At 37.1% G+C, this 54,997-nt stretch overlaps 2 protein-coding genes across 3 annotated transcripts; one reads left to right on the plus strand and one right to left on the minus strand.

Moving 5' to 3' along the window:
- Nucleotides 1-1,401: 1,401 nt before the first annotated feature.
- hbs1l (HBS1-like translational GTPase) lies at nt 1,402-32,779 on the minus strand. 2 transcript variants are annotated; one of them, XM_081386880.1, is made up of 18 exons: nt 32,605-32,772; nt 32,034-32,099; nt 30,957-31,097; nt 29,839-30,048; nt 19,390-19,498; nt 16,782-17,008; nt 16,367-16,532; nt 16,161-16,278; nt 12,974-13,120; nt 12,748-12,822; nt 10,695-10,812; nt 10,044-10,112; nt 9,760-9,864; nt 4,309-4,399; nt 4,041-4,149; nt 3,843-3,943; nt 2,415-2,559; nt 1,402-2,301 (listed from the first exon to the last, which is right to left on the minus strand). In XM_081386880.1, the coding sequence occupies exons 1-18, from the start codon at nt 32,645-32,647 to the stop codon at nt 2,290-2,292; spliced, it is 2,052 nt and encodes a 683-aa protein (XP_081243006.1). In that variant the 5' UTR covers nt 32,648-32,772; the 3' UTR covers nt 1,402-2,289. The 2 variants fall into 2 exon arrangements, with proteins under 2 accessions (XP_081243006.1, XP_081243007.1); XM_081386881.1 differs by lacking the exons at nt 1,402-2,301; nt 2,415-2,559; nt 3,843-3,943; ... (9 more) ...; nt 16,782-17,008; nt 19,390-19,498 and adding an exon at nt 26,229-29,166 and having other exon boundaries at nt 32,605-32,779.
- A 4,246-nt stretch (nt 32,780-37,025) lies between these two features.
- On the plus strand, nt 37,026-47,548 carry myb (v-myb avian myeloblastosis viral oncogene homolog). The gene is made up of 15 exons (XM_081386356.1): nt 37,026-37,250; nt 39,201-39,318; nt 39,872-39,943; nt 40,600-40,692; nt 41,113-41,333; nt 41,416-41,635; nt 41,759-41,827; nt 42,230-42,334; nt 42,644-42,835; nt 44,101-44,225; nt 44,402-44,513; nt 45,151-45,273; nt 45,540-45,623; nt 45,738-45,842; nt 46,153-47,548. Exons 1-15 carry the CDS (start codon nt 37,228-37,230, stop codon nt 46,264-46,266), a joined length of 1,776 nt encoding a protein of 591 aa, XP_081242482.1. The 5' UTR covers nt 37,026-37,227; the 3' UTR covers nt 46,267-47,548.
- Nucleotides 47,549-54,997: the final 7,449 nt, after the last annotated feature.

The following is a 54,997-nucleotide window of genomic DNA, read 5'->3' on the forward strand; positions in this document are numbered from 1 at the left end:
GTATATAACATTTTGTATATATAAAACATTTATTGTTATATATAACATTTTATATATACTTCTATATAAAATGCTACACAGTATGTGTGTGTGTGTGTGTGTTGATGAGAATTATAAAATATAAAATAAGATGACTAAAAGGCAAAAACCTGTCAATGTTATAAACACACACAAACACACCCATATACGTATATACAGTGTAGGTGAATTAAAAGCTAATTTAAACCATTTTTAGCAAAGCGATTTTATAATTTTATATTACTAATTTTTTAATGAAGCAGCATTAGAACAAATCATAATAGCATAATTTTTTTCTATTTTTTTTATGAAGAGCAGAAAGACTCAAGAGTGAGAGACTTTGCTCATTCTAAATCAAAAGACAAACCCTAGAGTAAAGTGGGTGGACGTTCGAATCTGATTCCTCAAGATAAAGATATAAACCACCAAGCCAAGAAAAATAACATCTGTAAGGAGAATTAACAAGCAAAAAAAAGACAACCCTTATTATGCCGAAAATACCATAATAGGCAGTGATGCAGAAAATTCGAGGAAGAAAAAGATCATTAGACAATCATTTGGGATGATTCAAGCAGAGGATCAAAGAGAACAATGAGTTGAAAGTAGACCAAGTGTCCAAAATGTTCTTTTAGGTATTTCAAAAAAATCTTTGATGCTTTTAAAGCAGAACTAATGTCAGAATCCCTTGAGACTATGCACTTTTAATAGGCCAACATCTGCAGCACATTGAAGTGCCCAAAAGCTCAAATTGAGAAAGTATTTTGTTTTAACCAGCAAAACCCAAAGCTATAAACCCAGTGGGGTAAAGTTCAAGCAAAGTTCCCTAATTTTTTTACTTTTGATGGTAGTCTTAAACTACAATCTTGTGTGGTGGATAAGGTCGAAGCAGCATATTCCACAGCACAGTGGAAACATGCTATTAATTCTTCAGGGTATTACGCTACAAACAAGAAGCAGAGACAAACTGATTAAAAACCAAGCTTTCCTTAACCAACGTGTCATAGTCTTCGGGTCTTTATCTATTCTGAACACGCTGCGTTCATGAAGTCTTTTGATTGTGAAGTGGAAAATTACAGCACCACATTCTCACAGAAGAAAACAACTTTTTAGAAACATCTATTAGCATTTGAGCACATAATGAGCAATTGTAGAAGTGAACACTTTCTGGAATAAGTGGGAAATTACTTGATTCGCATAAATCAGATAATACTGCAATAGTAAAGAGAGTTAATAAAACATGAATGCGTTGGGATTCATGTCATTCAGCATCAGGCCAAAAGGTGCAAAAAGCTCAATTAAGAATTAATAAAATTGCTTGCATGCAGGAAAAACACATTCCTGTCCAGAGAAAATACTTAAGTGAATTTTAAGCAGGGTCGTGTAGCCAATTAGCTTATACTATGTATTTATTTACTGACCCAAAAATACACAGACAAGATTTCCACAGTGATTCATATTTTTTATTTTTCTGATGAAGAAGCTTTCCCTGGATCAAATAACTTCAGCTTCGAGACACCCAAACAAATGTTCTTTAAATTAAAACCCCTTAATAAACAAGTCAAAAACAGATGAGTAAGAGTCATGTCTGTTAGGTCCTTAAAGCGATTACTGTTAGATTTCCGACACCGGATGAGTTTCTCCTAACTCACGAAATATCCCTTTGTCCACTGGTTCTCAATCCTCCCGTTTTCGTGTCACTGACCCATTAAAGATCAGGAAAAGACTGAGTAGCAGCAATGGAAGGGCAGGTTTCATTCACACACTGTCCCGCTCATATGCAAAACTTTGTCTTCTATTTCCCCTTTTACAAATGTGCACATCCGTAACTAATCAGAATAACTAACCTTAAAATCCTTCCATTTGAACCAAGCCTAAATGTCCATTATATGCTGCCATTTTAGTCAAAAACAATGCCATTTACAATAATCGAAATAAAATATTAAATAAAATAATATATGAGTTCAGTTTGTTGAGACGTAATTAATGAATGGAAGCAAATGACAGACTTTCTGTCTGTTCCTGCGTGTTATTAGGAGGGTTCGAGTTGAAACTTGGGATGAATTACAGTTCAGTTGTATTTTGCAAGCTGAAGAGTAGGGCAAAAGGCATTCTCTCTTTTACACACACACATGCTCACTCTAGGGCTTTTAGACAGATGAAATGAACTGTAGCTAGAATCACTGTCAGGTTGCCATCTGTGTGCATTCAATTTGTGTGTTCGCTCTAAGGGGAAATTGCACTTCTCTCCGCTCTCCCAGTTCCAACTTGTCCTTACTCTTTGATCTAAAACAGTATAAACATCAGCATTAACAAGCGTCACATTCTTATGATGCAATATCAAAAAATGCGACAGGAATGTGTTTAGTGAGAAAAGGTGGACATGTAGTGTGTTTTACCTCGGTGACAACTCCAGCAGCAATGGTGGAGCCCACATATCTCAGCATGAACCGCCCCAGTTCTTTATAGTCCTTATAGAGCTCTAGAGCCACAGGCCTCTGCGTCTGAATCTCCACCACTGCGTTCTGTCCTTTACTCAAACACCTGCACAACATTTATACAACATCGATATTACACTGATAATGAATCTTAAGCGAAAACACCATTCTGAACCATCGTTAAAGGAATAGTTCATCCAAAATATAATATAATATTAAAAAGTGGCAAATGACAACAAACACCATTGGTTCTTGCTTGTCTCAATGCCAATCACCAACTTGGAATTGTAATATTACTTAATACATAAAATATTAATAAATACTAATATAATCATTTTAAGTACTTTTGTCATTTTTATTAGTTTTTCATTTAGCTTTAATTATTTTTCAGCTTTAGCTTAACTTATTTCAGTAATTTGCCAATGCAAAATTCTACATTTAAGTTTCTTAAGTTTTACATCTACTTATTTTAGCTTTATTTCAATTACTGAGATGTATTTTTAAAAGTTTCAGTTTTAGTTAACAATAACAACAGTAGCTATGTTTCCATCCACCTATTTTAATGCAGATTTTGTGATATCCCATAAAAAAATGCTGAATGGATACTTCAGGATGTGCAAAAATTCTAAAAATGCGCATAAACTATGATGTAAACACATTTACCAAATAAATCGCTTGATGCACAACAAAAAAAAGTCATGTTACTTTGCCCCAACAGAGGATGTAATTTGGATAACCCGACTAACCAGCTGACGAATTTCCTTGCACAGCATCTCAAATGTTGGTTTGATCATTCTGAAATGCGCGAGACAAAGTCTGTCATTGGAATTTCCTTTAATTCCCTCCCAGAAGCTTCTCACATGATTGTGTTCCCAAACACCAGGCATCCAAACGCAAGATAACATGATGGCATTTATTATGTAGGAAAAAAAAGAGCCATTGTAGCAATTTTTATTACAGGTATTTTGCGCCAATTTCCCAGGAGTGACGATTAGTCACTTGAACATCTGAGATGGAAACGGTGCTTTATTCGCAAATATTATGTGCAATATTCGAATTTTGCACATGAAGTGAAGTCACAACTTTGGATGGAAACAGCTACTGATGCAGAAGCGTGATTGAGATTTCAGAGCTACTGCAGAAGAAAGATTTTGTGTATTTTGTGTTCATCATACAAATAGTGTCATATGTGATTCAGAGGACTTGTATTATAGCACACAAGGACTACTTTTACAGTTGGTGTTCACTTTATGTAATTGTTATATGGAAGTGAGCACATTCTTCAAAGCTTTTGTTTCACTGAAGAAAGTCATACAGGTTTGGAACAACATGATTAACTTTTTAATTTGTGTAACATACTATATGATTCCATATCATTCATCCACTTACTTTGGTTTCTTCTTGAGAACTTCTCCACTGCTCTTGTGTAATATACTGACTAACTTCCTAATAGTGGCCGGTTCGCTTACAGTCTGATAATGCAACAGCACCTGACAATCAAACACAAAATACAAGGAATAATTGCAGAAAAACATGCAGAGATGTTTATATACTAGAAGTTTGAACGCAGAGAGAGTGTTTTCTCACAGGGAAGCCTTGCGTGATGGGAAGTTCTATATTAAAGAGAAGAATCCTTGCTCGGAATCTTGTGCAGGCTCTGATGGGCTCTTTGGGATCACAGAATATACATCCAATGCTAGGGAGAAAAACATGATCATACAGAATCATAAGCGCCCAAAGAAAGTTTTCTGATCAAGTATTATGTAATATAATCAAAACATTATACAACCACAATATTACAGGATACTCTAAGGAAAGGAATGCTTTCAACACCAGTGATTCATTCCACACTCACTTTATTTTGATGATGTCCATGCCTGTTACAGTTAGACTGACATGATCACCGGCAGCTGCCCAGTCTAATGCTTCATCATGGAGAGTGATCCCTAGAGAGAGACGACTGTATTTTAAACATGCATCTAGGGCTGACTTCTAATAGTCGAGGATTCGACGATTCGATTCGGAGAGGTCTGATTCGACTATGAACCTCATAGTCGAATACATGGGCGTCAGTTTGGTTTGAAATGTGCTGGGGACAGAGATGCATTCGCATTTTCAGAAGGGCTGGGTACCATTTTTATTTTATTTTTTCAGGTCATGTTTTGAAAGACGATGTCCTGTAGCTTACTAATGTAAATAAATAAAAATGTATTCAAAAATCTGCTTCACATTTTCAGCAGGGCTGCGGAGCGGCTGTGAGTTGACTCCACACGGTTCTCATGTGCGTTAAAAAGCTTTACATGGTTTAATGTACCTAAACAATGATAACCAAATTCCCCTCTCATGTTGCTCCACATAACCACTTAACCCTCTGGGCTTCTTCGCCCGAAAACGGGCGAAAACTTGAACGTTTCGAATTGTTTAATTTTTTTGCTTCATCGGATGGGGGTGAAACTTGGTGACTTTTCTTTTATTACCTATATGAACACACAAAAAAATCAAGGAGATGATTCTGATATGTTAAAGGGTCGTAAAAAAAAAAGTCACACTTAGCTTCCTCCCGCCCGAAAACGGGCGACATAGGAAATGAATGGGAAATACGAAAAAATAGGAAAACTCAGAGAAACTTTTGGTGGTACAAGCTACAGATCAGCCACTGTGCTGAAAAAAAGTGTACAGCAATGAAGGGGTGACACTCTAAAACATCAAGAGTGCAAAAAAGACACCCTCCCCCCCACACACACACACAAACACACACACACACACACACACACACACAGAGAAATGAACTGGTAAGACTGAAACAGCAAATTTTGCCCCAAACTATATAAAAATTATATAATCATAATAACTCCAAAACTATAGCAAGGAGAGTCAAAAGGTAGGTATCGTTTGAAAGAACTCTTTTTAAATTTTTTGAAAATATAAATTACATTACATTTGGACATTGTCCCGCCAAGAAACGGTGGATAAAAGACAATATATATATATAATTTTTATTATGATTTTGCATATCTTTCATATTTGTCATGGAATAACTCAGGAAGGAAATAAGGTAGGAGGAAAATTCTTTTTTAGTGAAGTCCCCCTACATGTTAGCTGCATCTGGATAAAAAAATAATAATTTTTGGATAAAGGAATCAAAAATTACAGCATTTTGAAAAGAGATAGCCTTTTTGTACAGTCTTTCACACCCCCTCATGGGCAATTTTTTCTCCATGAAGAATATCTTGTCATAAAAGCAATAGATTATGTTAATTTTGGGCTCATTTTAATTGTAATAATATGCTGTAAAAAATGAAGTGCCATTTTCAATTATCTGAGAATGTTTCATGAGCTGTATGATGTTTTTGACACATTGCAGTACATTATTTTATAGATTATGAAAAAAAGAGAAATTCTATGTATCAGCAAATAACTCAGCAATACTTAAGAGTTTTTCAAAGTGGATACATTCACTGTAAAGTTCAGACTCTAAGCTTTCAAATGACATCAACTTTGTGTTTATCAAGGCAAGATTTTTGAAAAATATGGTAATAAATATTTTCGCAGCTAGGTGGCGCCTGCTGGCGGTACACTTGGTTTTAGAGGGATTACTCAGCACTCGTTAGGAATTAATACATTTAATTAGATGCATTAAAAAGCTGAGATTCTAAGCTTTAAAATGATATATAATTTGTGTTGTTCCATTCAGTGGTTGATTAGTAATAAATTGTTTTCTTTCCGAATGGGAATAAATCAAATAAATAAATAAAAAAGCTATAGGCCGCCTATGGGCGGTTATAGGACATGACACAAATTAATAAATTTTGAAGCCACTAGGTGGCGCTCTTCTCACTTGAAATATTTTTTTTTTTTAGGCCTGCACTCTAATTTGATGTGAAATGTTGCATTTATTGAAAAATAAAATAAAATAAATAAAATAAAAATATATATATTAATTCTAATGGAAAAAATAGCTCATAAAAATTACATAATTAATGCAAAGTATCATAAAAAATTCTAAAAATTCTATATAATAATCAGAAAACATTATAGAACAAAACAATATTTGAATGGTTATCCTAGGACAAAGTTAAGTACAATTTTAAGGCTTCGCCCGTTTTCGGGCGGGAGGAAGCTAAGTGTGACCCAATTATGAAGAAGCCCAGAGGGTTAAAATGATAAAAAAAAAATCGAACCCAGAGTCCAATTATTATGGACGTTATCTGATATTAAGCGTTTCTGCTTCACATTTTCAGCAGGGCTGCGGAGCGGCTGTGAGTTGACTCCACACGGTTCTCATGTGCGTTAAAAAGCTGACTCCACACGGTTCTCATGTGCGTTAAAAAGCTGACTCCACACGGTTCTCATGTGCGTTAAAAAGCTGAGATTCTAAGCTTTAAAATGATATATAATTTGTGTTGTTCCATTCAGTGGTTGATTAGTAATAAATTGTTTTCTTTCCGAATGGGAATAAATCAAATAAATAAATAAAAAAGCTATAGGCCGCCTATGGGCGGTTATAGGACATGACACAAATTAATAAATTTTGAAGCCACTAGGTGGCGCTCTTCTCACTTGAAATATTTTTTTTTTTTAGGCCTGCACTCTAATTTGATGTGAAATGTTGCATTTATTGAAAAATAAAATAAAATAAATAAAATAAAAATTTTATTTTAGTCCAATTATTATGGACGTTATCTGATATTAAGCGTTTCTGCTTCACATTTTCAGCAGGGCTGCGGAGCGGCTGTGAGTTGACTCCACACGGTTCTCATGTGCGTTAAAAAGCTGACTCCACACGGTTCTCATGTGCGTTAAAAAGCTGACTCCACACGGTTCTCATGTGCGTTAAAAAGCTGACTCCACACGGTTCTCATGTGCGTTAAAAAGCTTTACGTTGTTTAAATGTACCTAAACAACGATTACCAAATTTCCCTCTCATATTGCTCCTCATAACCACTGAAAATGGTCAAAAAATCGAACCCAGAGTCCAATTATTATGGACGTTATCTGATATTAAGCGTTTCTGCTTCACATTTTCAGCAGGGCAGCGGAGCGGCTGTGAGTTGACTCCACGCGGTTCTCATGGGCGTGAAAAAGCTTTACGTGGTTTAATGTACCTAAACAACCATCACCAAATTTCTCTCTCATATTGCTCCTCATGTTTATGAAATGTTATGATATATGTGTGATATATATGTGTTTTTTTAGCTCTTTTGTTTGAAATGGAAAAAATCTAGCTGCTATCTAAAAAAAAAAAAGAAAAAAAAAAGGTTCGACTATCAGTCGACTACGGCAAAATCTAACGAATCAGATTCGACTATGAAAATCCTTAGTCGAAAACAGCCCTACATGCATCACTTAATTTTTTTTTTTTTTTTTTTTAAATAAGGAAAAATTGACAATTAGGGCTTGGCAATACATTACAATTCAAAAGTTTGCGGTCTTAAAAGCTCTCTGCGTCGCATTTACAACATTTCAAATCCCTCAGTTGTTGATTCTTGTTTTATTACAAGTTCTCTTTTTGCCAGGAGACTTTTTTTTTCTAATGAGTGATTCCCCGGAGGTTCGAGATTTAGCTGCTTGCTCATTGTGACCAATAATATATGTCACTCTCACACCATTCATGCGTCAAAGAAGCAATGTGACAAGACACGCACCAAAGTGACGCATGTATGCAATTTCCTGTGAAAACCATCCTGTCAGGTCTACAACATTACCATATGTTACATAGTGAATTAGGGTAAGACAGGGATTGATGATGTTTTGCACTTAAAAATTAAAAAAAATTCATTAAAAAAAAAAAAATGTATAGTGTACCTTTAAATCCTTTCAATGAATCATCTGATAAACTCTTAAGCAATGATCTGTTTGTGCCATTACTCAAAAATGCTTTATAAATGTAAAAGTTTTAGTAAAAACAGACATGATTATTGCATATTATTTCATATTATTGCACACTGGATATTTATAGATTGCATTTTACATTATTATTGTTTATTACCATGTATAGTTACTATGGCGGTCAAGCGATTTACATTTTTTTAATCTAATAATTACACAATGTGGCGAGTAATTAATTCTATTAATGGCAAATTAATCATACATCAAATTTGGCTGAGGAATTACCCCCAAAAGTTAAAGTCATTATTGTGTTAAATGAGAAAAGCATTAAAAAGTAGCTTTAGAAAGAAATATTATATTTGATTCAACATAGAATTCATTAAACATACACTTTTAGGCTACAACAGCCATGAGGGTGAGTAAATGACAGAATTTTAATTTTTGGGTTAACTATACCTTTAATGGGTTTTTTATTAATATGGAATATGATATTATTCTATTACTGAAATAATATTCTAAATAAGAAACAAACTGCCAGTAGGTGGCACTAAATGTCTAAATGAGTAAGTTATTGAGTCATTCATTCATTTGATTTGTTCAAACGGCTGATTCATTCAGGAATTAAGTAAATGGCTCTCTTTATGAATAGGCCATTGAATCATTGATTCACCCGAAAACGCAAATTCATTCAGAAACACCACTGTGTAGCTTGGAGACACACAATCGTTCTGCTGTGGCTTTATATGTAATGTTTTTCGTTTGACAATAACAGACAATATTGTGTCTAAAATATAACAATAGTAACTTATTTATTTAGGGGTATATTAATGGATTCTATTGGCTCCATCACACATTGAGTTGTTGTCCTGCATCATGCTTGTCACCATTAGTCTCAGCCTCAGATGTCATGCTGAACACATGATGCATATGGTACACTTTTCTGGAAACAATTAAGGAGTTTCGAAGTCGCGATTTGATTGGTTGAATTCTACAGGATGTCCGCGAGACGTGTGTCGAGACTACGTCCCTATTAACTGTAAGAAATGTCCGTCAGATGATCTACATAGGTCTGGGGCGGGGCGGTGTTATATGTGTTCATTTTAACACATTATTTTTTATCCATAACTAATTAAATAACTTAACGTGTTAAATCGAAACGATTTAACGCAAAGAAACGATTAAATATAATTATTTTTTGTTTTCAGTTATAAAAAAAATCAATGTGGTAAACATGCCTATTTAAAACTAGATTTCTTTCTGCATTTTACTGCTTGAATGAAACATATACATATATATATATATAAATTGTGCATGTCTACAACATTCAGCATCAATTTCTTAGTCACAGGACTGGAAAAAAGCTCTAAAACAAGTCTAAAGCAGTTTTAACCAGGAACACCAGAAGAGGGTGCTGTTGCATATCCATCTAGACTGAGCAATGCATGTCTCCATAAGTTGATAAAGCTGCTGTGTTTACCTTTAACAGTGCAGGTCTCATTAGGAGGCATGACCAGCGCTTTATCTCCTGTTTGAATGAAGCCAGCCTCCACCTTCCCCGTCACACAGAATCCAGAGCCCTGGTCTGAAAACAGTGAGTTTAAGTGATCATGAAATACAACATCTCTGAACTGCACTAATAGAAAAAGGGTTTGTTTCATTTTTTTGAAAACATAAGAGTATTTGCACAAAATCTAATAAAATCCAAATATTTGTGCATTTAGATTTTGTACACTTTGCTTTTATGTGGGTTCCCATGCTGACCTTTGAAGACGTCCGAGACACAAAGCCTGAACGGCTTCTCCACTGACCTCTGGGGAGGTTTAAATGCATCTGCAAACAGACAGGAGGAAAGAGATGAGGAAAGATGCAGTGGCCTGAAGGTTTTCTGTTTGCCTCATCAAGTTTTGATGAGTCAAAAGTAAAACTGCTGAGAATTCTCACAGCTCAGCCACCAATCAGATCAGAATCATGACAAGAGCTTCTGTGAAAACACTCTACACTTACACACTCATCCATGTGCATGAACACAGAAGTGCCCGTTCCAACTTGATGCAGAATATTTGACATTTTTGAACTTCCAGTTTTTTTTAAATCTTTGATCATTAATTAGTATGATTATTGAACAGGGAAAAACACTGGTGCAGAAATGATTTGGTCAATTTAGACACAGTTACACCTTCTACAGACCGTTGATCATTATCTACTCACCCTCATGTAACACAAAACATTTTGCCCACAAAAAAAAAAGCTGCTCTATTTAAAATGTGCCTGGTTTATCAAAAAAAATAAAGCAACTATTACATTATATTGTATTTTGTAATATTTTGCATTATATTCTAATATATTATACTGTATACATAGTATATGTGCATGCAAATAGAATTGCACAAATGTGTCCACATAAACACCCACCTATCTGTTCCAGTAGGCATGGCCCAGTGTACCAGGCTGTAAGGTCTGCTACTTTGCTCCTAGTGGTCAGATTCTCTCCTGATAGGCCACTGGTAGGGATGTAATACACATCAGAATCCTGCAAAAGACAAGCACATTTGTTACACATGGCCAGCACAGATCATTTCCATAGCTGCATGTGCTGTTGACTGATCAAATCAACTTGCAGGTGGAAATGGGCCATGAAATGTTGCTTTACATTCCCAAACCATTTATAACCCACATTTTACAGGCCACAGACTGTTTTACTGGCCACAATTACACCTCTTGCTAGCACATCAGAGGTGACACGTACAGTACAACACGTATCATTACAGTTCACCGCAAAAACATCTATTGTTCTGTTGAGTTATAAAATGTAACAAAGATAATGTGAAAGCTAAAATACTAGAAAATGGCAAAAAACAACAGATGTGCACAACTGTCAAAGTTTAATGACAAATGTCAGGAGTGCATTATTGTAACGTGAGAGCGTATCCATGTAATGCACGAGCACAAATCTCTCCGTTCGCAGGCGGATTTCCTTCACTCTTGCACAAAACTGGAAGTGCGCTCTCAAATACACAGTGGTCTCGTGGCTCTGCTATCGCTCAGATATTGCATGTGCGCTCAAACTTTGCCCTGTGCACTTAAAAATATCTGTGCTCTTTCTCTAGAACTCTCTTCTCTCTTGGATTTAATGTTGCCAGAAGCCATCAACCATCAGACTTCCACGACTGACTGATGAAATAACAGTGTACCTTTAAATTGTAAAGAAAGGATCCATCTTAGTATGTTGAATAATTCCATTTACAAATTTCAAGCTAAGTTTAGTCAGCCTGTTCTCTAGTTGTTAATTTGATTATTTATTAGCTATTCGAGTTAAGTGCTTATTGTAAATAGCTATTTATTAAATTATTTTATTTAGTGCATTTGTATTTGTGTATATAGTTCTACAATAAAAGTGTATCAATTTTGGGTGTGGGTGACATGTCATATTTGGCCTTGTGTGCACCAGGACCGCAACTGAGAGCTGAATTTACATTTAAAAATTTCTTGAAACTCATGTCTGCAAAAAAAAAAAGCACATCGCACTCATATTATTTTAGAAACTAGACATAGTAGAAAAAAAGTTGAGCAAAGCTGAAACTAGTAAAAAAGTTGAGGCCTGCAGTCAGTTTCTCTTCCGTAGCCCATATTTCATTATTACAATGAAAGAATCTTCTTTTCTCTTCATTTTTTAAAGAGCATTTCATACAAAATGGAAAATTCTGTCATTTTTCACTCATTCTCACATATAAAATATGTATATTAAACGCGGGTGGCTTAAGTATAAAAAATGACAGAATTCTCAATTTTATATATATATCATCAGCTATATATCCCAAACTGAAATATTTTGTATTTTGCAACATATTAAAATAGCAATTTTTTACTAAAACTTACTAAATTTATGACAAAAGCATTTAAACATGGAAGTAATTTATAATTTACATGACTTGCGCAAAAGTTATTCGATAGTGTTGTGTGAGGAATAAACCGAAATTAGTGCTTATATCTCAATTATGCTCAATTATATATTATTATTGATTATATATTCATATATACTGTATTTGTGCTTGACATGGGCATGTCAAAATATACTGCAAACAGGTCTGATGTGTTTTTATGATGATATCTGAAGATTTTTAACAAATGACAGTTTAAATTTAAATCTGCTTCACACACAAAGCTATATCATATCACAAGCTGAAAAAAAACAGCACACTGGACATTTTACAAAATATATTAATTTAAGATCCACAAAAGCATTTAAATAACTTTTTTTCAGTCAGAAAATCAGTCGGAAAAGACAAGCATGTAAGCTGATATTGTGTCAGATTCAATCAAAACATGCAAGATATATTTTTTAGGTTTGAATTGCAGTTTCTGGATGTGTCATTGATCAGACACATGGAGGGGGGGGGAATACCAAAGTACAAAATGCACAGGGGAAAAATATATAAACATCCTCCATGTGCACAGACTGCATTACCTTAAAACCAGCCTGCTTTAGAAAGTGACCGAGCTTAGAGATGATTTCCCGGAACCTCTCCTGCTGCCAGTTAACCTGCAGACACACACACACACACACAGAGAACATGACGTGATGAGCACAAGTGGTGGGAGTGGGATTGAAGCATGGTTCTCAGACATAAATAAAATCATGATTGACATTGCCGTGGTTACTGTACGCTGTTGTGGTCCCCATGGTTACCCACCTGGTCCATCTTGTTGACAGCAACAGCAAGCTGCGTGACTCCGAGGGATCGAACCAGCAGGCCGTGCTCGCGGGTCTGCCCCCCTGCCTCAAACCCGGCCTCAAACTCCCCACGGCTGGCATCTACGACTAACACAGCCACATCTGCCTGCAAAACACACACACATACTCCACCTCAAACGCTCTGCGACCAGCATCCATCACTAATAACACCTGCTAAGACACCCAAACATTACAGAAACGCACACAAACACTTCTTATACTTTAAAGTCAAAACGAAATGCCACTCAAACAATTACACGGCTCTCTGGAATACTTGATTCTGACTGGTCAGTCACAACTTTCGAAGTGTGTTATTCCCCGATTACAACAGTCATAAATAGCAATGCTAAATAACATAACGGCCATCTGGGTATATGAAGCCTGTGCGTCTTTCATGCCTCTCCTATCACACCGCGGACTCGCTCTCGCTTGATCCATACAAACGCAGCTGCTGCCATCTTGCGTCTACAGTATATTACATTTATCGACTGCATTGAAAATGAAATAGGAGGACTTCAGTATTAATAATACTGTAATATCACTGCTGTGTTCATCTTGGCAGGACATTTGTTTTGTACACCGTAAATGGATTGTAAGATAATAAACAGGTCAAATCTCAAATCAATATCTCTTGCATCAATATAACTAGCAACTGCTTTCTTCACAGAAGCTTTGTGTTTTGTAAGCTAATAAAATATTTCATAAGAAATATTTTTTTTGTGTCCAATTATTGACTTGTGTGGGAAGTAGCCATTGAATAAGCAGGATAATGTAAATCGAGCCTGTTGTTATCGCAAAATAAACCCCTTCAGGGTGATACAAAATCTGTCAGAGTTTATCCTGTGATAACAACCGGCTAGATGTACATTATCCTACACGCACATACATACATGCACATACATATTGTGTGTGTATGATATATATATATATATATATATATATATATATATATATATATATATATATATATATATATATATATATATATATATATATATATATATATATATATATATATATCTCATACACACACAATATGTATGTGTATGTATGTATGTGCGTATATAAAGAGAGAGAGAGAGATATATAGAGTATATATTTATATATTTATAGTTTAAGTAACAGCTTTCAGAGGTCACAAAACATTAACCCTTTCATTTTTTATCAAAAGAAAAATTATATGATTAATTATTTTTTCAACCTCAGACTCATTGGCCTTGGCTCATTTTCTGTGAAGAACATATATCAGAACACGTTTTCAATGACCACACACTGTACACCCCCCCCTAAACATTTATATTACACAAAGGATGTTCGGGTCCACTGGACCCGGGGATAATAAAAGTGTGGAAATTTTAGGTCCTGTGTACCTTTACTCTGTCCTCCTCCTGTCAGGGCTTGCTGTTATTGTGTGTGTGTATGTGTGTTCGTTCTTGTATATGGTTTATGAGGACACAAATGTGTATAATGAATAGGTATTACAACGTAAACATGGTTTATGACGACATCATTCTGTGTCCTCATAAACCAAACGGCTTAAAAAAAACATACTAAATGGTGTTTTTTGAAATTCAAAAAAGGCCAAAAGTTTTCTGTGATTGGTAGGTTTATGGGGTAGGGTTAGTGTAGGGGGATAGATTATACAGTTTGTACATTTTTAAAACCATTACGCCTATGGAGAGTCCCCGTAAACCACATATCCAAGAGAGTGAGTGAGTGAGTGAGTGAGTGAGTGAGTGAGTGAGTGAGTGAGAGTATGAGTGCAAAAGTGAGTTTTGTTTCTACTCCTACCATTCCCACACAAGGTTGCAATTCTTAAATGTGATCTAACAAAGGTAAAGGGAAAATATTAACCATATATGCTGTTTATATTGCTTGTAATTGGGATTAAGTAAACATCTGTTGAGTATTTTAACATAAATTGTTTGATTATGTTGAATTAAAAACCCAAAAATGCAGCGGGTCCACCAGACCCACGAACACTGGCTGAATAACAAAAATATGAACACCACACAAGGGTTAAAGATCCCCTAATCGATATTGCTTTGTCATGTCAATTTCAACTTCCGTCATCATACAGAAATAGTCTAGACCCAAAACACACCCACCCGCAATACACACACACCCACTTGCCCCCAAAAACCCTTTCTCAGCAGACTGACTAAAGGAAATGAGTAAATCCGACCTGCACAATGTGACTAATTTCATTCACTGCATTTGTAAGTATCAGCCAAATCCAAACATACACACTCATATACGGAACGCTAGTGGTGGTGGCACCCAAATCCACAAAGAACAAGTTTCATTGAGACTTTACTGTGCACAAGAAATTATGCAGACATCGGATGTCCTCTCGTCAACTGGTGTACATGCAAAAAAAAAAATGAAAAGGTAATAGAAGAACAACCTGAAAGAGGACTCTATTAAAGGATTAGTTCAAACAGAAGTTCAAATTCAGTCATTTACTCACTTTCCTGTCACTCTAAACCTATATGCCTTTCTTATGTGGAGAAATTCTTAAGAAAGGACCCTGTTTCATGCAGTTACAATGGGAACAGAAGCTTTCAAGCTCCAAAAAACATCAAAGCATCATAAAAGTTGTCCATATGACTTGTCTTCTAAAGTCATACAATAGCTTTATGTAAGAAACAGACCAAAATTACATCATTATTCAATGGTAATTCTCCCCTGTAGTGAGCTATAAACCACTGTGGCCAGACCATTGAGTCAGTGAGCTGAACCTGGGAACTGAATCAGTCTGACTATGAATGATTCATTCAGGCCTTTTTATTACCCAGATCAACTGCCTCATTAAAGATCCAGTGATTAAATCATAAATGCTACTGCCCATCACTCATTAACAAGATTTTCAGAGAACCTCTTTTTTAGTTTGAAATATCTGCCTGATTCACACACAAAGCTATCATATGGCTTCATAAGACTTGAAATATAGTGTCTGGAACTTTTTTGGTACTTTTGTGTCCTTTGTCCTGTCTGAAAGCTTTATTTGCTGTTTCAAATCTTCAAAATTTCTCATTGAGTGATGCAGGGAAGTTTGAGACAACGTGGTGGTCAAGGTAAGGAAATGATGACCATTTCAATTTTTGTCTGCATTCAACTGAGCCTAAAGGAGCACATGGAAGTACCTGTGCCGCCCCTGTGATCATGTTCGGAATGAAGTCTTTGTGTCCTGGTGCGTCCATCAGAGTAACAACCTTTGAGTCCGTCTCAAACTTTGTCATGCCCACATCCATGGTCACTCCTCTGTGAGAGAGAGCAGATGATGAACAAATGGTTTGGTTTGGGTAACATTTTTCAAGACAGAAATGACACCTGAGTGTTTGTGACCAACCTGTCTCTTTCCTCTCCGGTCTCATCCAGTACCCACGCATAGGCGAACGAGGCCTTGCCAGCTTTCTTGGCCTCCTGCTCATATTTATGCATGGTTCTCTTATTAACGTTCCCCAGCAGATATAACAGATGACCCATGAGAGTGCTCTTACCAGCATCTACATGACCTACACACACAAAGTTCAAGATCCATATTCACTTAATATAAAATGGTTTATCTAATTACATTCATACATGTGGTTGTTTATCTAACCACATTCATACAAGTGTTAGAGGGCCACCTCATAGAGTTTTATTCTTTTCTCACCAGGTAGTTAATTGGATGAATCAAAAGAATAAAATTAATTCAAATGTGACCAAAAAATGAACTGGATGATAATGTGACTGGATGGATAGTGATAGAGAGGATATCGTGCCTATGACCACCAGATTGAGTAAGGGTTTTCCTCCTTGTCTTTTCTCCAGTTCGGCACGGATGTTGAGCTGCTGTTTGCTCTTTCCAGCTGGTCGAGATGGGGTGGTAGCGGTAGAGTCTTCACTCATAACCCCTAGTTTGGATGGGGTTTCTGTGGTTGGTGCAGCAGTGACCTCTGGACTCTGCCCTCTGCGAACCGACGAGGCAACAACGCCATTTTCTTCCGCACTAAAAAGGGACACAAAAGCAAATGTCACCTCAGAATTTCTAGGATGGTTTGTTGAGCATTTTTCTTGATCTTAAAGTCAATTAAAGGAGAACTCTGGTCAATTTTAACATTGAGCTCATTTTTTTGTAAATTTGGAGTGCTGTCAATACAGAGAACAACGACAAAAATCGGTGTTGCCTACACCGTGTTATCCTCTTTTTAAAATTTGTACCCTGCTGACTTCAATGGGGCAAGTTTTAAACCTGCTTTTAGCCTCTGAACATCCTTGATGTGTCATTACAAGTGCACAGCCAATGTGAGTGATTCCTTCAGAGTGAACGCGGTGAATCTGACTGCAGTAGATGTAAAAGATATGAATAAAAGTGATGTAAATTCAGCCAGCGTATTTACTTCCCGTTTTCGGTCGAAGTCCACAGTAGTCGATTGTCGAGTTCACGCGCATAGATCACTTTTATTCATATCTTTCACATCTACTGCAGTCAGATTGACCCGTGTTCACTCTGAAGGAATCACTCACATTGGCTGGGCACTTGTAATGACACATCAAGGATGTTCAGAGGCTAAAAGCAGGTTTAAAACTTGCCCCATTGAAGTCAACAGGGTGCAAATTTAAAAAAAAAAGGATAACACGGTGTAGGCAACACCGATTTTTGTCGTTGTTCTCTGTACTGACAGCACTCCAAATGTACAAAAAATGGAGTTCTCCTTTAAACCTCATTCTGTTTATTTGCAATCAAAAACAAGGCTGAGATAGACATTCAATCCAATCAGTATTTTCACAACCCATGTTTTTGTATTTTTGTCTACTGGAAATTTGAAGAAAAGTACAACCCTGTCGAAAAGTTTGGAGTCAGGGTTTTTTTTTTTTTTTTTTTTTAACAGCTTTGCTCAAGAATGGCTGCATTTATTTGATCAAAAATGGTACATTTGGTAAATGGTAAAAAAACTACTATTATTATGAAATATTATTACATTTTAAAAACTAATTTACATATGAAAATATTTAGATATGTTTATTTCTTAGATAAATATTTATTTCTGTGACATCAAAGCTGAATTTTCATTGTATTTACATTAATGTTGTGTGTATTTACTCCTAATTCAGTGTCACATGATCCTTCAGAAATCATTCTAACAATGCTGATTTTTCTGTGACTTCTTATCATTTATCTTATCATCAGTTTAAACGGTTGTGGTGCTTAATATTTTTGTGGAATTGTTTTCAGGAATCTTTGATGAACAGAATGTTCAAAAGAACAGCATCTATTTGAAACAAATCTTTTATAACATTATAAATGCCTTTACTGCATCGATGAATAAAAGTAAATCTAGAGTATTACTGTACAATCTATATGCAACTCAAAATACCAACATATTATTAGTGGAAACCTAGATATCTTTTGAAAAAAAGATTGTGTGGAAAATTTAGCACAGGTCCTCTTTTAGTCACTTAAAGACTGTTCTGAACCAACTTAACCTATTAAATTAAAGTACATTGGCTGCTCCACCTGCAGAAACCCCTACACCCTTCTTCTTGAGCTTGACGGGTGTGGTCTGTGGCTGAAGGAGAGGGAGTGATAGGCTGTGGGTTCATGTTAGTGAGTGTGAGATTAATCTACAGGCACCAGCCATCTCTGTGGTTTTCTGCTATCCCAGAATGCAATGCAGGTAGACAAGGCTTGGCCTGGTTCTGAGAATTAATTATGTAATATTAAGGACTGTAACTGCAAGAACCGATAAGAGAGGAAAGCTCACTACAGCAGTTCAGCAATGAGTGGACAGGAGATGATCAAGACGCGCTCAATTTTCTGTACATTTAAAATGAAGATTTTCAAAGGTATCCTTCATGAAATGCACATATATCCAAAGGTTCCATCATGAAATGAAATGTATATTGAGCTAAAACGACATATCACATATTATCAAATATCTTGTGAGCAACTGTGACTGTCAAGTCAAGTCACCTTTATACTGATCCAAAGCAGCTTTGCAGTGATAACAGGATAATGATGTATTTCGACTGTTGTTCAGCTGAAGTCAGTTCGGGTTCAGTTCTGTTGTAAAGATCATCCATTTTTAAATTAGTTCATTTAATCTGTCTCCCTAGCGTTCAGTTTGGTCTAAAAAAAAATATTAAAAAAAAGAAATCACTGAAAACAAGACACTCGTGTCTGATTTGGTCACGGTGTTGTAGTGCACTTATTACAGGGACAGTCCCCTGTGGAGTGAGCTGTGTGGTTACATGCTTTGCTTAAGGGTGAAAGATCACAGTTCATAAAGCGTCCCTTATAAGGTTTAAACCAACAATGTTTGGGTTACCAGGGCATATCTTTACCAGGTTAACAGGCTAACCACTTCCACTTTACCTCGACTGACTTACCTTCGCACATCAAAGCCCATGGTCTGCTTCTTGCCTGACACAGTCATCCGGGCAACCTTAGGGACAACCTCTGCTTCGACACGACTCACTGGAGCGTCCCGTACTTTTGCTAGGACGTAGAAAACAATACGCACACACTCAATTTCCGATATTACAATAATATTCATATTATTGATATTTCATAATTAATTAACTTTAATATTTATCAAAGGTTAAAAATATTCTGCTTTTTGAACCATCTCTTTCTTAGCACAAAGCAAGCTTTTTTTGTACAATACTAATCTGACATGCCTTACGTTCAGAAATGTATGACAGTGTACCTTTTATGAAAGTCAAGTTTCCTGTTTGGTACAGTATAAAGGGTTAGTCATTTTCAGATGTGCAGATGTGTGTGTCACTGCACTCGACATGCGCTGAGCCTCATTTTCTCGCTATCTTACTGAAATTCATGAGTCAACTCCTCCGTGCTGCACCAAAACAGACTCTCAGAGCCAAAGGGGGGAAGGGATGAAAGAAAATGAGGATGAGAGAAAGCATTTTTCTGTCCCTGTAAGGTAAATGGCTTCAGCGTGTGCACGGTCTCGTCATAGCAGTAGAGCCGTTTCGCTGGCAACGGCCACAGCCAGTCATCTCGCTCTGAGCAGCGAACGCTCTGGCCAGGAAAGGGTTAACTCCGGCACGTCACTCGCACTTCCACACTGACTGTGCACTTCCAGCACACAGGGGGTTAATGTGTAAAAAATAATGAACCTTCTAACCTCCATGCACAAAAAGGATGAGAAGAAGACTCAATAAGGGAGATCTTATTTATATATAAAGAAAAATTCAAGGGAAAAAACACAATGGGAAAAAAACACTGATCTTCGGGAGAATTTGTGAGATGTCTGACTCACCTTGTGAAAAAAAAAAAAAAAAACCTTTAACTTGATCAATTTTAAAGTTTGTTTGTTTGTGTATTTGCATTGTTATGTAAACCAATGTTAATAATTATATGAAGATAAACAGTACGAGCCCCCAGATGTGTTATGGCCACACCACAAGGACCCTTTACACAGAGCTCAAGGCGACAACACACACACACACACACACCTGTTACAGGAACAGGAAGTGCTGGGGAATGTAGATAGCACTTCACCTGCTCTCACACACACAGCCACACCCACAAATATCTCCCATCTGAACACACACACACTTCGCAACTCTTCACACACAAACCACACCCACACAACATATCTCTACACACAAAGCCTCCAGAACACACTGCGCTGCCAAATTCAACTCGTTTCTGACAAAGAGCTCCAATGCTATGTATTCGCAAAGTTACAACTATAAAATACAAAAACATTTTCCAAAAATGGTTGCCAGACGCTAAAAAATAAAAATCAGTTTATGGATCAAGGAAACGAGGGACAGTGAGTAACAGCATGTCAACATGTTAATATGCATCACCACACTGCATTTATTATTTATATTTTACATATACCACCATTTAAATTCACTCCTGTTGAATTCCATTTTATTTTGTCGATTTAAAAGAAAAAAAATTATATATACTATTATTTGTAACATTTACTTCATCTTACTGAGCATCTATACAGTATTGTTTATTTCAGCACTTTAAATATCTTATATGCTTTGGCAATATTGTATAAGTGTTAGCTATAACGCAATATAGCGTTGTCGACTTTGACTTGGTGTCGGCTGTTGTTCAAAAGAGTATTACTCAACTGTGATGACAATAAAAACAGGTAGAAAAATAGTCTCCATGTAGCACAAAAAAAGTCTGAGACACACACCCTTCAGGATATGTAAATGTGCTCTTCCTAGCAAAACGGATCCAGGCCTATTCAAACACCAGTGAGACATGATCCTACCTGATTATCTACCATCACCTTTACTTGCAGTCAGTGACTGACTGTACACTCATCTTTCACTCTGTTCTTACTCCATCTTTCTAGACCTGTGAATTACCTGCTAACCCTTGTTCGCTGTACTGTATGAATAAAATTCAATAGTGCAACAGTGATAGAATCACACTAACAGAAAGCAATGAAATAAAACTCAAATAATAAAATAAAATTTGATAAAAATAAAAGTTACTTCCATCTTAACACGTTGTCTAACTAAACAGGTCTGGAAAGTCAAATGTGTTGGACATTTTTTCTCCAGTAGGGGGCACTAGTGTTACAAATCCTGGCAGGAAACAAAATAAACCCATACAAAAACCCAAGGAGGAACGGTCTTCTTTCCAAAACACTTACAAGCTACATTATCATCTCTCCAGTTTATCTTTCATCCGCTTCTTTTCCATATCAGTTATTTTTATTGGGTTGAGTGTAGCACGGATGTCCCATAATAACTATGGGGAATCCCCGTACACTCACCTTACTACTGCCATTCACAATGACATCTCACACATTATTACAGATTTTCTCACATGCGGCCTTGCCCTTACAGCACACACCTGCTGAAAACAATACATGAACAAGACAGATGCATTCAGATGCATCACACACTGTACTCATTTAATCTCTTTCATAAACAGGGAAGGGCAAAGGTTTACAAAGACCTACAAGTTTGCATGAATGGGACAGTCTTCCCAACACCTCAATCTTTTCAATACTAATTAAAACTAGATTTTAAGAAAACCTTGCAATATCCTTGCAGCACTATTGTAAGCAACTTTTAGAACACCCCAACAACTGCATAGCAACTCCCTGTAAACACTCAGAACCCCCAAGCAGCGGCAGAGCAACCAATCAGATTCAGAACACCTCTAGCGGCCACCTAGTCACATTAGTTTTAGTCTTTGAAGGGACTTTGGTGATAGCTAGAGTGTTCTAGGGCAGTAACTTTCTGAGTTTCTAATGTTTTTTCTAATATTTCTTTCTGAAACATACATCCGAAATCGCATACTGAGTTTGAATTAACTTCACAACCATTAAAAAAAGTATGTTCTATATAGTATGAATATGGGTAGTATGTAGTGTTGTCAAATAATATCAATATTTTATGTATCGATACTGAAATATCTGAAACAGTTCCAATACTCCTTTTCTGCAGTATCCATAGACCGATCACAGCTGCGCTTTCTCACCCTCTCTTCTCTTCCGATGGCGAATTGTCACACACCCGCCTCCTCTCACTCACTCGTCTCATTCGCTACGATTCAATAGTGCTTGAATAGGGTATATGTGCAACTTACTTCTGCATTCTGCAAACCATAGTACAATGCTTCCAGTTCTAAATAATTTATCATTTTACTAATTCACACAGGTTTCGCAATCACACCAAAAACACGCCCCATTGATCTAAACAAGTTGCGCTCTGATAAAGCCGCTTTAACAGATCGCGAATACCAATTTGACGACTTTTGAGGATTACAATTTTTTCAAAATGAATGTCATTCATTTAAATACAGTCAGTTTTGCAACGTTAATAGTTGAGAGAAATCGCATGTTGTGTAACGGTATACTGGATCTGTGCATAAGCTCTTAAAGTGACAGTAGCCTAATATACCTGCTGCCATCTGTCATGTTAATCAAAGAACAGAGAGATATCACTTGCTGACGTTTTTTGTAACTTTAATTGTAAGCATTAATCTGCATTTCATTTTTACAATTCATATTTTACTTTATTCTATTGTATTTATTTGTGCTATAATTTGAAATTTTGTTTATTTGTTCTTATTTTATTACTGAATCTTCACTTTTTTTTCATAAATGTAGTTCAACGATTCAAATAAAGCCTTCCTGTGCTGTGTGTAAGCTATTACAAAAAAATTATGAGATAATAACATGTTATCTGTATGGCGGTATATATGGCAGTATTCCCTGTGGTTTCAAAAGTGGTATCGAATATCGATATTTTTCAAGGTATCGTATCAGAGTTGGAAATTACAGTATTGTATGATACTTGTATGAATGAAATTTGGACGTACTACATCTCCCATGTTACCGTCACGTAACTAGGGCTGGGTATTGTTCAAAGATTTTCGATATCGATACCGATACCTTGACTTCGATACCAGTTCATGAACGATACTTTATTCAAAACCAATTTTATGAAATCCGTTTTAACAAGATTCCATTACCTGAGAAAAAACTTTGGTTTAATTTTTTCAGTTTGTTGACTTTTTTTTTTTCAGACTCAAAGACTCATATAGGCCACTAGGGGGTGGAATATATGTCTTGGGCTCAAGCGCACACATAAAGCTTGCCGCAAAGCACTGGGAAAAGTAACCACATTATTATGAATGTGTCAGTAAAATATCGCAAGGAGACATTTTAATTGTTTATTAATAAACAATTTTAAAAAGTGATTGCTGAGACAGTGTCGGATGCAAAGATGAAGTTGACATAGCTGACTCGTCATCTCCGCAGTGTAGTGAATGTGTGCGCCTATAGAGAGAAATGCAACTTTCATTTGTTTTCGATACGAATTGGTTCATTTAAAAGTAGACATTTTAAACTTTCTATATGCCTATTTCTCATGTCTGTGAGGCAAGTAGCCTATACGCTGAGCTTTGGTTCATTTGTGACGCACTCCAATTCTTCTTGCAGTCGAAGACAAAGCAAATTTCTGCTCTCAAGATTATTCCGTGCACTGAAAAGTGCTTCATTAGGTTTGTTGTGTTGCCGGTCTTGGCAGAAATGATCTTGTTGCAAATATTACATTGCACACTGTTGGCATCAAGCCTGGTGAAATGTAGACACACTTTTGATCTTTTCCACATCCTTTACATCTATGGGGGTTGGGATGCTTACACACTACAGCCTCACGTGTGGGCAACGTCTCTGGGAGTAACTGGCGTAAAGTAGTTTTTTTTTCCTTGATGCCTCGCAACAGTCATTCACGCTGCATGCTTATTGGCTCAGTGACGTTGACGAGATTAACCCCTTATGTACTGAAATTTGGTTAAAATTATCGATACCTAGCTCTACATATGACTTATCAGCATCAGTTATGTCACTTAACCGCCTTTCATAAATCCTCTCCCGTGGTCTCATGGGATAGTAAAAGTGTCCATTGTATGCACACATCAGAAACTCGCCGGAATTAGTAGGTCATCCGGGTACTTTTCGTCTACTATTTTATGAAAACTATTAATTAGGACATACTACTCGGCTCACATAAGGTTTTCTGCATACTATATAGTTTGGAAGTAGGCATATTTGGACACAGGGTATGCATTTGGACATACTACTCTTTTGGCAACCTGTTTTCGCATGCTATATATAGTAGGAAAGTATTCGATTTCGGACACAGTAATAGTTGTTTTTAGCTTGTTGCTATGTTGCATCTAGGGTATTCTAAGAGGTTGCTATGGTGGTCGGAATCCAAGCAGTTTTACGCCATTTCTACACAGTTTTTTACTTTACCAAGCAAAAACCAGCCATGACTTTGATATTCGGTACCCTAGATATACATCGTCCATTTTATTGTCCCCAGGTGGGAAAAAAACACAAGCCTAATCATTCGGATAAGTAATAGCACAGTTATCAGAACCAAGCCACAAGATCTGAGGCATCATTCATCTCTGTAGCACAAACAATTCAGGTCAAGTTACGTGCTAAAGTTCAATTCTTAGGGTTAGGGGATCTGTTCAAATCTATAACTCCAATTATGATGCTTAACTTAGCAACCACCACTAATTCAAACTTAATCATCAATTCTATTTCTTTCTTTAAGCTAAATTAAACAGGTATGTAGACTATCGTGTATGAAGTCTGTGCAAGTCTTTACAGTCTAAAGGAGTAAAATCATCTAGTTCTACTGACAGTATTCAGGGGAGAACAAAATGAGAAAACAAGAAACAGTCTGACAGAGAAGGAGAAAAGCTGCAAATGATCTTTATTCACATTCTCAAATAGGGTCAATCACCTCCCTCTCTCGCTCTCTGACCAATCTATGTAGTGCTGCACGACTCAAAGCACTGAGACAATGACATATCACCATTTCTGCAAAAGCCACAAAGTGCAAAAAAGGGAGAAAACGTCAAAGAGCAGTAACAGGGCCAGCTGTAAACCAGTCACTCTTTCCTGTGTGGGTGGCAAAAAATGGCAGAGAAAACAGAGAGGGGGAAAAAGGGATAGATGACTTGAGGTGGTCAGATGGCAAAGAGATTTACAAAAAGGAGTTGAAGACAGAAAGTGTTAAAAGGTGAGCTGCATCATGCTTTTCAAAAGCAGGCCTTCACCCACGCTTTGCTCGGCAAACAGAGAGTTAACAAGAACACACGCGAGAAGGAAAGTTACAAAGTGTGTGCAGTCAAAGCATCCTAACAGTAAAAAAAAAAAAAGCTTTCACATTTTCTGCAGAAAATACTGGATGTTTGCCTATGCAAAACTCATCATTATGGTGCTAGGGTAATCCAGGTGGTTGCCAGGGCATTGCTATGCTGTTGCTAAGGGTATTCTAATGGGTATTCTGGTCTTTAGAAATGGCACAGGTCCCCTCCTTCAATTTAAGTCTATGGGATTTTTGTCAGTTTATTGTCCACCAAATGCAAAATAATAAGTCTGATTTCTTAGAAATGCAAAAACACACCTCTCCTCAAACTGTACGATTTGAAGTATCATTCATGTGTGTAGCACAAACTGTGAAGGTAAAGTTACACATTCAAGTTTAATACTTAAAGTTCTCAGAAAAAATTAATTCTGTCATCATTCACTCACCCTCATGTTGTTCCAAACCTGTAAGACACAAAAGAAGATATTTTGGAAAAAAGGTTTTATTTTGTTCATACAATGAAAGTCAGTGGGGTCCAATGTTGTTTTGGACCTCATTGACTTTCAATGCATGGACAAAAACAGTTGAAATTTTCTTCTTTTGTATTCCGCATAGAAGGAATGTTTTGGAGCGACATGAGGGTGCAATAAATAATGACCATTTTCATTTTTAGAATCTTTAAGATTAGCAGTTTGTTCAAATATCAAACTCTAAGTATGAACAATAGTACCAATAACTCCTTATAGCACCACTAGTAATTTTGGATGCATTTCAATGAAGAAAGTCAGTAAACATTTAAACCCAACAAGAACAGTCAGTGAATAAACGGCCAGAACATTTAGTCTCTTAATTAAATCTTACAGTTTATGTAGGCTTAACTAGTCTTATTTACCAACAGTCCTAAAGAACACACTCTTTTCAAGTGATTATCAGGATAATACTGTTTTAGACACTAGGTCAGTGCGCAATGAGGAAACAAAGCCAATCTAAACATGCACATGCAGGGGTGTGTGTGTGTTTTCAGACCATCTTCAGATCTGTGCATGTGTGTATCATCTCCCATGGTGGATGGTCTACCACTATGAAAGCAAAGCCTTTGTAAAAATCTCTTCCAATACGCTCTGGGTGTGTTAACACCTTTATGTGGCCACAAAGACTCTCTGTTTTATATGTACATATGTGCGCGCACACACACACACACAGTCACACGTAAATGATAAACACCACAAGCTAACACACCCTTTATGGAGAGCAAAACAAGCACAGCCTCAAGTTCCCCTCCACCCCCATATATTCACACACTCCAACATCAATCGCAGAAATGAAACTGGAAAAACTTTATTTCAGAATATGTACAAACGTCAGGCCCATGGCCACATCAGTGCTTTAAAACAAGTTAAAAATGCAGCGGACAATCAAAATTGAAAAAACAATTAACAAAATGTCTGTTAAACATTAATTATTATAAATAAAACACACTTTTACAGTGTTGAGTATCAAAACACATAATAGGAAAAACTCCAGGTGTCCCCCAAACCCAAATGTCTTCCCTCTTTCTGTGTTTGTGGTAAACCAGCACTGCACCTCATTTCAAATGGCAGCAAAACAGCTGTAGAGAGAATCTGCTGTTTTTTTTTCTTTTATCTTTTGCACTCTATCTGCTCCTACTCTATATTTTCTTTTTCGTTATGTAAAGAGACTCTAGAATTGAATCAATAATTTGTCAAAATGTCATAAAACTACATAATCAAGTACAAAAATATACATTTAGCCTAATGACAAATTTTTTAAAAAGTGAATATATGAAAATCAGCATGAAAAATTGAAAACAAGACGACTTTAAAAGTAATACTATATTACTATCTGAGGTTGTGACATTTTGACAAGTCCTTTTCAGTGCAATGGTTAGCTGTAAATCAATATAATAAAATCTGAAAAATACAAAAGTATAAATAATTATATGGGGAATGTAAGATAATAGAAGTCTCAGTTCTTTAAATAATAATTTCATGGCTCAAATGTACAGCCCTTTGAGTGCTTATCGATGATAAACTTCTGAAAGTTCATATTTTCCTAAAATTACTAACGCTAATCTATATATCCATCTCTTTTTTGGATTATGGGCAAAACTGTAACGTCATAATCTTGTGTAAAAATGAACCTGAGTCTCAAAACTGATTGTTTGGAAGATTTTTGAAATGGCCCTGAAAGATAAAATAAAAAAAAGTCAGTCTCGAGTAAAAGCTTTTCTCTGATTTGCCTTGACCACGTCATCCGGAGAGGGCGTGTCGAAAGAAAACGGGTTGATGTGATGGAGAGGTAGACACTGCACTCGTTCTTTCACTCTCTCCATCTGTCTGCTGTATAAGAAAGCATTATGCGTTGCTCTACAGCGCAGACTCTTCTCGCTGCTCACGGACATGCAAAACGCGGACGCAAAAATTGACGGTTTAGCAAACACGCGTTTTTTCTTACTAGCGGAGACTTGGGTAAAACTCAAAAGGGTTGGCGAGCGACTGTCAGGAGATGCTTGGGAGATAAGTGCGCTAAGATCGACGCTCTGATTTAAGCTTAGTGAGAGGGGCTTAGGTAATGCTGTTGCAGATTTTTTCAATGCTTGATGATTAGACATATTTTCACTCTTGAGAGATGCAGTGCATGTAAGTGACGCTTGGTTCTGGGACATGAGTTCAGACAGGGATGGTGCCGCTGAAAAGCCCGGAGGAGCATTTGAAGCAGGTGTTTGGGTAGGCTTTTGAATGTGCGTATTGTTTTGTGTACCAGTAATGTATGAATTCTGGGTGTTTTGGAGTCCTGGTAAACTGTCATAGAGTTTGGGACTGCTGTCCTGGTGCTCCTGAATCAGCTCAGCCAATGAAAGGCTTCCAGAGCTCTTCCCTTGCCCAGGTACTCCCAACGGCCCACTGCTTTGCAGGACAGATCTCAAACTTCCTAAAGAAACCGGAAGAGGGGCGGACCGCTGGGAATCCTGCAGCGCCAGACTACTGAGAGAGCAGGTTAGAAGAGCTGAGGAGGATGTCACACCCAGACCAGCTGGGACAGAGGTTCCCAAAGAGAAACCTGAAGAGAGAGACGCCCCAGAGCCAACAGACAAACCGGGAAAAGGTGGGACACTAGGACCCTGAGATAGAACTGCAGAAAGTGGGGGGGTAGAACCAAGAAAAGAACCAAAAGGACTGGTAGTAAGAGGAGCTGTGTAATCCAATGAGACACCAGTGGAAGAAACTAAAGGAGGAATGTTTGTACACTTCTGTTCATGCTGCGCTATTACTTGGGCAAGTGAACTTTGTCCTAAAGTTCCATCACTGCCCGAATTATGACTTGAAAGCACTTTTAAATGGCCTTTTGTCAAACTCCCCAGACCAGGGGGAGGATTTAAAACAGGAGGCGTTATCTTGTTTGGTTCAGGCATGGCTAACAGATCACTGAGGCTGTAAGACTGACTGCCGTCTCGTTTCAGGGGTTTGCCTGAATGTGCACTTGATACAGTCTTAATACTATCGTGTGATGGAGAAAATAAGGCTCCTTACCTTACGAGGGCCAATTGTAGTCAGAGAGTACAACCGAGAGGATGAGGAAGGCGATCAATGGTTAGCCACAAAGAAAGCAAGAAAAAGGCAATACGTTATACATGGTAAAATTAAGGATAAAAAAAACAACAACAACAGCGACAAATAAAAACTCAGTCTGGTGGATGTAAACAAAGTTAGCAGTTGAAGGCTTGGGAAAAATTAGTATCTTAGATTTTTCAATTGTATACATAAATTGTAAAGTAGAAAATTGTTTGTCTTAAATGTATAACAAATATGACAAATAATAATAAATATCAGTGTTAGCAGTATTACTTTTATAAATCATTTTTAATGTTTTATTATTTGCATTTATTTATAGCCTCTGGTAATGAAACACAACAACAAAAAATTAGGTTCTCCCCGGTTTTGGAAAAACCCTGGAGTTTAACATTTTCCCTTGAGACCTCATGCCAACTTTTTGTGTTTTAACTATCTGTGGTCTTGCTGGAGTGGTTTTCATTTTCATTTTGGATTAAAATACATAAGAGGGCACATTTTTAAGTGGAAGTGGCACAGATGTGTTTTGGGTAGTTAATGTGCTATAAATTGTCTAATGGTGTGTAGGTGTTTTTTTTTTGGTTGGTGTGTTCTGGTTTTGGGTGGAAGGGTGTGTGTGTGTGTGTACCTTTCTGTGGTGCAGCTGTGGTGGTAGGCTCGGGCTGTGCGTTGGTTCTGGCAGGAGGGGCGTGTGTATTGGTGTTCTCCTCAGTTAGAATGAAATCAAGGGCCCGGTGAGGGTCGCAGTCGTATTTAAGAGCTGCCTGAGTCAGTGTGGAGTCTGGAATTGAGTCTCCTAGTACTGTTCTCATGTGATCCAAACAGGAATACAATTGACCTGTCCAAACACAAACATATTAATATTAATAAAATCTAATACAATACATATTCCTAATGGAATATGTTAACATTCCTCAAAACTGAATATGGATTTTTGACAAACACAAAGGATTAGATTAATAATTACATCAGTACAAAAACACCATTGTTTAAGTTTGAACTTTACTACCTTTCAAAGTTTTGGGGTGGTAACCTCTGATGGTAAATCCCACAAGGTATTTTAATAAAATCCTAAAGATGAAACTCTTGGTCGCTCGCTCTTTTCTGACATGAATTGAAAAGCTGAACTCTGAAGTCAAAGTGTAATAAGTATCAATAAGATTTATTTCTTAATATTAAGCAGAGACTGTTTTTAACATTGATAATGATAATAAATGTTTCTTGAGCACAAAATCAGCATATTAAAAAGATTTCTGAAGGATCATGTGACGCTAAAGACTGGAGTAATGAATACTAGAGTAGAGTACAACAGTAATTTTAAATCGTAATAATATTTCACAGTTATACTGTATCACAAAATTACTGTATTTTTGATCAAATAAATTCAGAAGTGGTGAGCATAAAAGACTACTTTCATAAACATTTAAAATTTTGCCAACCCCAAACTTTAGAACGGTAGAGAACATATGCTTAAATTCCAATAACTAGTTGATTAGTCTGGCTTGAGGAAGATGGTTAGCCTGATTTAGTCCACCAGACATTAATCAGACATTTCTTAGAGATACAAAACTGCAACACTAATAGGCCTAACTTTTAGACTGTCAGCCCTCTGAAATCCTTTGAGAATTTGCATCTCTATATTCAAAGCACCCTTTGAAGCACGGCCTTTAAAAATATTAAAGAAAAAATTAGATAGACTTAGTAGCCATCTTAAACCCTCTCTTAACCCATAAAGTCAGTGTGTACCTTGCTTTAGTGGGTCTAGTGTGCTTGTGATGGTTGGAGAGGTTGGCATCTCCTCTTCCTCCTCCTCATATTCTGCCTCCTCCACGGTCTCTACATGTCGAGCCTGCCTTGAGTCTTGACGCGAGTAGATAAACTGTGCGGCTATGGAAACATGAATTCACAAACATCTCCATAACAGATAAAAATGAACATCAATATTATACAGTTAAAGGGTCAGTTCTGTCATCAATTACTCACCCTCATGTCGTTCCAAACCCTTAAGACCTTTGTTCGTCTTGAACACAATAAAATATATTTTTTATGAAATCTGAGAAATTTCTGTCTCTCTGTTACAAGTCTATTCACCCAAAACTGTGATGCATCTATATGTTCATTCTCGTGCAGTGACGCAGCACCTTTGAGTTTGAGCTTCCGCAAAAACAAATGAGATTTGTTCTCATGAATTAAACAACTAGTTTGAGCTTCCAATTACCACATTTGAGTACTCTTCATATGTTCAATGTTTATGTGAATAAAATCCTAAATTAAATCTGTTCATCATATACGTAAAGCATATACTCTTCAGAAGACTGGGATTAAACTGCTTGATCCATACGGATTTGTTTTACGATCTTTTTATTAATGGTTTGAACCTTCAGATATTTTGTGTGTTTGTTTATTTATTTAGCACAGTTACTACAACTCAGGTGAAAAGGTGAAATGACTTTCAATGGAGTGACAGATCTAAATTAAAATATCTTCATTTGGTTTTGAAGATGAACAAAAGTCTTGTGGGTTTGGAACAACATAAGTAATTGATGACAGAATTTTTGGGTGAACTATCCCATGATTCAACATGTGAATGCATGCGAGTATGGGGGATTTTTTTGGTGGGGAAAAGATGTACTTTTATAAATGGCACGGCACTGTCATATAAGAGTAGAACCAAATCAAATCTTCTTTTTTCATTTGATCCAATATAAGGCAAAACATTAAATGCAAATGATAATAAATATACAATCGTCAAAAAAAAAAAAAAACATTAGGAACATTTTGAGGTTGTGATTTATGACAATCAACTTTAATGAAAACACAAACCAGTGGCAGGAGAGATGCAGTAGTCATCCTCCACTGACTGCCCGTACAAGTCATCATCATCGAAGTCTATAAAAAAGGAAGAAATTGAGACAATTCTGTTTTACTCCATACCACAAAAGCAAGTTACAGTTAAAGCAATTCCACTGCATCAACAAACAGAAAAGCATAGATGGGGCCAAAAAAGCGTTGCTTAGTCAGCTACACCACCTGAAGCAATGCAACAACAGTTATTAACAAAAGTGAACGTCAAAAGTCACTAATACTGAGTAGAAATAGAGTGAATTTATGAGTCTTAACAAGAGAAAGAATCCAGCTGTTACTGTCTTATTTGTATACTAGACGGATGATCTGTGATCACCCATGTGATTTCAATTAAATGCAAATATTTGAGTTTAAAAGCACAGAACTGGTAACCAGGAGCACAGTCCAGCTGTTACCATCTGAAACAGTGACACGACAGCAGTCTGTCAGTATCTCTAGCACTGGACTCTGTATAAATAAACCAGCTAACTAGCAATCATACAGGCCTCTTTACATAAAAGCGGCTACATATCATATTTCCCGTATATACCTTCGTCGTAGTTATAACCTCGGACATTCCTGTGGCGGGACATTTTTTGTTCGACGGCTTTCTTTCACGTAAACAATGTACGCGAGGCAAAATATCAATTGTCAGAGCAAAGTTTAGGCATGCGTCTCACTCCAAAGCCGCCATGTTGACGCCGGCCATCAGAAGCAGGAGGGACGCGCATGCGCAGTGAGAAAATACACAAGTTGATTCTGAAAGCCTCTAAAACTAAAAAGATTCTAAAAGCCAGATTAAATAATGATGTTTTTAGTCTAAACTAGAATCTATGCGGAGATTATAGGTAACACGGTAAGTTTAGCAAAGGATAAACATACACTTTCAGAAAATATTTAGACACATATGGGCCTAGGTTAAAATAGCCTATGTCTGTGTTAACTTTACAGTGAAATAATATAGGCCAAGGCCTAGTTAAAAAGTGTAATAGATACTTTTTATTCTACAATGCAAAGTGTATATAAATCAAACATGAATTGACACTTACACATATGGCAACATGTAGCTAATGTCTAACTAAATTATTAATGATGAGATTAATTAGATTAATACAGCTGCGTGACAGTTGGGGAACCGCTGACAATGGGGTTTCCAACTAGCTTATCTATAATGTGTATATTTTTCACTCATTGTCATGTGTTTAATTGATCTTTTGACATCTTTATAGCAGCCCAAGTGGATAAAAAAAAATCCCCTGTAAGGTTTATCTCTCCTTGGAACACAAGACTCTGCAGCTGCGAAACCTACTCCAGTGGAAACCACCTTCAATCTCTCTCCTACTCTATGCTATATCAGATTTTCTAGGATCTTGATATTTCGGTTTCAATACTTTCAATAAATCTATGGATGAATCACTTAGGAGATATGATAGGATTTTTGGGTGAATGTTGAATCAGTTTGATTGCCATTTACATTGTAATGTCTTATAAGTCAGGAATAGTGAGGTAAAGTATGTAAAGTAAGTAAAGTTGTTCTGTACAGCAGGCAGATAAGGAGAGAGATTTACCACAGTCACTAATCTGATACTGTTTGTGCTAAATATGGTTTCATTCACATCTGCATGACATTTAAACTTTGAGAACATGTCTAAATTTAACTTAAAACACACTCAGCACTGCAGATATACAGTTGCTTCACTGCTTCATGCTTTCTTAGACTGACCCAGTTATATCAAGTCTACAGAGTAGGTTGCAGAGACACAGGTGGGAGGGGTTCTTTCCATGTACAGAGAAAGCATCCCGATGCAATTTTGTATGAATTTGTACGAATATTGAATATTTTTGAAGAAGAAAAAAACCCTGCAAGCATGAAAGATCCACCCCTAAACCTAACCATCAGTGGGGCGTAGCAGATCATACAAATATGTGTGAATTCATATGAATTAACCACCAATTCGCAAAAACATAAAATAGTTATGAATTGCCATGAGAGTGTATTGGAGGAGTTTAAATGAATGGCACAAATATGCATAATTAATAGTTTTCTTGCTTCAATTTCAGATGTCTTACTTTAGTCAGCATGAAATGAAAGTTGCAATAGTCTTTTCTTTGCTATTGTGACGTATATCCGAGTGAAACGGATTCTCGAACAAGGAAAAATGTAGTGCGGGACTTGATTTTGCCCATTGAGAACTGACAGAATCATTGTGGTTTGCTATTGCTGTGATGTCATGTGATGTGAGTGACAGGTTGGCCCGCCCTCACACTAGTAAACATGTCATCAGAGAAGAGAAAAGATGATGGTGATGCAAGAGGGAGGGAAGTTATTTTGATTAAAGATTACAAGAGCACATTAATTAAAAAAAATATGTTATGATGTGCACAGATCAATTTATAATAAATACTGCAATATTCCATACAAAATAAGAACTGTCACTTTTGATGTCATGGCAAACAGTAATGAGGAGAGATGAGATGAAGGAGACAGGAGATGAACATTTGACTGACCCTGGATTAACCCTGGGTGTGGTATGTTTGTGCGGTGGGGGATGTTTCATTCACTGCAACTTTCTAAAAAGTGTTACCCACAGGTTGTCTCGGTGGCTGGGTCTGGGAATCATGGTTGGGGGCATAGAGTAGAGATAAATTTCAACATTTTAATTAGGCATTAAACAGTGGTCAGTCTCAGTCTTAGTCTCTCACATCACTAAGCCTGTCTGTTTGTGGCGTCTGTTTCCAGAATGACTCACAAATATTTTGAGGTCAATGGAAAACTCTGCACTTTAACATCATCACACATGTGCTCACGTTAAGTGATTTTTCTTGTAGCCTACATTTGATGTTAGACGCATTTTAGAAGCTTCAGACATGAGTGGCGGGCAACAGGGCTGGAGAGAGTTGTACAGTCAGATTTATCATCAAATGAGTTACTTAGGCCTACTGTATTTTACTCATAAACACGTCATGGCTTTTCAGTTGAGCAATGCTCTTTATTAATGTTGCATTTCATAACTAACTGCAATAGAATTATTAATATTCTTTAATAGTTGGAATTTATTACACTACTTTCCAGAATAGGCCTTCCTCATTTTGATTGGTCAGTGTCATTCTTCATTCAAATAACTGCTCTGGACCAGTAATTTTACCAATATGAATCAAAACATTGTGAAGTTAGCACTGAGAAACAGTCTAATATGTTTTTAGATTCTACTTGGTTTGATATTCTGTTATTTATGGAATGAAATTCAAACACGTTTTAAGTTGTTGAATGACACCACAGCAAATATGAATTAGTTGAGATGTTGAGTAATCTATGAGTGGGTCATAAATCACATGCCCTCATAGGGAAGTAAACTACTGAAATAAAATGGCGACTTATGTGTTTTTTTCTTCTTCTATCTTTTAATGAAGCACCCTATTAACCCCTCCTTGTTCTGCAATGGATGGATGAGCGCTCTCAGTCATCGGCGTGCAGACACAAGGCGCGTTCACGAGCTGCGAGCTCTGCTGAGCACGTGAGCGTCGGCGGTCAGAAACAATGGCTCGCGCTGATCGATATGTTAAGTGACGGTCACAATGTGCCAACCAAGTAGGCGCAAAGGCAAAACAAAACATATAGACCACAAAAACCCTCAAGGGTGTGTGAAAAAGAAAGATGATTATCCTTGATGATTATGCAATTACGCAGACTACATGGCAACAGGTTGGACATGTCGGAGAACTTAAACAAGCTGCACAACTTTTCAGTTCCAGACAAATAACCTGATCGTGACTTTCAGTAACAAAATGTGCAGTGCATTGTGTAACTTTGGTACTGAAGCCAAGTGAAAATATCAGCAAACCAGAGGTGGCAAGCTACATTTCTGGAAAAGGAAAAGCGAAACTGTTGCAACCTGATGAAAGTGAGAGAAGTGAAATAAAGTAGTTAATTTAAAAGAATTCCTGGGAAATAACAAAATAGCAGATTTCGAACGAATATAATTTTAAGTAGATTTCAGGGTAATTGGTTCCATAACTGAACACCTGAACTTTGTTCGAATTCGAAAAAGTGTCGAATGATGTCAGCGGTTCTAAAACGTGTAAGCTATTCATTCATTGTGACGTTATTAAAGTACTCTGTCTCTGACTGTGTGTTTTGAGCTCTGAATTTAAGCGCTACAATAGCTTACTGTAAAAGAATCCACGTTATGATACATACGGCGACCAGTGCAGTTCAATTCTCGAACAAATGACTCTTATGAGCCGGTTCTTTTTAGTGAATCAAAAACACTGAATCAGTTAATCTCCCATGTCCTACTACTCGAATTGTAAGGCTCGTGAGACTTGTTCATATGGTTGTTCATATAACGTATTAAAGATACACATTATGAGTTGTGTTGTTTTCAGTGTTGTTAAATAAAAATGAATAAATTGTTACCACATGTTTGTTTAGTATTTGTATTTAAAATGTGCATTTATGCTGCCTCTAAAAGATCTGTCAAAAGTCACACAAATCTGGGTTTTGCAGGAAAACACGTTTTAGAATTGTATTATATTTATTTCTGATTTGTAATATATGTTCTGTTATAATATGAAACGATCGTCTCTTGGCAAATTAAATAAGAACACTTTTTAAAATGATCATAATTTAAAAAAAAATTAATCTCGAACCGAACTCGTTAAGAGGAATCGCGATCGGAACCATCCTTTACGATTCCGTCACTTACTACAGTACAGCCTCAGTACCGCAGAAACAGCGCTAAGCTTGAGAGATGATGCCCGGACCCCTCACGCTCTGTTTCCCCCTGTTTTCCAAACTTTCACTCCCACTCAGAGTCCACATTGTCCTCTAAGAAACGCACTGCCACCCCTCCCTGCCTTTTTACCACGAAAAACACAATAAAATTGTTCTAAAAGAACAACAGAGGACGATTAGCGCGGAACGAAAGGCGCTCTGATGAGTGAATAGTAGAGAGGTTGTGCGCATGCGCAGGACCCGAGGCGCCAAATTTAGCGGGAGGGAGAGAGACAGCCCTAGCTTTGTCTGATGGATCTGTTTACAATATCGCACACTCCGCTAGAGAGCTTAATATCAGCACTTCCTCCTCGAAGAGGAGCTGACAGCACTCAACTTCAGCACACTTGAGGCGAGCGCACTCATCATCACCTCTCTACCCTCTTCTTAAACAGCGGGATGGCGAGGCGGCACAGACACAGGTGAGATTTAAGTTTTATGCATTTTGATGAACTTTCGCGCATGTATTTCCTTATATTATGAGACTGCGCTCCATAGGCACATGCGGGCATTTAGACGCAAGGCTAGACAGTTCGTGCTGATACCATTTCATTTATCAAATGCGTGCTCAGAAATGTAGCGCTTATATTTGGTTGCATTTTTCCAAACGCACGCATCTCTCCGCGGAATGTGTCTTTCTTCTGGTTGGGCTGCGCCGCGCTGAACAGGTGGATGGCATGTGCGCTCCCCGCTCGCGCTCGCGCCCGCGCGGTGGTCTCGCGCTCGTGTTCATTTACATTTTCATTCATCCACCGTGCGCGCAGGTAGAGCGTGTGAATCCGCTGGACAGGTTACGGCGAGATTCGGTACTTCCCCAAAAAAATCACACACTCATTTTGATTCAGAAACAATTGACGAGAGGCACAATTTCAGCGGCAACGTAGTGTGGTTGAAAAATAGCGGGCGACTGCAGAAACCTCTCGACATGTTCGTGTGTTTTTTTTTTTTTTACGTTTTAATAACGTTTGGATTAATTTTGAGATTATATGTGAGCCGGATGGATTATGTCCACTAAATTTTCTAAATCCGCCTTACAATTGTCGGGATTTGGAACAACTAGTAGTATTATAGTCTTAAAGGGATAGTTCACCCCAAAAATGAAATTCTGACATCATTTACTCACCCTCATGCATGAATTTCTTTCTTTTTGAATTTCTTTAAAAATATATTATATGTATATATATGTATGTATATATTTATATATATATATATGTATATATGTATGTATATATAAGGCAGAATGTGAGGGTCTGACAGTCTCTATTCACTTTGACTGCATCTTTTTTCCATCCATACAATGAAAGTGAATGGTGACTGTGGCTGTCATCCTGCCTGATATTTCCTTTTAAAGAAATATCAAGGATTTTAGAAGAAAATAAGTAATGCAGGTTTAGCATGAGGGTGAATAATTGATGACAGAATTATCATTTTTGCATGCACTGTCCCTTTTAAGTTTGTGTTTAAAATTTCAAAGCCATCATGCAGTTCATATGCATGTGCTTTTCCATTAGAGACATTTTAAAAGCTCAGACGACAGGCATTTGATGTTGTATTGGTCACATAAGATCACGGTAAACTACTTAAGACTCAGACTGATGTTTTGAAAAATACCTTTGAATAAGGTTTCAGCCACAGTGAGTCTATTTTGACATATCTAAACTCACATGTACAATTAGTCAACAACCCTCATTGCACACTAAGATGAAACCGTATCTATTTGACTATATATATATATTTTTTTTTCAGTGAGCTAGCTGCGTTTTGAGTTTTACATTTCCAAGTACTTGTAGTCAAAAAAGTGAGCTATCATCTTCATCTTTCGCTTTAAGCACTGGTAGTAAGGATAAACGTAGGTTTAAAAGTACGTATACACATACACCTGTAGCACAAAGAGCAGGAGAACATTGTTCTCTACGTCTGCTTGTGCTCTATCGTGATTGGCCAAGAGCTGGCCAGGTGAGATGGTTTTGACAGTACCTGTGCAGGTCTGAACACGCTTCCATCCTGAAACAGTGCCAGTCCACACACACGTTCACTGTTTCTGTGGAAACCAAAAACATCAGAACAGGTTTCTCTGAGCGTGTCCCCCCTGCACCCTAACCTGCCGGCTGTACTGGTTCATCCACTCTGGTTTTGTGTTGACTGTGTTAGCGCTTAATTTTACTAGAATGCGTGATAGACTTATGGGGGTGAAAGGGTGTTTTTTTTTTATGTATGTCAACAACCACATCTAACATTTTCATGAGGATCTGCTCGTTTTTCCTCATCCTTCATGTTTGCTCTTCTGCTGTTTCACTACCCCCCCCCCCCCCTTCTCTGGTTATTACCCTACTCTCCTTATCTCACAATCTTTCATTTACCCTTCCCTCCAGTGTTTACAGTAGCGACGAAGATGATGATGATGTGGAGATTTATGATCATGACTACGATGGTCCTCATGCCAAGACAGGAAAACGCCACCTCGGCAAGACACGCTGGACCCGTGAGGAGGTATGCAAAACTGTTGCCTGGCTTTGTTTGAGTGTTATTTTTCAGTATAACACTTTAAAAAAAAGAAATAAGCTTTAAAATAAAAATAAAATTTTGAATGCTAAATTAAAATTTGAAATATTAAATATACATATATATATATATATATATATATATATATATAAAGTCACATGTACAAATGTGTGTCTATATATATATAGTGTGTGTGTGTGTATTTATGTAGTTTTTAATTATATAGTCTTAACACAGATATTCTTCTGATATATAATTCAAAGCAAAAAAGCTTTCATTGTTTTATGGTTTTGCACACACTGAGTTTTTGATTTTTGCACCTTTTGACATTCAGTTGTTTTAAAGTAGTGTTTTTGGCGGCTTTGTTTTATATTGTATCCTATGTATTCGTTAAAACTTAGTTTAGTTTAACTGATAACTTTATTCTTCAAGTAGCTTTTGTGAGGTGTTTATTTAATGGAATATCATTTATTTATTGTTTGTTTAACAATGCATTATTTGATTATGTATTTAATGCTGCTATAATGTTGACTTTTTACAGGATGAGAAGTTGAAGAGGCTGGTAGAGCATCATGGTTCAGAAGACTGGAAAGTCATTGCCAGCTTTCTACCTGTGAGTCTTTGTGTTTGTGTCTATGGTTGTTTAAATGTGTGTGTATTTATGTGGCTTGTGTATTTAAGCTTTAGGGGGTTAGGTTAGGTTATGTTAGGTGTGGTGTTTTATATATGTGCATTTGCATGTGAATAGCCAAAGGATCAGGTACTGTAGAAGTGTGTGCACGTTTTGGAGGATTTTGCATAATTGGGTATTCCTCATTGGTTGGCCTAGTTTGGAACAGAGTCAAATGGGGGGGATATGGCAAGGTTTCAGAATCCACTGTGCACCTGCAAGCACACACGGATGTACAAACACACACACACACAAATGTGCACTCAGGTAGAAGCATATGTTCACATACAAATTTCTCAGGCACAAACACATAGAGTGCACACACATACAGATGCTAAGCTTAATGCAGGGGGAAAAAAAGCATCTAGGCTATATCTAGATAGAGATTGCCACACGTCAATCTCAACACATGAACAAGAATTAGAAACTAAAGCTGTTTCATTTCTGATTCACTCTGTGGGGTTTCCGAAACACCTGGGATTTCAAGCCCACTGAACTCATATTAAAGACAAAAATTACTTTAATTCAAGTTACACACCACATTGACAATCCAAAATTAGTTTCCATTCTCACTGTACTTGTGTGTGTGTGTTTCACAGAATCGCACAGATGTTCAGTGTCAGCATCGCTGGCAGAAAGTTCTCAACCCTGAACTTATCAAAGGGCCGTGGACGAAAGAAGAAGACCAACGGGTAAGACATCTACAACCTGACACAAAATAACCATACCACAACCAATATGTTACCTCATATAACCAAACTACAGCCACAGGATTGCAATTACACAACCAAATAATCCACATGCAGTTGAGGAGGAAAGTAAAGATCCATTGAGCGGGTGTTGTGTTGTAATGATTAACTGGCGAGACCAGGTGTTTCTCCATTTATCGTCATTTTTATGACCCAGCAGAAGTCATTAGCAGGTGTATTTCGCAGATATTCGTCGTAATACCACTATCTGTATCTGTGTGCAATCTTAAAACACTTATGCAATGTTAGTTCCCTTTCTCTCTGGGTTTGTGCTGGCCTCCAGTACACCCCTACACCTCTTTCTGCATACACCTCCTTTTCCTCAATCACTTGCTCACCACAATTTTCTTTTCTCTGTCTCAGGTGATTGAGTTGGTTCAGAAGTACGGCCCCAAACGTTGGTCTGTGATCGCAAAGCACTTAAAGGGGCGGATCGGTAAGCAATGTAGAGAACGCTGGCACAACCACCTGAACCCTGAGGTGAAGAAGACTTCCTGGACTGAGGAAGAAGATCAGATCATCTATCAGGCACATGAGAAACTTGGAAACCGATGGGCTGAGATTGCCAAGCTACTCCCGGGCAGGTAAGGAAACGCTACTGAAACGCTTATATTCTACGTATTTGTATGTGATAAGGACAAACTTATGTTATTTTCTTGTCATCAGAACCGATAATGCCATAAAGAACCACTGGAACTCCACTATGCGGCGGAAGGTCGAGCAAGAGGGCTACCTTCAGCACGCCGCTAAAGTCAGCCCCACTCCACTAAGCAACGGCTACGCTAAACCTCACCTCCTGAACTACAATCACACACCGACCAACACATCCATGCCTGCCTCTTCCATGAGCAATCAGTATCCGTACTACGTGCCTGACTCACAACGGGTACGAGAAAACTTCTCTCTCATACGTTTACCTGTTTAAATAATGGTATTGTTGGGCACAGAGTAAAATTACGATTCTGAATTCTTCAGTTGGTAATTGATCTTTTATTCCCCTTGTGTTCAGGTGCCATTTCCACTTGCTCTTCAATTGAACATCTTGAACATTCCTCAACATGGCACTGCTCCTATCCAGGTAACCAATGAGTCAATTAAACTGTGACTGTAATATAATGTTTCTATTTCAAATAAATACTGTTCTTTGAGCTTTCTATTCATCAAAGAATCCTGAAAAAATTAAGCAGCACTACTGTTTCAACATTGATAATAATAAGAAATTTTTCAGCATATTTGAATGATTTCTGAAGGATCAAGTGACACTGCAATCTGGAGTAATGATGCTAAAAATTCAACTTTACCATCACAGTACATTTGTTTTTTGTGCGACCAATCTGACGTGTTTTCTCTCTATTGTTTTCAAATTATTTCGACGCTCCTAGTTTTTTTATATGATCGCGTTCAGTTCAAACTCACAGCTCGGACATAATAAAACACTGAGTTTTGTTCATTTTGCTTCATTTTGATTCCTGTGATACAGAGACACTACAGCGAAGAGGACCCCGAGAAAGAAAAGAGGGTGAAGGAGATCGAGATGCTCTTGATGTCAACAGAAAATGAGCTGAAGGGACAGCAGGCACTACCAGTAAGTGTGTGTGTCTGTGTTTTTGTGTAAGTGTCTATGTGTGTGTGTGATTAATTGGAGGAAGCATCTGGGGGTCTATTTCACATTCTAACTGCTTGGCTAAATTATGCAATTGTGCCTTATCACACCACAAGCTCTGTTTAACTCCTTGTGCAACTCCGAACCCCCTCCCAACACTTCACATCATTCAACTCAACAAGTTCCCTTTCTCTCTGACTGTTCTTCCTGCATGCATCCCTCTCTTTATTTCGCTTAATTTCTGCCACTCACTCCCATACACAACTTCTTTTTCCCCTCCCTCTCTCGCAGATTTCCATGAACGGCTACAGTGGGTGGAACAGAGGCTCTTTGACGGACAGCTCGGTTGGCGTGTTTGTTTCAGTCCCGGCTCCATCCCTAGACCAGGGATGCCTTCCAGAAGAAAGCGCCCATGGCAACACAAACAGCCCAAACAATGACTCCAGCTCCAGTTTACCAGAGTTTATTGATGCTATTGATTCGGTAAGAGACCATAATATAGATCATCCTATATTAGATCTAAAAGGAACGTGACCCTGTAAAGGTCAGCTGATAGCCACCGTTTAGTTACCTGTCAACCTCGGTGTCCTCACATGATCTCGTCTTCTCAGGCCCCATCTATCTGGGCCAACTTACACTCTGATAGGAGGTTGCCTAAAACTGAAGCTAAGTCCAATCAGGGTTCGCCCACCCACAACGATGACAGCAGTGCCCTCACATTTCTTTGCTCTACGCCCAAACATTCAGCCGTCAGACACCTGCCCTTTTCTCCCTCTCAGGTAGCCTGAAACTTCTCCGCATATATCAATCAGTCACCCAATAACTCAATCATGAGTATCACTTATTATCTGATTACCATGAATCAATCTCTTCACACTAACACCTATCAGTCTGCATTAGTCTACATGCGTAGGATTCATCTAAAGGTCATGTAACCATACATAACATGCATTTATAACACCCATGAGAGTTTTTTGGGTGTCATAATGTGTGTGCTGAGGAAAAGATATTAGATTGTATTACATCAGCTCTTAGTGCTACACTTTTTACCCCCTCGGAATGGCTGTGTAATCAGTGCTTGGCTGTTTTTAGGGAATTAGTTTCATAGTGATGTCAACCACTACATAACCAAGACAGCATTTGACTTTAATATCAGAAATCGGTTACATTTTATTTGAATGTGTCACTGTTACAGTGTAATTATACATTAAAGTACTGAGTTATATTAATTAACTACTAGGGTAGGATAAGGGTTTGGTTTAGGGTTAGTTGAATGTAATTCTGCCTAATGTATATAGATATTACTATAGTAAATACATGTAACGTGTAACAGTGACACATTCAAATAAATTACCCAGAAATCATTTGAGTTCGACTTTAAACATGTGAATTTGTACGTGAAGGAATGCTGCATTGTTTTCTTGACTGCCAGGGGCAAATTGAACGGAAATTCTAGTGAACAACGCATGCAATCACTTTCAATTTCCTCTGACAGATTTATTTTGCACTTGACAATTTTATGCTTAGCAAATGTTTGCATATTTGTTCATTACAAATATTTGTTCTTCATTACATGCTAGTGTTGCTCTTTTAGCCTAGTGACAGTAGTTTATTGTGCATGATGAATCTTTTGAGGTTTATGCTGATTTTGACCCCTTTTAGAGGTCCTCCTACACCTCTGAATGTTAAATAAGTGGTTTTCAGATTAGTATCTGATTGTTGCCTTCCTTTCTTCCTCTCTTTTGTAGTTCTTTAATGCATCAGTGAGCCCGGACTCAGACAGTCAAAATGTACCGGTCACGCCCTCACCTGTCTGCTCCCAGAAAGCACTGCAGCAAGACCTTGCTCTTCGGCCTCAGAAGGAAAACGAGCTGTAAGGGCCCATTTCAATACTTTTTGCATTTGTAATGGCTCTTTATGTGATTCTTAAAGAAGTTTCCCATGCAGATATAAAGCATAATCACAGGGTGAATTAAATGAATGAGACTTAATGAGATTCTAATAAAACCCTGAATAATTAATAATGTACATATGGGCGTTCTGTTTCAGGTTCCGGACCCCCAACCTGAGGCGTTCTATCATGGAGTGCTCTCCTCGCACACCCACTCCATTCAAATCCACACTGACAATGCAGGACACCAAATACGGACCTTTGAAAAGGGTGAGACTATAAACATTTTTTACATTTTAAAAAATATTATTTTATATACTGTGTGTGTACTTGTACAACTATCTTTGTGAGGACCGGTTTGAGTTTTAGACCATCAGAGTGAGGACAAAGATAGTAAAGGGATATTTTGGCCAGTCCTCACTTTCTGAGACCCCATTAAAGGCCTGTTTGAGGGTCAAGGCTTGGTTTTAGGGATAAGGTTATAAGTAGGAATAGAGTAGGTTTAGGGTAAGGGTTCGGGTTAGGCACTTAGTTGAGATGGGTAAGGAGCTAGAGATTGCATTGTGTCAATGAATGTCCTCAAAAGATAGATGTAAAATAATGTGTGTGTGCATTTCATGCTCTCTGATATTAACATTGTATGCTATTTTGTGTATAATTCAATATAAAAAACTAAAACTAAAAAAATTATTTTAAATGCTACATTTATAACGCACATTGCTAAAGAATTAATAGTATTGCATTATATATGCCAAAGGTAATCTGAATGTAAAAACAGGGGAATGAGCACAATTAAATATCCAATTAATTTAAAAGCATTTAATATCGGCCAATAACCAATATGGAACCGATACATCATGCATCACTACTTTGGAATATTTTACTCAAGACTCTATTCTGGTTTCAGGCCCACAGCCCTTCATTGAACTCTGGAGTGGTTGGTAATATTAAGCAGGAGCCTCAGGAGTGTGAGATCAGCGTCGGGGGGGTGCATCTGGAACAGCCCCCCCTGAAGAAGATAAAACAGGAGGTCAGTTTGGGCTAATGTGCGCCCCTTCATTTGAATACATCTCAATGTGATATTCAAATAGCAGAAATGAAAAACGTCTTGTCTGTAGGTTGCTATTTGAATTTGTTAGTTATATCGGTAAGCAGTCAAACTTGTCTGATCCATCTGTGTAAGAGTGGGGGGTGTGAATTGGATATTGAATATTGGACGTAGGATTATGAAAGCAATAGACTGTAATTTCTGCCTGGCGGGTTTGTATATATTCAATAATTGATTGGGATCTATAGGTGGAGTCGGCTTGTCTGCAGTGGGAGGAGCAAGATCTCCAGACCCAGCTGTTCCCTTCCAGTGGCTCCGCCCATGACATGCCTGTGAGTATCTTGATTTTGTTCGTAAATGGATGTTGATCTCCGCCTCTGTAAATAGTTTTCATTTATCAATATTATTTCGATATTTGACGACTCCGTTCTCTTTGGGACTCATAGGATATGTTGACTAGCTCTGTGCTGATGCTTCCTAACGCAGAGAAAACTGAGGACGGACACAAAGCCGCCCAGCTGCCCCGCAGAGCCATGGGAAGTCCTCTGCAGGTACAAAATCTATCACGAGACCCTTATACACACCCATTTAAAATGGGTGTCCAGATACAGTACTGAAATGAAATTTGGCTTAAATATGTACATATATCATGTACGTGTACAAAACTTTATAGCTCATGTAGTAGCACATATTGACTTTATGACTGCAGGTGCTGAATTGTGCCATAAAATTGTAAATGTGTGATTTATTAGACACTGAAGCGTATGCTATGCAAAACCAGAGCAATCACCTTCAACTTTGACTTTTTCTACTTCTCTCCATCTTTACTTCCTCTCTCTCTGTATCTTTTCTCTCTCGCAGCAGTTGAGCACATGGGAACAGGTGCTTTGTGGGAAGACGGAAGAGCAGACGATGCCCTCTGAAGCCACGCACAAATACCTCAGCAATTATTCTTCACGAGCACTGGTCATGTAAAGAGACAGATAGAATGAGACAGAGACAAATATAGAAAGGGAAGAAGAAGGAGGGAGAGTGAAAGAAGACAATCGTTCTGAAAAGAAGTAAAAGAGGAACACTTCAACACTTCTAGTACATTATTTGGGAGAGGCTTCAAGCCATTTTGTAGACTGCACAGTTGATGTTAGTCGCCAATGTTTAAGCTGTGCCGTCGCTTATTTGATTTGAGCAACCAAAGACATTATTCATGTTGTGTTTGATTTAAATTTAATAATATTGTATTATATATTTTGTATTATATATGGGAAATGAATTCTCTATGTGGGTTCTAATTTTATGGATTTTAATATAAGGAACAATTTGCAGTAATTTATTATTATTTTATATTAAGAATAATAATTAACTACCATGGCCGCCTTTGCCAGTGTTTGACCCCAGTATTGCTCACTTCTTAATCGCTAAATGTGTGTTAATTGTAAGGAGCTTGTGTCCTCCTAGCATTATCAGAATCATACACCTAAAACTACACAATATTTGTACTCCATATCTGTGGGTGAACAACAGAACTGCCCTTGCAGAGATCGTATGTATTTCAGCCAAATGCCTAAAAGCACTGCTATGTATTCCTGACCAAAACAAACCATGTCCAATGCCTAAAAATGACTGCGCCAAGTTTGAAAATTCAAGTTTGCCTAATGTAGATCTTTGGTGATATATCTAGCGTAAAAAGGTCTCTGTCAGTTTAGTAGTGTTGCCATTTCAAAAGCAAAACCACAATGTTGAGCTTTCATTGTATTAGCACTATTTCAGGTTTTAGATCAACTATGCAAAGATTTCAACAGAACAAAAAGTGTTTATTGTTTTCATTTTTTTTTTTTTTTACAGTTTTTGTATTTGTAAAACAAGGGAAAACAAGGTTTACCAAGCATTTTCAAGTCGGGTTGAAAATTGTAACGAATTTGCCTTTGTGATGATAAAACATTTCTTGATCATGTTTTCTTAAACACTTTTTTTTTATGTCAATTTGTAATCAGATTTACATTTGGTATTTTTTACTTTTTGAAACACTGAAATGATTGTTGCTTTTATACCTAGTCGGCTTGTTTTTGATATTTCAATCAGCATTTGATACTAAGATTGCAGTGCCCAATCAAAAGCATTTAGCAATAACGTTTTTGTTATTCGCTGCCTTTTTGTATTAGCGTCAAGTACAAACACTTTTTTTACACTGATTTTGAACTTTTCATAAATCTTTTTATACAAACTTTTATAACTGCCTTGTAAATAAAGTGTGTTTTTGAAAAAATATCTCTGGCTTAATAGTTTCTTTTCCACTTAATTGAGTTTGAATAGCGTGTTCCTCAATGTTTACTAAAATCAATTCACTTGCACAAATGGCCATAAGACCAAAATCTAACTACTTTCTGTATTTGATGCCAAGATACATAAAAAACTAAAATAGTAATTGATTTTTATTATTTAATCATTTTAAGTTAATGAAATGCTATACAGTGGCCCTAAAGTATTTAAAGACTTAGTTACTCTTAAATAAATAATAAGTCATATCTGCAATGAACAAGTGATTTTTAGCAAATGAAGTCAGTATACAAATATAATTATGAACAATGTCTTTTGTTTTATAACAAAAAATTAAGTATAGATATATTCATATATTTATTAATAATAAGATAAATATATTTAATATTACTAAAATGGTTTGCTTGAAAGTATTTTTTCAATAATGCAACTTTTATTATAATAAAATGCAACACAAAAGGTGTATGCTGTCATTAAAAAATAAATAAATGGTAAAGTTGGGTTTTCTTCATAATAAAATCCAAAGACATGTGGCTTAAAATACTTTTGCAGACCTATAGGCCTCTGATGGATAATTGTAACCTTAATCCAGTTGTGAAGAAACAACATCACACACCCACATAAATGAAGGCAGCCATTTTCCATAGACCACTGAGCCATCTCAACTAGTGCAGTACTCAGTATTCACTCAAAAGCTTGTGGGCAGTGAGATAACTACAATAGTATTCAAATGGTTCTTTATAACCCATAAAGAAATGATAAAGGCTCAATATGAATGGAGAGAATCTAGAATTACCTATTAACTCTTTATCGGGGTTTGTAGTAAGGGATATGCAAATGCCACCAACTGTATTCTCTCAGGCTATCTTAGGAATGCTTTCCCTTAGTGCCTATACACACCATCACATGCACAAGTTGCCAAATTAGACACAACATCTATTTGCTCACACGGGTGTGTTGACTGTTTTTGAGGGTGAATTTGAGATCTTTAAGCGAGGTGTTTTGTAGAGAGCTGTCAGTCCCCCAGGGCTTCACACTGATGGAAAAACTTTCCAACTCTAGCCCTAACAGATGCTCCCCCTGTTCATGTCTGTGTGGGTGAGAAAATGAAGTTAAAAAAAAAGAACATTATGGGTTTATACTAGCATTTGAACATCTATATGTGCATGTTTGAGGTGCAGAAACTCTGCTTGAGTCTCTTGAGGGTATAGCTTTTCCTGTGTGGCTGTTAAAGGCGGAGGCCCGGATCAGACCAGGGCCTAAATTTAAAGCTGCCCAGCTCTCACATCCCCCATCCTGACCACCTGCTCACTGGCCTCCCCACATCCACATTCAGCCCCAAAAACACACCATAGGTGCCAAATATACACGAGCTGGAAGGCTATTCATGGTTCAGTACACTAGAATAATATCACAACCCTCAACCACACATAACGTTGATTTACTGTAAGAAAGATCTAGATATGTGTTCAAAATAGGGTGGTTTACAGATAAAAAGAGATGATGATGATGATGACCAAATATAAATTATTCCGTCATTGTTATTTTTATCCAGCTAAAAGTAATTTAGATAAAACTATACACAGTTAAAGAGGACGCCTGAAAGAGGAAAGGGAGGTAGAAAAAGGGAGAGATGAGAGGAGAAACAGAGAATTATTGTCTAAAAAGAGTTTTGCTACTGTGTCAGCTGATGCTCTTTTGTGCAAGCATCTGTTCACTAAATGTGTGTGTTTGTGTGTGTGCGAACGCTGTGGGTTACAGGAACGGAAAGGCCTGTCAATGAAGAGACACGAGCAGACTTTCAGAACAGGAGCACAGCCCCCCAAAAACCCCACACACCTGCTCGCTGTCTGAGTGAGAGAGAGAGTGAGAGAGAGAGAGAGAGAAAGAGAGAGAGAGAGAGAGAGAGAGAGAGAGAGAGAGAGAGAGAGAGAGAGAGAGAGAGAGAGAGAGAGAGAGAGAGAGAGAGAGAGAGAGAGAGAGAGAGAGAGAGAGAGAGAGAGAGAGAGAGAGAGAGAGAGAGAGAGAAAGAAAGAAAGAAAGATAGATAGATAGATGGTGGCAGTGGTGGTGGGGGTTGAATCACCACCCCAAAGTGACACCAAAAAACAAAAACACAGGTGCAAAGAGTTCCTTCCACTCATACACACACCCTCCGAACGTGACCTTTGTATTGGAAACATGGTGTGTGGAACGTTTCCGAGCTCAATAATGACATCACATATGTCTCTAATCGACCTCCAATCAGAACTCAGTGTTCAATTTACAGGGTGGGTTGGAAGGGAGGATCTGACCCCCATAATTAACATTTGTTTAATGTTAAAAGTATATATATTAGTGTAGAGTTTTGTCATGTAATGTTTCTTTTTATTAACTTTACTAAACACAAACGTTAGTAAAGCATTACATTATATTATATATTATTATATTATATTATTATGTAGGCTATTGAAGTATTTAATATATACCATTCTAAAGATTTTTTTTAAAGAAATTAATATTTTATTCAACAAGGATGCATTAAATTGATCAGAAGTGAGAGTGAAAACACACAAAAAATTATATGTTTTGTTTTCCACAAAAATATCAAGCCGCACAGCCGTTTTCTCCACTGATAATTATAAGAAATGTTTCTTCAGCATATAAGACCAAATCAGCATATTAGAATGGTTTCTGAAGGACCATGTGACACTGAAGACTGGAGTTATGATGCTGGAAATTTAGCAAAAAAAAATATTACCAACCCCTTCTGAAAATTACAATTTATTTCAAATTATAAATAGATAAATATATAATATATATAAAAAAGTGTATTTCCCACTGGCACCAAATAAACACTTGCAAACAAAAGTCATGAGAACCTGAGGACATAATAATTGCATTGACATTAACTACATAAACGATTATTTATTTACTTTAATATATATTTAGAAAGTATATGACAAAAATGTATTTTAAGGTGACGTAGTTACACGTTACTACTATAGTAATAATAGTAAGTGATAATAATATGTAGTAAATCATACATAATTACTTAAGTAACTGACCCTAAACCCTAACTGTAACTCTATAGTAGTTAAGTAGATGTAGTTCATTAATATTACTCAACAATTTAACTACGTCACCTTAAAATAAAGTGTAACCTTAAATGTTTGTTTGACTTGCTAATTGTGCAAAGGGCCTAAAAAGGTTGCGTGAGATAAACCTCAACATAATGTGTGCTGCAAATTACCTATTTATAAAGTGCTTTAAACAGGTTTCAACCACTCTGAAAGTCGTGGAATAATTTGCATACAGTCAGAGCTGATATTCTACAACAACAATGATACCTTTAGGAAAATCCATCACAAATCTAACTAAATAATCCTAAATTGTCTAATGCCCCCAGTGTTCTTTCTAACCAAGGGTAAGAGCTCGGTAACACCTGCAAGATTATGTTGCAGGATGGTCAATGCGGTTAAAGTCAGCTCTGACCAATTTACCTGTCAATGGTTAGTTTACATGATGACACAATCAAAGCAGACATAAACATGCGCAGGCACCTCGATGCAAACTCCATTTTACAACGCCACAGACCTTGCGCAAAGCGATTAGAGACTTGTATTCATTTATGTCTCCTATTTGAATTGATTTGCATATGAGATATCCTATATGAATGAAAACAAGTTGACATAAGGGTGGCAAGAATTACTTCTTTCATATCTCTCGGTTGAGTCACAGCTCTTTTCCCTTTCTGTGTTCAACAGGGGATCTCTGTGTCGCAAGTAGATTGGCACATAAATTCAGTTCGTTCGACCTGTCACAATAAATTATTAGCCGGATGTTGCAGTAGAACCATTTTTCCTTATTTTTTCACTCACGCTCTCTCTCTCTCTCGTTCTCTGGCTCACTCTTCTCTGACTTACCCACCCACACACACACACACACACACACACACACACACACACACACACACACACACACACACACACACATACCCACTGGGAAGATTACAATAGGCTGATTTCCTCTGTGGTCAGGCCTAGTAGCCACTCCCCGTTCCACTGGCAGGTACAATGCCTCTGAGCTGCCATGATAAGTCTGTGTGTGTGTGTGTGTTTGTGTGAAAGATCTAGAAGACTGTCTCAAAGTTTGTAACCCGAACATTAAAAACATGACGGAAAAAAAAACATTATTGTCTAATGATTCTTCTGTTTTTTATGCTACTGTAATGACAAATAATTATTAATGATCAAACGCAAAAAAAAAAAAAAAAAAAAAAACAGGGGGAGGAGGTGGTTAGATAAAACATGTTTGTCTGTTATTTAAACTTTCCAATAACATCATCCAAACCACAATATGTATAAACGACATTTGACACACACACACACACACACACACACACACACACACACACACACACACACACACAGCTGTATATTGTGGGGGGAAAATCTCATGATAGGTCGTGGAGATATTCTCAACATTCACTGTTAAATATAATAAGTACATCTGAATATACTGTATGCATATTTTAGAAGTATTACTGCTGTGCCAGATGGAGTTTGCTCAATTCACTACCATAACTTAATCTCAGTGTATCCAAACATACCATCAGGACTGTTCAGAGCTTTAAATAGTGTTAAAAAGCAACACATTTAATTATATCCATAAACATATGTCAAGCTAATGTTCAATGAAGCTTTAAAAAGCATTATTAGAGGTATCATTAAAGCAGCATTAAATTAAAAACATCATCCAAACCGCAATAAGTACAAACACGGCATCTGACGCACAAACAGCTGTTTAATCTTAAGATAGATCATGGAGATATTCTCAATATTTCCTGACTGTTACAAATTTGAGCCTGATGAATCTTAGCATTGTCATCCTGGAATATTGCCATCTTCCTACATGGTTGTTTAAGAAATGAAAAGCTACACACTCCATTAGTTAGGGTTAGAAGAACGGTTGCCAAACATATAACATGCTAGAAACATAATAATCACTGCAATAATGATCCAGTCAAAGACTCTTAATTATTTGCATATATTTAAATCCAAACAGCGACTTTTTTGGGGGGGCCGGGCAGTGTATATACAGTGCACACACACACACACACACACACACACACACACACACACACACCGACACATTCAGGCAACACACTTATTTTGTATATTCATAGTATGTCAAATTAATGCTCCATAAAGCTTTTAAAAAACCACCAGTTCACCCAAATATGTTACTTACTGAAATCTTGACATTTAGCCCAGCCTACACTTTTAAAAATGATGGGTTGTTTCAACCCATGTTTGGGTCAAATATGGACAAACCCAACCGTTGGGTTTAAAATGTTAATACAATTACGATTTGACCCAAACGTGGGTTGAAACAACCAATCATATTTTAGAGTGTAAGTTCATAAAATCACATACAAATCATTATTTTGATCAATCTGGTTTGCAATTTCTTCAATATGTTCTATACAAATCTATGGCTTCAGTCGTATGGCGCTTTTATGATACTTTTGAAGCTAGAATGCTCCGGTTGACATTCATTTCTATGGAAACGAGGGACCTACATATGCAAAATTTACTTTTTTGTTGCAAAGTAGACAGAATGTCATACAGGTTTGGAACAACATGAGAATGAGTAAATAATGACAGAATTTTCAAGAAATAATCATATCTTATCCTTTTTAACATACATTTATTTGACTGACTAATATGATACAATGTATTATCCAAAGTATGCTTAGAATGGAAATCAGCCTTAAAGATTTAAATGCTTTAAATAAGGCAGAAAACTTAAACTGTGTATAAAAGTGTAACCTTAATCTGGACATTCTCACACTTACCAACACACAGAACCTGGGCACATTATAATTCACTGACAGATATAACAGTAATATTGTGAAATTTTATTATAATTTAAAATTACTGTTTTTCTATTTACTGTTTTTCTACAAAGCTAAATTTTCAGCATAATTTCTCCAGTCTTCAGTCACATGATCCTTCAGAAATCATTCTAATATACTGATTTGCTGCTCAAAAAAGCATTTCTTATTATTATTAATGTTGAAAACGGTTGTGCTGCTTAATATTTTGGTGGAAACCGATGATAAATGATTTTTTCCAGGATTCTAATGAATGGAAAGATCAAACGAATAGCATTTATTTGATATATTAGACAATAAAAAATCTTCCATTATGTCTTAACTGACACTTCTGATCAATTTAATACATTCTTGCTGAATAAAAGTATACACTTCTTTCAATTAAAAAAAACGTACTGACCAAAAACTTTGGAAAGCTTCTACAAGTGCACATCAGGCAGCTCAAAACACAAGCAGACTCAAACTCTAAACACATTTTAATGAAATTATAAAGATCTCTTTGATCATTTGATCTCTTTGACAGAATTGCGAGAACAGCGGAAACATGAGGAAGATGAAGAAGGTGCTGTGAATATCTGTCTGTTAAGGCAAAGGTTGAAATGATGAGGCAACACCGTGAGATAAAGACAAAAGTATGCGCTGATGAGTGTAAACAAAAGCAAACCAAAACCAAGTCACAAACACACACACACACACACAGCGAGGGATTGAGGTGGCAGATGGTTTATTAGCGATAGAGGAGAGAACGCAGGACCAGACCCCTGCCCAAAACGATCCGCAGTCAACACTCTCACACTGAGAGAAGCTTACACAGATTGATCAGATAAAGAGAAAGCGAGAGAGAAAAGGCAAAAGAAAGAGGAGAAAGGGAGGAGGGCCGAGCGAGGGAGTGCTGCACTGAGGGTGATTAGCCCAAGAAACTGTCTCTGTCCCCAGATTTGGCCCAGTGTTGGCATCCGTACGTTTGACGGTTTGTTTGTGAGAGAGCAGAAACATACATCGAGCGGCGTGCCAGTGGCTGATAATCACAGAAAAACAATATTAACTGTAAACACACAGACAAAACAACAGTAGGACAGTTCAGAGATGAGAAGTAGGTCAAAGAGAAAAGGTACAAGTGATGCAAGAACAACGAGGAAACAAAGATAATAAAATAAAAACAAACATTCATTCATGGTTCACTTTTAGCAAATCAGTGATAGAATTAAAAATTCTAGGCCTAAAACTTCAAATGTCACAGTTTGGAGAAGTTCTGAAATTTGAGACAGCAACACGTTAAATTCATGAAGTCATAAATTATTCAGGTCATTCTGCAAAATGGGTGCCATTGTGTCCCTCAAAAATAACGTATAAAAAATTAATGAATTAATGAAGAGCCGATTCCAGATTTTACTGTTCTAAACACATCAACAAAAATCCTCAGACTTTCTTCATGAGGATATACATTTTTGTTGATTGTTGCTGTTTGCAAAGATATAAATATGCCTTCAGTAAAAGTACTATTCCATAATCAGCAGCTTTTCAACAATGGCAAGTTAAAATCTTTTTTTTTTT

The sequence above is a fragment of the Scardinius erythrophthalmus genome, assembly GCF_964197995.2.
Source record: "Scardinius erythrophthalmus genome assembly, chromosome: 15".
NCBI classification, from domain to species: domain Eukaryota; kingdom Metazoa; phylum Chordata; class Actinopteri; order Cypriniformes; family Leuciscidae; genus Scardinius; species Scardinius erythrophthalmus.

Bases quoted from the DNA above. Each gene is read 5' to 3' on its own strand.
- hbs1l (XM_081386880.1), bottom strand. From the start codon at position 32,647: ATGTCCCGCCACAGGAATGTCCGAGGTTATAACTACGACGAAG. The intron at 30,049-30,956 runs GTACACACTGAC...GTGTTTGGACAG, and splicing joins ACTAGACCCACTAAAGCAAG to GTCAATTGTATTCCTGTTTG. The intron at 19,499-29,838 runs GTACACACACAC...TCTACGTCCTAG, and splicing joins CACAGCTGCACCACAGAAAG to CAAAAGTACGGGACGCTCCA.
- myb (XM_081386356.1), top strand. From the start codon at position 37,228: ATGGCGAGGCGGCACAGACACAG. The intron at 37,251-39,200 runs GTGAGATTTAAG...CCTTCCCTCCAG, and splicing joins GCGAGGCGGCACAGACACAG to TGTTTACAGTAGCGACGAAG. The intron at 41,636-41,758 runs GTACGAGAAAAC...CCTTGTGTTCAG, and splicing joins ACGTGCCTGACTCACAACGG to GTGCCATTTCCACTTGCTCT.